Genomic DNA, 61,498 nt, shown 5'->3' with positions numbered 1-61,498 from the left:
CAACTCTGATAACACCCTCAGTTGTTGGCATTTTTTCTACTTCTTCCATATCCATTTTATAATTTGGAGGCCAGAACCCCTCACTGTGTTCCAACTGGGATCTAAACATTGTAATGCTACTCTTGGTCCACCCATGTTGATGAGACAGTCAAGAAAGTACAGCAACAGCTTTCCTTCCGCAGGCGACTAAGGAGATTTGGCCATAAAGGCTCCTCCCAACTTTTATAGTTGCATCATTGAACACACTCTATCCAGATGCATTACAGCTTGGGATGGTAACTGCTCTATAGAGAATTGTGAACACAGCCCAAACCATCATACAAACCAACCTTCCACCCATTAAGGTGGTAAAAACAATGACTGCGGATGCTGGAAACCAGATTCTGGATTAGTGGTGCTGGAAGAGCACAGCAGTTCAGGCAGCATCACCCATTAACTCCCTCCATAATTCTCACTGCCTCAGGAAGACAGCCAACATCATTAAAGACCCTTCCCACCCCAGTTATAATCTCTTCCAACCTCTTCTGTCAGACAGAAGATACAAAAGCTCAGACACATGCACCAACAGATTCAAGACTAGCTTCTTCCCCACTGTTATTAGACTACTGAATGGACCTTTCAAATTTTAAACTTAATGTTGATTTTGCTCTTTGTGCACCTTCTCTGCAGCTCTGTATTCCTCACTCTGTTCTACTACCCTGATGCACTTTGCATAGTATGACTTGCCTGTGCTGCTTGTAAAACAAAACTTTTCACTGTACCTAGGTACGTGGGACAATAATAAATCAAATCAAATTAAAATCTTAGAAAAAACAGATTACTTGATCAGAACAGCCCCTTCGTTACCTTGTTTGTGTCGTAGGTGCAGCTTGTCTGCGGACATATCTGATAGCCACATGGGTTGCAACAGTGAAAGCTGAAACGGTCCATGCAAGCAGAGTATGCATTCATGTGAGGCCTGGAGTAGTCAATGCACGGCTTGATGGGAGGAACGCACCCTCGATAGTGATCCATGTAGGTGGTTGGGATGTTCGGGTTTATGTTTGGAATCTTTAAGGAAAAAAAATATAGACTGTCAGACACTCAAAAGGTGGAATTTCATTAGGAGCATGAGAGCATACAAAATAAGCAACACAAAGTCATCCAAACAACACTGGTAAAAGTCAATCCCTATTTTCCCTTTTTGTCCTTAAGTGTGGACAGCACTCACAAGACATTTTTTTTGAGACTATCACTAGTTCCCACTTAGGGCAGCAAGCATCAACATTATGGTGTGGAACTATGACTACAGCAAAGCCAGTCCAGGCTCATGACTTCCTGCCTTAAAGGACATCAATGAAAGAGTTTGGGTTTTTACAATATTTCAGCAGTATTCTCAGAAGAATGCAGACAGGCTGGTGGGATGGGTAAGAATGGGACAGTTGTATTTTTACAAAGTGTGAAGTGGTACACTTTCACTTAGGAAGACTTGGACCACAATCAGATTTCAGCTGGTAAGTGACAAACAGGTTTGATGTCAGACAAGTATGACACTTTCCAATGAAAGAGAATCTAACCATTCCCCCTTGACATTTCAATGCTGAGTCGCCTACCATTGAGATCATGGCAGTGATCATTGGTCAGAAACTGAGGCTGCACAAGCAAGTCAGGAACCAGGGATTCTGATTCCCCAAAACCTGTCCACCATCTACAGACAAAAGTTTGATGGACTCTCCATTCACCTTAATAAGTACAGCTTCAACACTACTCAAGAAGCTTGAAATAGCCCATTGTACAGCATTCAACTTGATTGGCACCTCATCCACTTCCCTGATGGGAATACTTGACAAGTCAGATCTCAGAGTGAAACTTGCCTTGATAGGTCCAAAGTTTAATGTTTATAGTTCGTTGCCATGTGGTTAACCACTAATCATATACACATTCAAGGCTAAAAATGTTGTTTCACAAAAGATCATAAGATTATGATATAAAATGTATGTACAATATAACTGTCTGTGTACAAAAGATATTAACACAAACAGCAAAACAAAATTTCTAAATATTTTCCAATGTTAGGAGAAAGTGAGGACTGCAGAAGCTGGAGAGTCAGAGTCAAAAAGTGTGGCGATAGAAAAGCACAATCCAAAGATGTGCAGGTCTGGTAAATTGGCCATGCTAAATTGCCCATAGTGTTGGGAGCTTTAGTCAGAGGGAAATGGGTCTTGGTGGGTTACTTTATGGAGGGTCGGTGTGGACTGGTTGGGCCAAAGGACCTGTTTCCACACTGTAGGGAATCTAATCTAATCTAATCTAATCACAGCAGGTCAGGCAGCATTCGAGGAGCAGGACAGTCGACGTTTCAGGCATAAGCCCTTCAGCAGAAATGTGATGAAGGATTTTTCCTGAAACCTTGACTCTCCTGCTCCTCGGATGCTGCCTGAGCTGCTGTTTTTGCCACTATTTTCCAACATTATCCTCTCACAGATTAACATATCAGCGAAAGGAATACTCCTATCTCACGCTATCTTTCAATCATTTATGGGTGTGGGCATTGTTAGGTGGGCTAGCATTTATCGGAGAAGCTTTGCTACTTTTGACAAACCGTGGCAATGATCTTCCTTCATGAACCGCTCCTGTCCAAATGCTGAAGGGTAGGCATTCAATGCCATGAGGGAGGGCAGTCCAGGATTTTGACCTGAAGAAACCTATCGCCTAGAGTCATAGAGTCATACAGCATGGAAACAGACCTTTCAGCCCAACTAGTCCACGCTAGCCATGTTCCAAAACAAACTAGTCCCACCTGCCTCTGGCCCATATCCCTCGAAACCTTTCCTATCCATGTACTTATCCAAATGCCTTTCAAACATTGTAACTATACCCACAACCAGCACATTCTCTGGAAGTTTATTCCACACGCAAAGCACTCTCTCACATTGTACCTCGTGTCCTTTTTAATCTTTCTCCTCTCACCTTAAAAAATACCCCCTAGTTTTGAATTCCCCCACTTTAGGGAATAAACCTTTGCTCTTCACCTTATCTGCGCCCCTCATGATTTTATAAACCTCTATAAGGTGACTCATCAATCTCCCACGCTCCCGTGAAATAAGTCCCAGCCCATCCAGCCTTTTCTTTGTAACCCAAATCCTCCATTCCCGCCAATATCCTCCTCACTCGAACACTGGTCTCAGTTCAGTTCAGGTACAGACCATCCCAACAGTACAGATCCCTCCTGTTCCAACACTGATGCCAGTTCCCCATGAAAAGGAACCCCTCTTTCCCACACTACTCTTTTAGCCCCATGTTTACTTCCCTTATTCTCACATCCCTAAGCCAATTTGCACATGGCTCAGGCAGTAAACTGGGGACTACAACCTTTGAGGACCTGTTCTTTAATTTGATTCCTAGTTCTGATAACCCCTAAACAGGTGCTCTTTCCTAGCCTTGCCTACGTTGCTTGTCCTGACATGGACCACAACAACTGGATCCTCTCCCTCCCACTCTAATATATATTCAAATCGGTCAAGGATGTCCCGCATACTGGCACCAGGCATGCGACATACCATGGGATTCTCTATTCTGCTTACAAAGGATGTTATCTATTCCCCTATTTATAGAATCCCCTACAACTACCACTTGTCTTTTTGCTCCCCCCCGCTCTTGACCATGGTGGGCCATGATCAGTTGGCTCATCTCCCTGCAGTTCTGTTCCTCATCCACAGTTGGACAAGATCAAGATTCTGAGCTTTCCCAGTAATTTCTATTTTTGTTGTTCTTGATCACGACCTTTACCAATCCGTCGGCTGCAGATGCATCTGACAGCATCGGTAAGAGCGACCACCACACAGTCCTTGGGGAGACGAAGTCCTGCCTTTACTTTGACAATAATCTCCATTGTGTTGCGTGGCACTACCACCGTGCTAAATGAGATAGATGTCAAATAGATATAGCAAGACTGGGCATCCATGAGGCACTGTGGGCCATCAACAGCAGCAGAATTGTACAGTCGTCTCCCTGTACCCACGGGAGCACATTCCAAGACCAATCGTGAAAGCCCGAAACTCATTCATTTCAATGGGAAATTTACATTCCCAGCTGCCCCCGGTCCCCAGTTCTGGAATGTTCCCTGTAATATGTTTGGACTGCGGTAAACCGTGGGTAACTGAAACCATGGAAACTGACTCCACGGATATGGTGGTTGCCCTGTGCTCCAGCACAAACTGTAACCTCATAGGTTGCATATCCTAAAACTGAGGTATCAACCTGGTGAAACTACCAAACAGGGCTACTTGCATGTCAACAGCATAAGCAGCAAGTTGAGTTAAGCAATCCTACAACCAACAGAGCAGATCTGAGCTCTGCAATCCTGTCACATCCAGTCCTGAATGATGGTGGACGATTCACCAGAGGAGATGGCTCTATAAATATCCCCATTCTCAATGATGGGAGAGCCCAGCACATCAGTGCAAAAGATAAGGCTAAAGCTTTCACAACAATCTTCAGCCAGAAGTACAAATGGATGATCCATCTCGGCCTCCTCCAGTGGTCCCCAGCATCATAGATACCAGTCTTCAGCCAATTCCATTCACTCCACATGATATCAAGAAATGGTTGGAGGCACTCAATACTGCAAAGGCTCTGGCTCTGACAACATTCTGGCAATAGTACTGAAGACTTGTGCTCCAGAACTTGCCACTCCACGAGCCAAGATGTTCCAGTACAGTTTCAATTCTGCCATTTACCCAAACATATGAAAAATTGCCCGGGAATGTCCTGTACATAAAAGCAGGATAAATCCAACCCAGTCAATTATCACCCCGTTAGTCTACTCTCATTCATCATTAAAGTGATGGAAGGTGTCATCAACAATGTTACGAAGCAGCACCTGCTCAGCAATAATCTGCTCAGTGACGCCCAGTTTGAGTTCTGTCAGGGCCACTCAGCTCCTGACCTCATTACAGCCTTGGTTCAAACATGGACTAAAGAGCTGAACTCCAGAAGGGAAGGGAGAGTGACAGCCCTTGACATCAAGGCTGCATTCGTCCAAGTGTGGCATCAATGAGCCCTAGCAAAACTGGAATCAATGGGTATCGGGGTAAAACTCTCCACTGGTTGGAGTCATATCTGACACATAGGAAGGTGGTTGTAATTGCTGGAGATCAGTCATCTCAGCTCCAGAACATCTCTGCAGCTTCAACTGCTTCATCAATGACCTTCCATCCATCATAAGGTCAAAAGTGTGGATGTTCGTCAATGATTGCACAATGTTCAGCATCGTCCGTGACTCCTCAGATACTGTAGCAGTCTGTGTCCAAATGCAACACGATCTGGACAATATCCAGGCATGGGATGACAACTGACAAGTAAAACAAGTGCCACATAAATGCCAGGCAATGACCATCACCAACAAGAGACATTCTAATCAGCATCCCTTGACACTTAACGGTGTTACCATTACTGAATACCCCACTATCAACATCCTGGGGGTTATCATTGATCAGAAACTCAACTGGGATCACCACATAAGTACAGTGGCTAGAACAGCAGGTCTGAGACTGGAATACTGCTGCAAGTAACTCACCTCCTGACTCCCCAAAGCCTGTCCACTATCTACAAGGCACAAGTCAAGAGTGTGATGGAATACTCCCCACTTGCCTGTATGAGAGTAGCACCAACAACACTCAAGAAGCTTGACACCATCCAGGACAAAGCAGCCCGCTTGATTGGCATCACATCCACAAGCATTCACTCTGTCCACCACTGACGCTCGGTAGCAGCAGTGTGTACTATCTACAAGATGCACTGCAGAAATTCACCAAAGATCCTCAGAGAGCACCTTCCAAACCCACGACCACTTCCATCCAGAAGGATAAGGGCAGTAGATATATAGGAACACCACCCCTTGCGAGTTCCCCTCCAAGCCACTCACTATCCTGACTTGAAAATATATCGCCAATCCTTCACTGTCACTGAGTCAAAATCCTGGAATTCCCTCCCTAAGGGCATTGTGGATCAATCCAGACCAAGTGAACTGCAGTGGTTCAAGAAGACAGCTCATTCCCACCTTTCCAATGGCAACTAGGGATGGACAGTAAATGCTGTTCCAGCCAGTGACACCCACATTCCACAAAATAAATATTAAAAAAATGAGTGGGCACATCCCATCAATCCAGTCAACCCTAGATCATTGAATATTGCAGGACGGTATACCAGGAGCATCAGCACCAGATATACCAAAAAATGAACTCTCAACCTAATGAAGCTGTTTGCATGTTAAACTGTGGGAGCATATGGAATAGATGGTATTAAATGAATTTGCAACCAATGGATCAGATCTGAACCTGCAGTTCACCAAAGATCTTCAGACAGCACCTTCCAAACTCATAACCACTTCCATCTGGAAAAACAGGGGCAGCAAGTATGTGGGAACACCTCACCCAAGTCCTATGAGTGAATAAGAAAAAGTCTTACCACGTCCAGTTGTGAATGGAGGTGGACATTTAAACAACTTGGGCATAGGTGAGAGGGAAAAGATTTAAAAGGGACCTAAGGGGCAACTTTTTCATGCAGAGGGTATTGCGTATATGGAATGAGCTGCCAGAGGAAGTGGTGGAGGCTGATACAATTGCAACATTTAAAAGGCATCTAGATAGGTATATGAATAGGAAGGGTTTAGAGGGATATGGGCCAAATGCTGGCAAATGGTACTAGACTAATTTAGGACATCTGGTCAGCATTGACGAGTTGGCCAAAGGGTCTGTTTGCATGCTGTATAGCTCTATGACACTGGACTAACACATCAGTACCTAGGATGAGAGAGAAACATCTGCAGCAATCTTCAGTCAGAATTGCCAAGCGGATAATTCATCTCGGCCTCCTCTAGATATCCCAAGAATCACAGATGACACTCTTCAGTCAGTTTGATTCATTCTATGTGATATCAAGCAATGGTGGGAGGCACTGGATACTGCAAAGGCCTGAAACCATTCCAGCAATAGCACTGAAGACTTGTACTCCAGAACCTGCCATGCCCCTTTGCCAACTGTTTCAGCACAGTTACAATACTGAAATCTGCTCAACACTGGAATCTACTCAACACTGGAATCTACTCAACAATAAGTGGAAAATTGCCTAGGTATGTTGTGTACACCCCCCACCTTTTCCTCCTCCAAACCAAAAGAGTAGCCATGGGCACCCGCATGGGCCCCAACTATGCCTGCCTCTTCGTACGATATGTGGAACAGTCCATCTTCTGCAGCTACACTGGCACCACCCCCCACCTTTTCCTCCGCTACATCGATGACTGTATCGGCGCTGGAGGTTGAACAGTTCATCCACTTTACCAACACCTTCCACCCCGACCTCAAATTCACCTGGACTGTCTCAGACTCCTCCCTCCCCTTCCGAGACCTTTCCATTTCTATCTCGGGTGACCGAATCAACACGGACATTTACTATAAACCGACCGACTCCCACAGCTATCTAGACTATACCTCCTCCCACCCTGTCCCCTGTAAAAACGCCATCCCATATTCCCAATTCCTTCGTCTCCGCCGCATCTGCTCCCAGGAGGACCAGTTCCAAAACCGTACAACCCAGATGGCCTCCTTCTTCAAAGACCGCAATTTCCCCCCAGACGTGGTCGACGATGCCCTCCACCGCATCTCCTCCACTTCCCGCTCCTCCGCCCTTGAGCCCCGCCCCTCCAACCACCACCAGGACAGAACCTCACTGATCCTCACCTACCACCCCACCAACCATATACAGCATATCATCCGCCGTCATTTCCACCACCTCCAAATGGACCCCACCACCAGGGATATATTTCCCTCCCCTCCCCTATCAGCGTTCCGAAAAGACCACTCCCTCCGTGACTCCCTCGTCAGGTCCACAGCCCCACCAACCCAACCTCCACTCCCAGCACCTTCCCCTGCAACCGCAAGAAATGCAAAACTTGCGCCCACACCTCCTCCCTTACTTCCCTCCAAGGCCCCAAGGGATACTTCCATATCCGCCACAAATTCACCTGCACCTCCACACACATCATTTATTGCATCCACTGCACCCGACGTGGCCTCCTCTATATTGGGGAGACAGGCCACCTATTTGCGGAAAGTTTCAGAGAACACCTCTGGGACACCCGAACCAACCAACCCAACAACCCCATGGCTCAACATTTCAACTCCCCCTCCCACTCCACCAAGGACATGCAGGTCCTTAGACTCCTCCATCGCCAGACCATAGCAACACGACGGTTGGAGGAAGAGCGCCTCATCTTCCGCATAGGAACCCTCCAACCACAAGGGATGAACTCAGATTTCTCCAGTTTCCTCATTTCCCCTCCCCCCACCTTGTCTCAGTCAAATCCCTCGAACTCAGCACTGCCTTCCTAACCTGCAATCTTCTTCCTGACCTCTCCGCCCCCACCCCATTCCGGCCTATCATCCTCACCTTGACCTCCTTCCACCTATCGCATTTCCAACACCCCTCCCCCAAGTCCCTCCTCCCTACCTTTTATCTTAGCCTGCTGGACACACTTTCCTCATTCCTGAAGAAGGGCTTATGCCCGATACGTCGATTCTCCTGTTCCTTGGATGCTGCCTGACCTGCTGCGCTTTTCCAGCAACACATTTTCAGCTCGAAAAAGACAAACTGCCCAAACTACCCTGTGAATCTATTCTCAATTTTCAACAAAATGATGGAAGGAGCCACCATCGACAATTGGTATTTACAAAATTCCAAAAATTAGAAAACACATAATACATTTACCACAATAATCACTCCTTTCACACCAATGCTCAGTATAAGCAGTGTTTACTATCTACAAGGTGCACTGCAGAAATTCAGCAAAACTCCTTACACAACACTTTTCACTGAATCACTGCTGCTCACTCACTACTCACTGACTCTCATTCACTACTCACTGATTCATTCACTGACTCATTACTCACTGACTCTCACTCATTACTCACTGACACACTCACTGACTCACTCATTTCTCACTGACTCACTCACTACTCACTGAGACTCACTCACTACTCACTGACTCACTCATTACTCACTGACTCTCACTCTACTCACTGAGACTCACTACTCGCTGACTCACTCACTACTCACTGACTCTCACTCACTACTCACTGACTCTCATTCATTACTCAGTGACTCTCATTCACTGTCTAGATTAGAGTGGTGCTGGAAAAGCACAGCAGGTCAGGCAGCATCTGAGAAGCAGAAAAATCAATGTTTCGGGCAAAGGCCCTTCATCAGGAATGAAGGCAGGGAGCCTCCAAGGTGGAGAGATAAATGGGAGTGGGGTGGGGCTGGGGAGAAGGTAGCAAAGAATACAATAGGTGGATGGGGGTGGGGATGAAGGTGATAGGTCAGAGGGGAGGGTGGAGTGGATTGGTGGAAGGGAGATTGGCAGGTAGGACATTCATGAGGACAGTGCTGAGCTGGAAGTTTGGAACTGAGGTAATGTGAGGGGGAGGGGGAATTAGAAAATTGGTGAAGTCCACACTGCTGCCCTAGGGTTGAAGTGTTCCATGAGGGAAGGTGAGGCATTCTTCCTCCAGGCATCGAGTGGTGAGGGTGCAGTGGTGGAGGAGGCACAGGACCTGCATGTCCTCGTCAGAATGGGAGGGGGAGTTGAAATGTTGGGCCAAGGGGTGGTGGGGTTGATTGGTGCGGGTGTCCCGGAGATGTTCCCTAAAGCGCTCTGCGAGGAGGCATCCAGTCTCCCCAATGTAGAGGAGACCGCATCAGGAGCAACGGATACAATAAATGATATTAGTGGATGTGCAGGTAAAACTTTGATGGATGTGGAAGGCTCCTTTAGGGCCTTGGATAGAAGTGAGGGAGGAGGTGTGGGCGCACGTTTTGCAGTTCCTGCAGTGGCAGGGGAAGGTGCCAGGATGGGAGGGTGGGTTGTTGGGGAGTGTGGACCTGACCAGGTAGTCACGGAGGGAACGGTCTTTGCTGAAAGTGGAAAGGGGTGGGGAGGGAAATATATCCCTGGTGGTGGGGTCTGTTTGAAGGTGGCAGAAATGTCAGCGGATGATGTGGTTTATGCGAAGGTTGGTTGGGTGGAAGGTGAGGACTGGGAGGGGGTTCTGTCCTTGTTGCAGTTAGAGGGGTGGGGTTTGAGGGCAGAGGTGCAGAGTGTGGATGAGATGTGTTGGAGGGGATCTTTAACCACGTGGGAAGGGAAATTGCGGTCTTTAAAGAAGGAGGCCATCTGGTGTGGTCTGTGGTGGAACGGGATGGCATTTTTGCAGGAGATAGGGTAGGAAGAGGTGTAATCCAGGTAGCTGTGGAAGTCGGGTTTTTTTAAAATGTCAGTGCTAAGTTGGTCATCATTGATGGAGATGGAGAGGTCCAGGAAGGGGAGGGAGCTGTCAGAGATGGTTGCGGCATGGTGGCATAGTGATTAGCACTGCTGCCTCACAGTGCCAGAAACCTGGGTTCTATTCCCGCCTCAGGCAACTGTCTGTGTGGAGTTTGCACATTCTCCCTGTGTCTGCGTCGGTTTCCTCTGGGTGCTCCAGTTTCCTTCCACAGTTCAAAAATGTGCAGGTTAGTTGAATTGGTCATGCTAAATTGCCTGTAGTGTTAGGTGAAGGGGTAAATGTAGGGTCTGGGTGGGTTGCTCTTTGGAGGGTTGGTGTGGACTTGTTGGGCCGAGTGGCCTGTTTCCACACTGTAATTAATCTAATCTAATGGTCCAGGTGAATTTAAGGTCGGGGTGGAATGTGTTGGTGAACTGCTCAACCTCCTCACGGGAGCACGAGATGGCGCTGATGCAGTCATCAATGTAGCGGAGGAAGAGGTGGGGAGTGGTGTCGGTGTAACTATGGAAGATGCACTGTTCTTCGTAGCTGACAAAGAGACAGGCATAGCTGGGGCCCATTTGAGTGCCCATGGCTACCCCTTTGGTCTGGAGGAAGTGGGAGGAGAAATTGTTAAGGGTTGAGGACGTCCTCTCCCGACATCCCCAACAGTATCCTTCCACTGACACTCTCATTCGTTTGGCTGAACTGGTCCTCGCCCTCCCCCATTATTACCTGGTCTGCTCTACATGTGACATCAGATCCAGAGCTATGTGATTGATCAGGGATGGGAAATAAATATTGGTCCAGCTAGTGGTGTCCATACCCCATGAATGAATTTCAAAAAAAAACAAATCTCATACATCGACCTCAGAGGACAGCCAGGCCTTGGATTAATATCCCATCCAAAAGATGCCACCTCCGTCACTGCAGCACTCCTTCAGCACCAAATATCACCAAGCGTAACGTTTTTGTATCTCAGACAAACCATCCTGTGACCTAAGGAAAATTTCAATCAAAATGTTGGATAGTTTATACTCCAGACTCTGCTTCACTTAAACCCAAGTTGTGGGATAGTTTATACTCCAGACTCTGCTTCACTTAAACCCAAGTTGTGGGATAGTTTATACTCCAGACTCTGCTTCACCAAACCCAAGTAACTTCTGCTGCCAGGAAATGAAAGGTTGCACCAAATCATGAATTAAAACCATAAGACATAGGAGTGCAAGTAAGGCTATTCGGCCCACTGAGTCCACTCCGCCATTTAATCATCGCTGATGGGCATTTCAATGCCACTTACCGCACTCTCCCTGTATCCCTTAATTCCTTGCAAGATCAGGAATTTATTAATCTCTGCCTTGAAGACATTTAACGTCCCAGCCTCCACTACATTCCGTGGCAATGAATTCCACAGGCCCACTACTCTTTGGCTGAAGAAATATCTCCTCATTTCCGTTCTAAATTGACCCCTGCTAATTCTAAGGCTGTGCCTAAGGGTCCTAGTCTCCCTGCCTGACGGAAACAACTTCCCAGCATCCACCCTTTCTAAGCCATGCATTATCTTGTAAGTTTCTATTAGATCTCCCCTCAACCTTCTAAACTCTAACGAATACAATCCCAGGATCCTCAGCCGATCATCATGTGTTAGGCCTACCATTCCAGGGATCATCCATGTGAATCTCCGCTGGACACGCTCCAGTGGCAATATGTCCTTCCTGAGGTGTGGGGGCCCAAAATTGGACACAGTATTCTAAATGGGGCCTAACTAGAGCTTCATAAAGTCTCAGAAGCACATCGCTGCTTTTATATTCCAACCCGCTTGAGATAAATGACAACATTACATTCACTTTCTTAATCACGGACTCAACGTGCAAGTTAACCGTGAGAGAATCCTGGACTAGCACTTCCAGATCCATATAATTTTCCATCTTTTGTCTTGATCCTTTTTTGAACAAGTGGGTTACAACAGCAATTTTCCAATCCTCTGGGATTTTCCCTGACTCCAGTGACTTTTGAAAGATCAAAACCAACGCTATTTCTTCAGCCACCTCCCTCAGAACTCGAGGATGTAGCCCATCGGAGCCAAGAGCTTTATCAATTTTTAGAGCTTTTAGCTTTCCTAGTACTTTCTGTTTTGTAATGGCTACCATAGTCAACTCTACCCCCGACTCTCCTTAATTGTTGGGCTATTACTCATGTCTTCCACTATGAAGACTGACGCAAAGTACTTATTAGGTTCTTTGGCTATTTCCTAATCTCCCAGCACTAGCCTTCCTGCATCAATTTAGAGTGGCCCAATGTCTACTTTTGCTTCTCATTTGTTTCTTATGTATCAAAAGAAATTTTTATTATCATTTCTAAAATTACTGGCTAGCCTACCTTCATATTTGATCCTCTCCTTCCTTATTTCTCTCTTTGTTATCCTCTGTTTTTGTAGTCTTCCTAATTTTCCCAGTGCTCTTGGCCACTTTATAGGCTTTTTGTTTCTCTTTGGTACATTTCCTGACTTCCTTTGTCAGCCATGGCTGTCTAATCCCCTCCACCACCACCCCTGCCCCGGATAATTTTTCTTTTCTTTGGGATGAACCTCTGTACTGTGTCCTCAATTACACCCAGAAACTCCTGCCATTTTTGCTCTACTGTCTTCCCCGCTAGACTCTGCTTCCAGTCGATTTTCGTCAGTTTAGATTACTTATAGTGTGGAAACAGGCCCTTTGGCCCATCAAGTCTACACCGACCCGCCGAAGCGCACCCACCTAGACCCATTCCCCTATGTTTACCCCTGCATCTAACACTACAGGCAGTTTAGCCTGGCCAATTCACCTGACCTGCACATCTTTGGACTGTGGGAGGAAACCGGAGCACCCAGAGGAAACCCACGCAGACACAGGGAGAATGTGCAAACTCCACAGTCACCTGAGGCGGGAATTGAACCCGGGTCTTTGGCTCAGTGAGGCAGCAGTGCTAACCACTGTGCCACTGTTCCTCTCTCATGCTCCTGTAATTACCTTTATTTAACTGTACCACCATTACATCCGATTTTGCCTTCTCTCTTTCAAACTGCAGACTGAACTCTACCATAATATGACTGCTGCTTCCTAAGTATTCCCTTACTTTTGAAGATCTTTTATAAAGTCTGGCTCATTACATGGCACAAAGTCGAGAATAGCCTGCTCCCTTGTGCGCTCCATCACAAGCTGTTCCAAAAAGCTATCCTGTAAGCATTCCATGAATTCCCTTTCTTTGGATCCACCAGCAACATTATTCACCCAGTCCACCTGCACATTGAAGTCTCCCATGATCACCGTGACCTTGCCTTTCTGACATGCCCAATCTATTTCCTAGTATACCTTGCATCCCTGGAACTGACCACTGTTAGGAATTCTGTACATAACTCCCATTATGGTTTTTTTGCCTTTGTGGTTCCTCAACTCCACCCACACAGATACTACATCATCTGACCCTCTGTCATTCAGTGCCATAGATTGAATTTCATTCTTTGCTAACAAGGAAACCCTGTCCCCTCTGCCCACCTCCCTGTCTTTTTGATAAGTTGTAAATCCTTGGATGTTTAACTGCCAGTCCTGAACTCCCTGCAACAACATCTCTGTGATGCCTACCACATCATAATCATTCACGATGATATGTGCCATTAATTTATCTGCTTTGTTACGAATACTACGAGCATTCAGGTAAAGTGCCTTAATGCTAATTTTCTTATCCACATGATTTCGAACATCCCTACTGATTTGTGCTAAGTTATCCTTCCTTTTTGCTTCATTCCTAGTCTGCCTTGAACTTAAACCCTGCACACATGCTAACCTGCTGCTTATCTTTCTACTTGACTCCATACTCCCTGTTGCTTTCCCTTTCCCTTCCCCCCCGACTCACAAGTTTAAAGTCCTAGTGACCACCCTATTTATCCTTTTTGCTAGAACACTGGTTCCAGATCGGTTCAGGTGGAGACCGTCCCATTGGTACAGATCTCACCGGTTCTGAATTCTCAGGGTTACAGCAAACACGTTAAACCTGTCCTTCTCTACATAGAGCACCCAGTCTAATTCCATCCTCCCAGCTTATTTCCCAAAGGGTTGATCCCACTTGTCCCTCATCTGTTCACAATGTCTCTGTATTTGCTTCACATTACCTCTGGAAGAGAAGGTCTATTGGATTGCACCTTAGATCTCACGTGACTCTGTCTTCATGCCTCAAAGGGTCTCAGCCTCTTCTTTGACTTGACCAGCACTGGACAGTTGTCAGTCCATCACATCAGCTATGTGGGCTGCAGCCAATTGTGACATCACCTTGCCCTCCCCTCCCCTCCCCCTCCCCAACTTTGCCAGAAATGTTAGTAATCCCTGGAAAGAGTACCAGAACATTAAGCTTTCCAGGAGATTTTTAAGTGAGAGGAACCATTCATGGAATCACTGGCAGCACTTTTGTCTTTGAGTCAGAAGGTAGAGGATTCAAATGCCCTTCCTGAACTCAGTATAATATCAACTTTTTAAAATTCATTCACGGGGTGAGCGTGCCTCTGGCAAGGTCACTTTGGAAAAAAGAATACAAGCATGGACTACTTTCTAAACAGTGAGAAAATTCATAAAGCCAAAGTACAAAGGGATCTGGGAGTGCTAGTTGAGGATTCTCTAAAGGTAAACATGCAGGTTGAGTCCGTGATTAAGAAAGCGAATGCAATGTTGTCATTTATCTCAAGAGGGTTGAAATATAAAAGCACAGTTGTGCTACTGAGACTTCATAAAGCTCTGGTTAGGTCCCATTTGGAGTACTGTGTCCAGTTTTGGTCCCCACATCTCAGGAAGGGCATACTGGCACTGGAGCGTGTCCAGCGGAGATTCACACGGATGATCCCTGGAATGGTAGGTCTAACAAATGAGGAACGGCTGAGGATCCTGGGATTGTATTCATTGGAGTTTAGAAGGTTGAGGGGAGATCTAATAGAAACTTACAAGATTATACGTGATTTGGAAAGGGTGGACGCTAGGAAATTGTTTCCGTTAGGCGAGGAGACTAGGACCCGTGGACACAGCCTTAGAAGTAGAGGGGGTAAATTCAGAACAGAAATGCGGAGACATTTCTTCAGCCAGAGAGTGGTGGGCCTGTGGAATTCATTGCCGCAGAGTGCAGTGGAGGCTGGGACGCTAAACGTCTTCAAAGCAGAGATTGATAAATTCTTGATGTCACAAGGAATTAAGGGCTATGGGGAGAATGCGGGTAAGTGGAGTTGAAATGCCCATCAGCCATGATTGAATGGCGGAGTGGACTCGATGGGCCGAATGGCCTTACTTCCACTCCTATGTCTTATGGTCTTAAGGGCAACATTTATTGCTCATCCCAGAGTCAACCACATTGCTGTGGGTCTACAGTCACAGCGAGGTACTTCCCTAAAGGGCATTTGTGAATCAAATGGTTTTTTCCAAATAACCAACAATCATTATACTCTTAAATCCAGATCTTTTTTAATTCAATTAAAATTTCACCACCTGCTATGGCAGGACTCAAACCCCAGACCACTAGCTGGATCTCCAGATTAAGAGTCCGGTGACAATACCACTGGGCCAGTGCCTCCCTGCTGTATCAACACCCCTGGATTGGAGGGGGTGGTTACCATTCACCGGAAATTGAACTGGACCATATTTATATTCAAAATGTTCTTTAAGGAAGAGAATCCACCACCTTTGCCTTGTCTGGCTACATATGTCTCCAGAGCTGCAGCAATGTGTTTGACTCTTTACTGCTTCTGAAATGTACCTTGCAAGCCAGTCAATTCAATAGGCAGTCAGGGATATTCAGTTATCTCAATAAGCCTGCTCCACCCTTTAATCCTGCACCATTTATATGTGCCCACCCCAAGACCTTATGAATCTATCTAATGTTGCCTTAACAATACTCAATGAGCCTAACTCCATTCCTGTCTGGGGAAGAGCATTCCCTTCCTAATTTAGAGGAGATGACACAGGACTGATGGGCCAAAGGCCTCCTGAGTTGTGAGATTCTGGGTGAAGAGGGGATCTTGGCAGGCAGCTCAAATTCCACAACAGGGGTCCCTAGATGGCTGACGGTATGACTGTAAATGGTAGGGTGAAGGAAAAGGAGGCGATGTCCTAGTGGGATTGTCACTGGGCTAGTATTCCACAGAACCAGGTAATGTCTTGGGGACCTGGCTTCGAATCCTGCTATGGCAGATGGTGTAATTTGAATTCAATAAAAATCTACTGATGACCATGAAACCATTGTTTGGGGAAAGGCCTATCTGAGCTGAAAATGTGTTGCTGGAAAAGCGCAGCAGGTCAGGCAGCATCCAGGGAACAGGAGAATCGACGTTTCGGGCATAAGCCCTTCTTCAAGGCCTATCTGGTTCACTAATGCCCTTAGGGGAAGGAAATTTGCCATCCTTACCTGGTCTAGCCTACATGTGACTTTAGACACAGAACAGTGGTTGACTCTTAACTTCCCTCTGGGCAATGGTAGATGGGCAATAAATGTTGGTCTAGCAAGGGATACCTATGTCCTGCGAACGATTTTCAAAAAAGGATCAATGGATGTATTATAGGAGCTGAAGGAGTTTACAGTGACAGATAGACAGGGCTAGCCAGCAAAAAAGATATTTCATCACTCACCACCACCAATCCTGAAACCCCTGTCACTCTCACCAACTTACACTCGCACTCGGTTGCTGTTCACAACTGGGATTTAAACCTCAGTTGGGCGCAGTTGCTCTTTCCCTTCACCAATTAACCCTGAGGACTGGGATATCCAGTTTTAGTTCATTCCTTGTTACCTCAGGATTGATGTGTTCTTTGATTTTCTCGACGGGAAGTTTATAAATTTGCTGCCTCCTACGTTCATTCAGTGGTTTATAATCATCCATGTAAGTGGTCGGATATTGTTCTTTGTACTCATCCTAATGGGAAAACCAGAAACAAGACATGTATAATAAGATTCATTAATTTCAAGGGCTCAGTTTGAGAGTGTTTTGTTCAAAGAGATGACCTTGGTGATCTAGTGGACGCAGGTATGGAAGGGTGAAAAGAGATTTAATCATGATATTTAAAAATACCTGATGAAGGAGCAGCGCTCCGAAAGCTAGTGCTTCCAATTAAACCTGTTGGACTATAACCTAGTGTTGTGTGATTTTTAACTTTGCTAACCAAAGTGTATGGATTTCACAGAATTGGTAAGAGATTCAGAAACAACATGGGGAAAATGTTTTCAATTTTTATACATCATGTGATTAAGATTTGTCTGATGAGATGGTGGGAACAGATTCAATAGCTTCCAAAGGGAACTGGATAAATAAAGAGCAGTCACTGCAGGAATATGTGGGGAGGGTGGAAACGCTTTTGAAAGAGTCAGCATAGACTTGATTTGGCTGAATGCCCTCCTTCTGTGCTATAATTTGACAAAGATATACATATAACAACCTGTGGGTGTCAGGTGTTCTCAGAAGACGGAAAGTGGTGGGGACTAGGAAGTTGGATCCAGATTGACTTTCCAATGCATGTTCAGTGATACCATCTTCCAGAGTGAATGTAGGCCACATCTTCCCAGTCAGGCGAATGGAAAAGTCCCATGGGCCTGTTTTAGTTTAGGGCGTAGTAGCTATGTTCTCCTAAACCCAAGCTCTGGCTGTCTGAGTCACCTGTGTTTTATGCTACCAAGATCTTAGTTGTGGTCTTGGTAGCATAAAACTCAGGAGAAAGTGAGGTCTGCAGATGCTGGAGATCAGAGCTGAAAATGTGTTGCTGGAAAAGCGCAGCAGGTCAGGCAGCATCCAGGGAACAGGAGAATCGATGCCCCGGGCACAAGCCCTTCCCCAGGGCTTCCCCTGCGCTTTTCCAGCAACACATTTTCAGCTAAAACACAGGTGACTCAGACGGCCAGAGCTTGGGGTTAGGAGAACACAGCTACTACGCCCCAAACCAAAACAGGCCCAAGGGATTTTCAATTCGACCGACTGGGAGGATGTGTAACACAGAACTTACAACACAAGCAGGACATTTGGTCCAGCTAGGGTGGCATGGTGGCTCAGTGGTTAGCACTGCAGCCTCATAGCACCTGGGACCCAGGTTCAATCCCAGCCTCGGGTGACTGCCTGTGTGGAGTTTGTGCATTCTCCCTGTGTCTGCTTGGGTTTCCTCCCACAATCCAAAAATGTGCAGGCCAGGTGGATTGGCCATGCTAAATGGCCTATAATGTTAGGTGCATTAGTCAGAAGGAGATGGGTCTGGGTGGGCTCCTCTTTGGAGGGTCAGAGTGAACTTGTTGGGCTGAATGGCCTGTTCGCACACTGTAGGTGATATAATCTAATGTTTACACTTTACACAAGCCTCTCTCATGGTCTGTGTCACTATTTCTTCTGCATTACCATTGGAATCGTCAAGTTGTCACCCTTGGGTCTGGCAGGTTCATCTTTCGCCAGTCTGGCAGCAGATTTTGAGTACTTCTTATAATCATGTTTATATGTTGATTCTGGTTCCGGATCCTTTATTCAGAAAAATAAATAACAAACACCATTGATTAAAGAAATGAATAAAATGGAAACAATTAAGTTGAAGAGTCAGGATTTTCCGGCCTCGTTGCAAACAACCCTTTAGGGGATGCAGGGTTTGAGGGGGTTGGGGTGATGGGACAGAGGGTTTGGGAGTGAGAGGGAGGAAGGAAGATAGTGTGTAAAATCAGGAGGGACCAGCACGCTTTACTGAGAATGTCTCACGGAATGGGTTCGTGGATCAGAAAACAAGGAACGTAAGGCAACTGAAGTGCCGGCCTTGACTGGGAGTTTACCGAGATTGAGAGACGCTTCTCCACAAAGTGTAGGGGAGTCCTCAGATTGCCTCGGCCCCTCAGGGTGACAAGGTGGTGTCAGCTCGGGTCAGTTCTGAGTTGAGCAGTTGTTGCCGGGAGCACCTTCTCACAGGAAACAAGAGCAGGAGTAGGCCATTCAGCCCTTTGAGCCCGCTCCACCAGTCGATGTGATCACGGCTGAAAATCCAATCAGTGCCCTGTTCCTGCTTTCGGCCCATGCTTCCTTTGATCCCTTCAGCTTTAAGAACTATATCTAATCTTTTCTCAAAACATTCAATGTTTTGGTCTCAATTGCTTTCTTTGGCAGAGAATTTCACAGGGTCACCCTCTCTGGAAGAAGAATCTTTTCCTCATTTCAGTCTCGAATGGCCCCAGATCCTTAAACTGGGGCCCCTGTTTCTGGACTCCCCAATGATCAGGAACATCCTTCCTGTGTTTACTCCATACAATCCTTAGAATTTTATGGTTTCTATGAGATACCCCCTATTTCTCTCAGCTCCAGTGAATATAATACAAACCGATCCAACCTCTCTTTATACATCAGTCCTGCCATCCCAGGAATCAATCTGCACTGCACTTCCTCCATAACCAGACCCTCCTTCCTCAGATACAAAGACCAGATCTGCACACTGCGTATCATATTGCAGTGAGGCGGTATGTTCAGGCGCTAGGTTTCAGGGCTGAACGTGCGTAGGGATGTTTGGCTGCTGCCGTTTGGACACAGAGTAAGGAAGCTGAGTAAAGACGTGTGGGGTGGTTAGATGAAGCATACAGCAGAGCCCCTTCAGATGGAGAGCATACACCAAAATCGGGAGTGCTTACCTGCCACTCTGGGTGGTTCAGATGGTAACAATCCAATGGCCACCTGCAGGGGGAGCCTCATGCTGGAGAAGTGACAGAAGGCCGCAGTGAAGATTAGAATTAGAATTAGAGTTAGAATTAGGTTTGTTGTATTCAAGTACAGGAGTACAGTGAAAAGTTTACAATGTCGCTCCTACCTTAGGTACAAAGTACCTCGGTACAAATATTAGATACAAAATTGGGGGATAAAAAAAATTATGTTACCTTGCACTTATTCATAGTGTAATTTACCAAAATAAGAACTAAAGTTAAAAAGATCAACATTACAACCTGCGGTAGATTATTGCAGGGGGTTTCCACACATGGTCTGACCGAGATCACAAGCTGGTGACTGTCTGCACTGGTTTCCCCCCCCTACGCTCCCCAACAACTGTCTCTGCTCTGGGCAGACCAGCCGTCCCCAATCCACTCTGGCTCTCAGCCATTCCAATGATGTCACTGCCGCTCCAAGGTAAGACTTTTAAAAAAAAACTAACAAAAAAACCTGCAAAAAACTAACAAAAATCCCCAATGCACAGAATCCAAAGGAATTTCCGAGAAATGGAAGATACTGCCGGGAACGTCCCCTGTGCTTGGAAACTTCTGAAAGTATCCATTTATGTCAGAGAATTCCAACAGCAGGTTCCAGTGAGATACAATAGTTACTCAGGAATTAAGTTCACAGTCTAACTCTTGAGTAACTATTCAACTGAATGCATAATTAATTCACACACCCCAAATGATCTTCCTATTCTGTGGACCCGCTCCTGCCTCTGGACTGACCCCATTCCTTCACCCACTCTGGACCTGAACCCTTCCTTTTACCTGTTGTGGACTCGACATGCTTCCCTTGCCTCCTCCACCACCCTATCCATGTACACCCACCTTCCTCTCAGCACCTGACCCCTCCTTCTCCAGCCAATGGACATGACACCTCCCTCCTCTGACCCACCACTCACCCTCCCGTCACACCCAGTTTCTCCCACCCACCCTGACCTAACCTAAACTCTGAATCCCTTTGAGGAAGGTTCGCTCGACCAGAAATGTTAACTCTGATTTCTCTCCACAGATGCTGCCAGACCTGCTGAGCTTTTCCAGCAATTTCTATTTTTGTTAGGCAAACAAGTGTGTCATTCCTCCTTTATCATATAATAGGGTTATATTTACAACACTTCAACTCCCCCTCCCACTCCACCAAGGACATGCAGGTCCTTGGACTCCTCCATCGCCAGACCAAAGCAACACGACAGTTGGAGGAAGAGCGCCTCAACTTCCGCCTAGGAACCCTCCAACCACAAGGGATGAACTCAGATTTCTCCAGTTTCCTCATTTCCCCTCCCCCGACCTTGTCTCAGTCAAATCCCTCGAACTCAGCACCGCCTTCCTAATCTGCAATCTTCTTCCTGACCTCTCCACCTCCACCCCACTCTGGCCTATCACCCTCAACTTGACCTCCTTCCACCTATCGCATTTCCAACGCCCCTCCCCCAAGTCCCTCCTCCCTACCTTTTATCTTAGCCTGCTGGACACACTTTCCTCATTCCTGAAGAAGGGCCTATGCCCAAAACGTCAATTCTCCTGCTCCTTGGATGCTGCCTGATCTGCTGCGCTTTTCCAGCAACACATTTTCAGCTCTGATCTCCAGCATAGAACATAGAACATAGAAGAATACAGCGCAGTACAGGCCCTTGGGCCCTCGATGTTGCGCCGATCCAAGCCCACCTAAACTACACTAACCCACTATCCTCCATATACCTATCCAATGCCCTCTTAAATGCCCATAAAGAGGGAGAGTCCACCACTGTTACTGGCAGGGCATTCCATGAACTAACGACTCGCTGAGTGAAGAACCTACCCCTAACATCAGTCCTATATCTACCCCCCCTTAATTTAAAGCTATGCCCCCTTGTAATACCCGACTCAATACGCGGGAAAAGGTTCATACTGTCGACCCTATCTAACCCCCTAATCATCTTGTACACCTCAATCAAGTCACCCCTAAACCTTCTTTTCTCTAGTGAAAACAGCCCCAAGTGCCTCAGTCTTTCCTCATACGATTTTCCTTCCATACCAGGCAACATCCTGGTAAACCTCCTCTGCACCCGTTCCAATGCCTCCACATCCTTCCTATAGTATGGCGACCAAAACTGCACACAATATTCCAGATGCGGCCGTACCAGAGTCTTATACAACTGCATCATGACCTCAGGACTCCGGAACTCAATTCCTCTACCAATAAAAGCCAGTACGCCATATGCCTTCCTCACCGCACTATTTACCTGGGTGGCAACTTTCAGAGATCTGTGTACATGGACACCAAGATCCCTCTGCTCATCCACACTACCAAGTATCCGACCATTAGCCCAGTACCCCATCTTTTTGTTATTCTTCCCAAAGTGAATCACCTCGCACTTAGCTACATTGAATTCCATCTGCCACCTTTCTGCCCAGCTCTGCAGCTTCTCTATATCCTGCTGTAACCTGCCACATGCTTCCTCACTGTCAACAACTCCTCCGACTTTCGTATCATCCGCAAACTTGCTCACCCAACCTTCTAACCCCTCTTCCAGGTCATTTATAAAAATGACAAACAGCAATGGTCCCAAAACAGATCCTTGCGGAACACCGCTAGTGACGGCACTCCATGAAGAAACTTTGCCATCAACTACTACCCTCTGTCTTCTTCCATCCAGCCAATTCCTAATCCAAACCTCCAACTCACCCTCAATGCCATATCTCCGTATTTTCTGCAGTAGCCTACCATGGGGAACCTTATCAAACGCCTTACTAAAATCCATATATACCACATCTACCGCCTTCCCCTCATCAACCTCCTTCGTCACCTTTTCAAAGAATTCAATAAGGTTTGTGAGGCACGACCTGCCCTTCACAAAACCATGCTGACTATCCTTGATCACATTATTCCTATCCAGATGTGCATAAATCCTATCCCTTACAATTCTCTCTAAGACTTTGCCCACAACAGAAGTGAGACTCACCGGCCTATAGTTACTAGGGCTATCCCTACTCCCCTTTTTGAACAAGGGAACCGCATCTGCAGTCCTCACTCCACCACCCTATCCCTATTGAAAGGCATCATGGTGGACAGGCAATGCTGATATTTAAAGAATTAATACATGCAATGCATCAGTTGTACATTCCTTTCTGGAGCACAATACAACGGAATACCACTACCCTTTGTTTCCTATTAGCCAACCAATTTTCAATCCAATCTAGTACTTTCTAATTTTACTCACTAACCTCCTGTGTTTCCTATTAGCCAACCAATTTTCAATCCAATCTAGTACAATCTAATTTTACTCACTAACCTCCTGTGTGGGACTTTATCAAAAGCTTTCTGAAAGTCCAGGTACACTACATCTACTGGATTTCCCTCGTCCAACTTCATAGTTACATCCTCAAAAAATTCCAGAAGATTAGTCAAGCATGATTTCCCCTTCATAAATCCATGCTGACTCTGTCCTATCCTGTTACTACTTTTTTATTTCTTTTTTATTTTTTATTAAAGAAAAGTGATTGATCTTTTAAATGCTTAATCTAATGTATAGAATTGTCCATATTGTTAACTGGGTAAAGCATTTACATTTATGCTTGATTCGATTTTCGATTCCCTACAGTGTGGAAACAGGCCCTTCGGCCCAACAAGTCCACACCGACCCTCCGACGAGTAACCCACCCAGACCCATTCCCTCTGACGAATGCACCTAACACTATGGGCAATTTAGCATGGCCAATTCACCTGACCCGCACATCTTTGGATTGTGGGAAGAAACCGGAGCACCCAGAGAAAACCCATGCAGACATGGGGAGAATGTGCAAACTCCACACAGACAGTTTGCCCCGAGGCTGTAATCAAACCTGGGACCCTGGTGCTGTGAGGTAGCAGTGCCCACCACTTACCCACCGTGCCGCCCCTAATAGAGTGACCAATGGAGTTTTGGGACCAGGGAACAGTGCACTCTCCAATCTCGGTTGTAACACCAATGATGAGGATACCCACTCTTGCTCTTGCCTACCTGCCTCAGTGTCAGAAATGGAGTGGCCACTGTGCTGCTCTGCCACTTCTAGAGCTCCCTTTCTCTGGCTACTAGCACCAGGAAAAATGAGATTGCAGTCCCAGTCTGCACCCTTTCTCTTTGATCCTTTTCAGCTCTCTATTCCTGGAGGAATAGAAGAGGAGGGATATTACTTACCCCACAATAATGTCTAAGCATGTGGGAGTCTAGCCAGGCACTCTGGGGGGCACTTGGGTGCTTCATGACATTTGGCCAAATGTAGTGACCTTCCAAGGATCTGACAGAGAAGTGCTGATTGACCAAACTGCATCCGTTCCTTAGATAGAGGCTACTATGCCCTGATCCCATTGCACTGTGAATGGGCACTCTCTCCCAACAGCTTGTTAATATCTGAACCTGTTTATAAATGGACAGGAGCTGAGCTGAGGTACTCACCTTGATGTAATGAAGAAGGCTGTTTATTTGCTTGTAGCTCCACCAAGTCCTCCAGTAACCCCATGATCTTCTGAGAACATTCGCGGGAATGTCCGTCCAGGTTTACTTGGACAAGGAGGTGTCTAGTTTCTGTTCTGGGAAAGGGGGCCTTCCACCTTTCCCCAGTCACCGGGGACAGAATCTACTGAGTGTCATCACTGAACCGCAGTGTTACCCAGGAATCTCCTTTTCACTGTGTTGACAAGCCCCAGAACACTGCCGTGTTGCCTTCTCAGCCACTGGCAGGTGGGTTTGGATCTTCAGGGAAGGTTTCAGTCAGGGATGTCTGCTGTAGCACTCTGGTAACCCTTAAAAGATGGCACAACTCATCTCTCAGTGCATCCTGGTGGTGAGTTTTCTGCCTGTTTGTCCAATGTAGTGTTTATTACAGTTCTTGCACAGTATTTTATAAATGACATTAGTTTTGCTTGTTGTCTGTATAGGGTATTTCAAGTTCATTAGCTGCTGTTTTAGTGTGTTGGTAGGTTTGTGGGCTACCATGATGCCAAGGGGTCCAAGTAGTCTGGCAGCTATTTCTGTGATGTCTTTGAGGTAGGCGAGAGTACAGGGAACAAACAGGCAGAAAACCCGCCACCAGGATACATGAACATCAACTAGCCACAAAAAGACATGACCCACTCTCACTAGTATTCTTACATACAGAAGAAGAACACCACTTCGACTGGGACAACACATCCATCCTAAGACAAGCCAAACAGAGACACGCATGAGAATTCCTAGAAGCATGGCATTCCAACCAGAATTCTATCATCAAACACATTGACTTGGACCCCATTTACCACCCCCTGAGAGAAAGAACAGGAAATGACATCACCAACCCAAAGAAAACCAAACATATAAATAGAAATCAGGAATCATCAGCAGTGCTTTGCCCAGAGGCTCACTGAAGATGTTATCTAGTATGGTGATGAAATGTCTGAAAATGAACCTTCCAGCTCAGTGAGCAAACCTATATCCAGAACTTCAACCTTAGCTACAAATCTTCTCAAAGCTCACTAATTCTGATTTAGAATAGAAACCCATGAAATCCTTTCTGTTCCCTTATATCCATGATAACCTCACCTAACTGAAACCTATTGATCTTTATTATGAAAGTGTGAATTGACAACTTCTGCAGCTTTACACCATGGACCTAGTAGTGAGCGTTTGTAGCGGATTTGCAAACTTCTACCTGCCTTTGCAGATGCTCTTCACTCCTGAAAGATTGGCTCCAATTTTTAAGCTACAGTTCCGTCTTAGACTCCCCAACCAGCGTAAATACGTTTGAAAAATAATTGATCAAATGACCACTTAGCTTTCTAAATTGCAGGAAACTAAGCGCACTTTGTGTAATCTCTAATCAATAAAATCAGAAAGTGCTGGAGAAACTCAGCAGGTCTGGCAGCATCTCTGGAGAGAGAAACAGAATTAATGTTTTGAGTCCAGTATGACTTGCTTTCAGCAGATGCTGCCAGACCTGTTGAGTTTCTCAATCATTTTCTGTTTTTATTTAAGATTTCCAGCAATATTTTGCTTTTATTTGTTCAATCTCTGTATTGTGCATTGCATTTAATCCTGAGAATCCAGGGCTCATTCTGGTAAATTCACACAGCACAACGTATTTCCCTCAGGTCCTCAAAGGGTAAAGGAACTTCCTGCTGAACAAACAGTGCGAAGTCTGCTGGGAGAAATATTGCTTACCTTGAGGTGGAACAACAGAGGGCAGTCAGTGCCAACTCTACCAAATCCTCCCACAAATAGTCTGCCCCCACCCCATATCTCTTACAAAATTACACTGAGTGAGAAAGAAGCCCTGAATTCTGGTGAGTTTCTGGATCTTACCATAGTGTTGATTGGAAAGTTTCAACTGGTTGGAGAAATTCAGATGCCAATCACAGAAGAAGGAAAAGAGAAACATAATTAAAATCACGTCATTCTCAAGATGTGGAAGTAAAATGAAATGCAAGTGAAAGAATACCAAGGATAATTATTTTGAACCCTTTTCCAAAATGTGGCATCTATTGTTCATCCCCAGTTGAGTGTTTTTCAAGACCATAAATCATGAACCACACTAGCATAAGAATGGAATCTATAGTGCCCATCAGTTGAAGACTGACAGATTTTTGTCTATATAGCTATGGTTTTCTTCATGGTTTTTTTGATGTTCTAACAGCCTCATGGTCAATGTACTGACACTGGTTTTGCTATTCAAATTGCCCTCGTGGAATCTTAACTCATGATCTAATTCAATACGAGTCCAATTAAATCACTGTGCCCCTAATTCAGATGTTGTTCTGCAAGTACTCATGTAGCCATGATATTTGAATGTCACGATAAGGAAGTTGGGCCTTTAATGGAACTACAAGAACCAGCCCACCAGAGTTTGGATATCCTACTATGAAGTTTAATAAGGATTACCTTTCTCCTTAATATCTCTCAACTTGATGTATTAAATCAGCAGGTTCTTGAGAACCCCACCACTTCCAAGTCACACAGCAGACTATATAATGCTGCTTTGTCACTGTCACAGGGTCAACATCCTGGAAGTCACTACCTTATGGCAACATTATCATCTGGCCTGCAGTAATTCAATAACACTCACCATCTCTGCAAAGGACACCTAGACAATAAATCCCAATTTGCCAGCAATTCCCACATCCGCTAGAATGATTAGCCTTTTTAAAACATGAATTATGGGACAAGGCTAATCTGAAGAGTTTCTTTAGAGTTCACGAATTACCTCCTTGTAAATTCTCTGCAATTCCCTTTGTCCTGCTTCTTCAAGGATTGATAATGTGTTTTCTTCCGAGTTATAATTGGCATGAGTCTGTGTGTGTATGTGCGTGCTTGTGTGTGTGAATATGAGCTGTGTTGTTACATTTTATTTTATAATAAGAAATATAGTTCATTCATTATGACGTCAGTGCCTACTCCTGTGACATCATTCCCCACAGCAATTTATTTTGCCAATTTGTTCCCCTTTCGCGGAGCCCCCTTCTCTCTTACGGGCTGGGACTCCAATTGCACATTACCTATCCTGCTCAGATGGGCACTCATTACACCCTTAGATAACTTAGTACGTATCCCAAATCCCAAGAGTCAAAAGGTCATGATTCAAGTCCTACCCTGTGGCCTTGAATGTGCATTCCAAGCTGAATATCCTAGTGCATGACTGAGGGCATTGTACTTTGTGTTTACCCATATTTCAGTGTCATCTTATGTATGCCTCATCTTCGATAAACAGCAGTGGGTGCCGGATCAGTTAATTTTAAGTGCTAGATACATTTTTGCTGAGCAAATGTATTAAGGGATTTGGGTCAAAGGCCGGGACATGAGCTAGGCCACAGATCAGACTAGCCAATGATCTCATTGAATGGTGGAACTAGCTCCCAGGCCTGAATGACCTGGGGTGGCTCAGTGGTGTCTCACAGCACCAGGGACCCAAGTTCGATTCCAACTTCAGATGACTGTGTATATGGAGTTTGCACATTCTTCCTGTGTCTGTGTGGGTTTCCTTTGGGTGCTGCTGTCTCCTCCCACAGACCAAAGATGTGCAGGATAGGTTGATTAGCCATGGGAAATGCAGGGTTACAGGGATGGGGGTGGGGGGGATGCTCTTCAGAGAGCTGGTGTAAACTTGATGGACAAATGCCTGCTTCCACACTGTAGGAGTTCTATGAATCTATGACCTCCTCCTGTTCCTAAGTGCTAAGCTAAAGCAAAACCTACCTCTTGTGTGGATGTAAAAAGTCCCAAGGCTCTATTTTGAAGACCATTTCTTCAAAATTGGCTGGTACATTTCCTGCATCACATTTCAGAGCTTCAAAACTACTTTAGTTTGAAATATTGTGGCTGATGGGAGTCTGAAATATAAGGCATTTTACATGTGTTTTCAATTTATTATACAGTATTCACAATTTACGATGTGCTCTCCTGTGCATTAGAGAGATCAAACAGAGATTGCATGACCACATTGTGAAAAACCTTTATTTTAAAATTAATTAATAGGATGTGAGCATGGTTGGCTGGTCTACTCCTAGTTGCCCTTGAGAATGGGGTGGTGAACTGACCATGTAATGGAGATACAATGACATTACAGAATTAAAGAATATTGATCCAATGTCACTGAAGGAACATTGATATAAGGTGGTGATGTTCCCTTGCATCTGCTGCCCTTATCCTTCCAGATGGCAGTGGACATGAGCTTGGAAGGTGCTAAGAAATCTTGGTAAATTTCCGCAGTGCATCTTTTAAATCATATGCACTGCTGCTGCCACTGTGCATCAGTGGTCAAGAGAGTGAATAATTTGCCAATGTGGTGCCAATCAATCATCCTAGATGGTTTCAAATTTTTTGCACTGATCGAAGCAAATGCATAGTATTCCATCACATTCCTGACTTGCAGGTGATGTATAAAAAGTATGAAGAAAGCATCAAACATAATTCCTGTCACAGATCATTGTAGACACTGTCTGATTGCATTGTTATTTTCTCTTTAGAATAGATTCCATCATTTCCCCATTGAGAGGTTAACTGGTGTGCAGCTTTCTCTATACTGTTTCCCTTCTTCCTTAAAGCTTTAACATATGCAGATTTCTAATTCACTATGGCCTTTTCAAAATCTAGGAAATTATGGAAGACTCTGACCAATAATTCATCTATTTTCTCTGCAGCCAATTATATTAATATTTAAGGATGCAACCCAATAAGACTCCACTACCGTGGGGACTTAAAACTAGACAGCATAGGTTTAAGGTGAGATAGGAGAGATAAAAAAGGGTCCAGAGGTCCAATTTTTTCATACAGAGGGTGGTGTCTGCAATGGGCTGCCAGAGGTAGTGGTGAAAGTGATTAAAATTTAATCATTTAAGAAACATTTAGACAGGTACATGGATGGGAAAGGTATGGGGATATGAACCAAAAGCAAATGGACTTGCTTAAATGTGTGGAAGCTGGACAGTTGGGAAGAAGGGCCTGTTTTCTTGCAGTAGACCTCTGATTCTAAATCAAAGGAACTCATCAGCATTCTGTCTCATTAGTTTGTTTACATTTTCTCTCACAATCACGAAATTCCTGCTGCCTGTTGCCCCTTAATTTTTCACTTTCCTTGGGAGTGTTGAAACTTCTACCATGAACACTATTGCTACTTCTATCTACTCCTTGCCAATCTGTTGTCATAAGTCACTCGTTTGTTTCACATCATCCTTTCGTATCCACTAGAAATCGTCTGCACCCACTGTGATATCGATCATCCAACACATCAAGGTCAACACCTTCGCCTACTTTACTTGTCTCCACATTCCCCTCTAGAAAAGATAGCTTGCCAGTCCTGCTTTGGTACCAGTAGCTTCTGTTCTGAGTGCGATTTTTTAAAGAGCTCTTTTTGTATTTGTAATTTCAAATGCTTCTGAATTGATCTTATTGTCTGTGAATTGAATTTTACACACATTTCTGCATCCAACTTTCAAAAGCTTCTATTTTATTCCATAGATCTCAGCATATGGTCCAGATGTTTGAAGTACATAGGGAAAATGAATAGCATACAGTATCCTATGAGTTTTACCTTTACAAGGCTGGGTTTCCTATGGTTAACCCATCTTTTATGTTACAAAATTATTTGCATCTCAATCCTCCTTGTCCTAGTGAGTTATCATCTGAGTGGCTGTTGGTTTGTGTGCTATTATGAGTCCTGGTGGTCGTAGTAAAATATCTCCTTAAATGCCTGCCACTACTTGTCTGTACTTTAACTTACTTTCACATTCTACTGCAGCTAGCCCTGGCTTCATTCTTTGTAACTGCCTTTAAGTTTAAGACTTAAGATTCTACAATTCAAAGCACTCTTCCTTAGTTGAAAATATAAAAGCATCTTTTGATATTTTTTCATAAGAAAAGTCTCTTCCATCTGTGGTGTTGATGTGACAGACAGGGCAGACATCACTTGATGGAAATTCTAGTGTGGCTAAATCTAAAACCAGTTCATACTGAAGTGAGTCTGGTTCAACTAATACAATAACAAAATGCTGGAAATAGTCAGCATCTGTGGAAAGAGTCTTAACATTGCCAGCTAGATAGGACTTCCTTAGATCTGAAGGGAGATAGAAATGTGATGGATTTTATTCAATTGAGTGTGTAGATTGGGGAGCGTTGGTGATGGTGGTGAAAAGAACAACAAAAGGTAAAGCCTGGGATAGAGTTTGGGAGAATTAAATAATAGATTTTATATAACAAATGGCAAAGGAACATAGGAGCAATGGTAGGCCATTCAGCATCTCAAACCTGTTCTGACATTCTAGACCATCCATCTCAACATCACATTTCCATGTAATTCAAATTCCCTTAATAGACTTTAAGTAGTGATGATATCAATCTCGGTTTTGAACATTCTCAATGACTGAGCCTCCATAAACTTCTGGAATAGAAAATTCCAAAACATGTACGACACTATGAATTAAGAAGTTTCTCATTATATTGGTCCTTCTATTCTGGGACTGTGCCTTGATTATGGATCCCACAGCCAGGGGAAACATGTTCTGCTGTGAAAATTGATAAGTTGCGAAGAAATTACCTCTCATTCTTTTAACCTTCAGTGAATGCAGGCCCAATTTCCTCAATTTTACTTCATAGTACACTCACCATCCCAGGAAACAGCATATTCAACCCCCAATGCAATGCCTCTATACTGTATGCATCTTAGATAAGGGGGGCAGAACTGAACACAGTACTCCAGGTCCAATTCTATAAAAAAAGACCTCTTCAGTTCTGTGCTCAAACCCTCTCAAAATAAAGACTAAAATGTGGTCTGTCTTCCAAATGATCGCAGCAAAGAAAAAGCATTGGTCCAGACCAAGATGGACTGGTTTCTGATAAGAAAAATGAAAACGGGATGCGATGGCCTAAAATTCTAGAACATGTTGTTTATCTTCATTCTAAAGGGTCACCCCATCACTTTAAGGCTGTACTTTCAGGTCCTTATCTGCCCTACTAATGGAGTCGTCATCTCCATGTCCACTGTATCCAGACACCAATCAGTGAAGAGAGCAGCACTGAGACAATAAGTGCACATGTATCAGGTGGGGGTGGGAGGGAAAAAAAAGAGAAGAGAGGGAAGGAGAGAAGAGGAAGGGCAAAGGGGGGGTGGGGGAAGGGAGTGCGAGAGAGAAAGCACAAACTCCTCTGATGCAGAGGGAGTGTTGCCGAACAAAGAGACCTTGGAGTGCAGGTTCATACCTCCTTGCAAGTGGAGTCACAGGTATTTAGGATAATTAAGGCGGCATTTGGTATGCTTTCTGTTATTGGTCAGAGTATTGAGGAAAGGAGTTGGGAGGTCATGTTGCAGCTGTACAGGACATTGGTTAGGCCATTGTTGGAATATTGCGTGCAATTCTGGTCTCCTTCCTTTCGGAAAGATGTTGTGAAACTTGAAAGGGTTCAGAAAAGATTTACAAGGATGTTGCCAGGGTTAGAGGATCTGAGCTACAGGGAGAGGCTGAACAGGCTGGGGCTGTTTTCCATGGAGCGTCAGAGGCTGAGGGGTGACCTTATAGAGGTTTACAAAATTATGAGGGGCATGGATAGGGTAAAAAGAAAAAGTCTTTTCCCTGGGGTAGGGGAGTCCAGAACTAGAGGGCATAGGTTTAGGGTGAGAGGGGAAAGATATAAAAGAAATCTACAGGACAACTTTTTCACATAGAGGGTGGTACGTGTATGGAATGAACTGCCAGAGGCTGGTACAATTGCAACATTTAAGAGGCATTTGGATGGGTGTATGAATAGGAAGGCTATGGAGGGATATGGGCCGGGTGCTGGCAGGTGGGACGAGATTGGGTTGAGATATCTGGTCGGTATGGACAGGTTGGAGTGAAGGGTCTGTTTTCGTGCTGTACATGTCTATGACTATGACTCTATGGCCTCAAACTAATCATGTACAGATATCCTGCTGACTGAGTGTGTAAGAGCCGACGCAAAACAGAGAGAGAAAGAGATATTACTGTATAGATACTACCCTTGCTGGGAAGGCTTCGCAATCTACTCAGACATTTTACAGCACAGGAAGAGTGACTTCTCCGAATCAAAAAGTGTACAGTGCAATTCAATCTCAAGTAAACTTTTTTTTTGGTTGATATGTGAACATATGCAAAAATCAATAAATTTTATAAAAAGGCATGTTGAATGATATCACCATCTCTAGTTTCCAAGACCACAACCTCAGTGGTCAAAGCAGGTTACTTTGCTATCGCTAGAGTTTGAAGCAGTGTTCAAAGAAGATATCTACATTGTTTGCATAGTCCATCGGTAAATCGTAACCGATGTGTCTGGCACCAAGACTCGCTGCGCCCACCGCTGAAGAGCATTTCAGCTTCATCATGGAAAACTTGCATAGGTTCTTGGCCATTGGCCTTTGCTTGACTTCCTTTAACACTTCGAGAAACCCTGAAGAAAGGAAAGAACTTGCATTTATATAGCACCTTTCACAACTTCAAAACATCCCAAAGTGCAGTTATTTTAATGCCAATTTGTACACAGCAAAGTTCCACAAACAACAATGTGGCAGTGAACATTTCAACCATTTTCTTTATTAGTGGATGTCACCTGACTTAGACACTGGAGAAACAGCCTGCTTCCCTTCCATACATATTCACAGATTACACCACCCAAGGGAACATGGCTTTGAAGACGTTTCTGATAGGAAGTTTATTAAACTAATACCGGGGAATAAGGAGTTTCAGTTATGTGCTGAGACTAAGGCACAAGGAATTTTTCTCCCTGGAGCAGAGGTGGCTTCACACAGAACATAGAACGTTACAGTGCAGTACAGGCCCTACGGCCCTCGATGTTGCACCGACCTGAGATATTTATCAGATGCCCAGTTTTATAAAAGGTGAATGAAATATTGAGGAATGATATACTGGAGCAACTTAGTAGGTCTGGCAGTATCTCTGGAGAGACAAACAGTTAACATTTCAGGTCCAACATGACCCTTCTTTAGTATTGCAACTTCTGCTGTTTTGCACTTTTAATTAACATTGAGGAATTTTGACAAAGTTAATAAGAAACTATTTCCAATCACAGTAATTAAAGTCCAAAGATTTAAGCTGAAACACAATAAGAATTGCTTTTTCTTTAAATCAGTGATTATTGATGATTTGGAATACACAACCTAAATTTGGAATAGATTTCATGAAGAATTTCAAGGGGATCTGGATAAATAGTTGAACAGGATAAAACTGCAGGGCTATGGATAAAGAGTAGGACAGCTGAACTCATCCAGTACACAGGCAATGTGGGCAGAATGACACCTGGATGTGCTACAAGACTCTGTTACGTGGCGATCAAAGCGGAGTTCAGCTGACGAGGTAGTCTGAGAAGGGAACCAGGGGCTCTGTCAGCAATTACCATACTACACTACGGATTGATCATGATAGGCCTTGTCCAGCACGCATGGGGCTGCCCCCATCGCCACTTACCATTTTTCAGGAGGTCCCAGCTGTTCCACACAGATCCCACACAGACTATAGGCAGACCAAACTTCCCATCAAGCAGTGACTGCAACACAAAGGAAAGCAATTAAACCAAAACATCAACCCAAATCTTCCCAAATGCAAAGCCAGAGTCAGTTTCTCTTACTCTCAGAAATAGAGGTGTAACACAAACATCTCAGTGATTCTCCCTCTTAGAGTTCATCCTTTATCTGCAGAGTGCCCCTCAGTGACATCAGCCTCAGGCAACTGTCTGTGTGGAGTATGCACATTCTCCCCCCATGTCTGCGTGGGTAATCTCCCACAGTCCAAAGATGTGGTGAGGTGAATTGGCCACGCTAAAATTATCCAAAGTGTTCAGAGATGTGTAGGTTAGGTACTTTAGTCAGAGGAAATGTAGGCTAATAGGGTAGGGGAATGGGTCTGGGTGGGTTACTCTTCAGAGGGTTGGTGTGGACTTGTTCTATACACTGTAGGGATTCTATGATCTACTCGGTGATATCAGACTGAGGTCCCATGAGCCAGTCCCCAGCCTGACCTCACCACCATCACAGTCTCTGTGGCTTTTGTTTTATGTAGATGTCCATTGGATGAGGACACCTCTGGCTAGGTCAGTATTTATTACCCATCCTTAATGGCCCAGAGGGCAGTCAAGGGTCAACCACATTGCTGTGGGTTTGGAGTCACATGTCAGCCAGATGAAGTAAGGACAGCAGTTTCCTTCCTTAAAGGACATTAGTGAACCAGATGGGTTTTTCCAACAATTGACATTGATTTCATGGTCATCATTAGACTCTTCATTCCAGATTTAAAAACAAAATAATTAAATTCATCTGCTATGGCAGGGTGAAAACCCACACCCAGAACATTACCTGAGTCACTGGATTAATGGTCTACTGACAATACCTCTAAGCCAGCACCTCCCCTCGTTCAGCACCCCTGTTCAGACTGACAGAAATTTCTGTGGCATTAAATAAGAGGAAGACAAAACCCATTGTTTTTGGTCTTTGCCACAAATTCCGCTCCCTAGCCACTTACTCCTTGCCTCTTCCTGGGCACTGAAGTGCAAACAGATTCTGCAGCCTTTACACTGTGCCAAGTGTCAACCTTTTGTGTGTTTCACTACTTTTTCGAGCTCTGTAACATAAATGAGGAAGAGTGGGCCATTTGGCCCTTTGTGCCTGCACTAACCTTTGATAAGAATCATTCAGGGCTGGTCTGCTTGATCACCTAAACTTCCAATTACCTGGTCACCCTTGATGCTCTTTGTCTTCAACCAAGAACCCATCCAACTCATCCTTAAAGAAATTCAATGACCCAGCCTTCACTGCTCTCTGGAGAACAAAATTTTCCAGACTAATGACTTTCTGGGAGTAAAAAGATTCTCATGTCAATCTTAAATGGGAAAGACTTACTTTTGAACTGAGTCTCCTGATTCCGGACCCTCCCACAGAGGGAACCATCCTCTCAGCATCCACCCTAGCTAGTCCTATTGGGATATTTTATGTTTCAATAAGATCACTCGTCAGTCTTCTAAACTATACCAGACCTATTCAAACGGTCTACTGTTCATCATAAGATAACCCCTTGATCCCAAGGAATTAGTTGAGTGAATTGTCTCTGAACTCTCTAACACAATGACTCCTTCTCCAGGGAAGGAGGCCAAACCTGGATGCTCTACTCCAGATGTTCTTGTATCAATTTCCTGTACGACTGTCAAAGCTTCCCTTCTTTTATATCCCAATCCCCATACAATAAATAAAATACCAAAGAGCTGCAGTCGCTGGAAATCAAACAAAATCAGAAATTGTTGGAAAAACTCAGCAGGTCTGGCAGCATTTGTGAAGAGAAAGCAGAGTTAACGTTTTGGGTCCAAAGCCCCCCTTCAGAATAAATAACACCATTCCATTTACCATCTTAATTACTTACTGTATCTTATGATTTATGCATCAGAGCACCCAGACCCCACCGTACCAGAGTTTAACAAACTTTCTCCATTTAAACAATGGCTGAACATACCATCACTGCAGCTGCAGAAGGTACACTAACCATACATGGCTGCAATGTGAGAGACATAGTGCCAGCAATACTGCCTGTAGTTGCTCACATTAACAATCAACATTTTGGATGCTTTTTGATCACTGCACCATTTGTCACTTAGCCCAGCATTAGAGTGGTGCTGGAAAAGCACAGCAGGTTCAGGTAGCATCCGAGGAGCAAGAAAATCGACATTTCAGACAAAAGCCCCCTGCTCCTCGGATGCTGCCTGACCTGCTGTGCTTTTCCAGCAGCACTCTAATCTTGACTCTAATCTCCAGCATCTGCAGTACCCGCTTCTATTTAGCTCAGCACCCCACTCCACTCTCCCTTGCTGCAGACTCTCTCTTTCTCTCTGACCCAGTGCCGACCACAGGGTCCTCACGGATCCATTCCCCAAGCGAAGCAGCAAGGTGAGTGAAGTGACAAGGGGCTTGGAGAACAGGGTAGCGAGTGAGAAGCAGCAATAATGGCCGGAGAATGTTGCTGTCTGCAGTATGGGCTTCCTTTTCCAGTGCACTGACAGGACAGTGTTAAATAATATCCTGACTTTCTATTCTTCCTGCCAAAGTGGATGAGCTGATGTTCTGCTACATTATGCTCCACCTACAAAATCTTTGGCCAATCACTCGACCTGTGTCACTGCAGAATCCTTATGCCCTCTTCACAAATTACTCTCCTTGCTAGCACCAACGTTAGGAACAAGACCCCAGCACTAATCCCTGTGGCACCATAGGGATTACAGATTGCCAACGAAAACATTACTCATTTACACCTATCTCCATCTCCATTAACTAACCAATGCTCTATCCTTGTTCGTATGTCACCTCCTACAGCACAAGCTCTTACTCTGTCCAGTAATCTTGATGTGGTGCCTACCCAAGAAGTCTTTAGCATTCCAAGTACATCACATCTAGAGGTTCCTGCACCTATATGACTTGTTGCTGCCTCAAAGTATATTAAATTACTCAAAAGGATAAAGCCAAGCTGACTCTGCCTAAATTCCTTACAATGTTCTAAAAGCTCTACTATAACCTCCTCATTAATAACATGATTCTAGTCTTTAATAAAGTGATTTGTGTTTGCTCTATGTTAATCTAGCTGACCCTGTTTTCTATCTCTTATTGATCTTGAACTGAAGTGTGACATTTGCTATTTTTAATCTGATGGGACTTTTAACCTTAGGTTTTTAAAATATTTCTATCTACCATGATTAGACAGACAGACAGACTTTTAATCAGGAAGGGAATCAAGGGTTACAGGGAAAGGTAGGGAAGTGTAGCTCAAATCAAGCACAATGCTATTGAATAGCAAAGTGGACTCGATGGGCAGAATGGCCTATTTTCCTCCTACACCTTAAAACCTAATGGTTACCACATCCTTTTTTTTTTAGGACCCTCAAGTGAAGTGGTCAATAACTTTCGATCAACCTAGAATCAAACCATTTATCTGTGGAACCCCTTTGTTTTTTTTTATTTCCACTGGGAGAGGTTTCCTTTTCTGTCCATTCTATCGAAGGCCTGTATATTCCTTCCTGTGAGCATGGGCACCCGAGGGATGGGACTGGTCGGGCATAGACGTAAACCGCAGCAGATGCAAAGTTCAAACACTTTTCAGCCCTGTGATGTCACCATATCTGCTGGGGGCTGGTAGGAGGCAGTCTTGCTCAGGTCCAAAAGTCACGTTCAATTCCCACCCCAGAGAACGGAGCGCACAATCTAGGCTTGCTTCCCATTGTGGACCTGAGAGAGAGTACTGCACTGACAGAGCTGTTTTCCTTTGGCTAAGATGTTAAAATGAGACTGTCTATCGCTCTTGGATGGATGTCAAATACTTCACTGCCACAGAGAAACAGGTCGAGACAAGATTTATTCCCAAGCCAACATCCCTAAATCTAGTCATTGTCATATTTCTATTTGTGCAAGCATGCTATGCTTTGGGGTTTGGTGAACTGCAGAACTCACAGCACAGAAATAATCCAACCAGTCCATGCCACTGAAAGTTCCATTCAAGTCTTTTCCCATCCAACTCAATCAGGATATTCCCTTTTCTCTCGTACACTTAATGAGCCTCCTTTTAATTACATCAATCACTTGCTGCGGCAATGAGTTCCACATTCCCCTGGTAAAGACGTTTCCTCTGAATGGTGAAGCATCAAGGCGGAAGACATTACTGGCTCAAAAGCCCATCTCTGGATACAAACCTACACACAATGGTTACATTTCCTTTTTACCTTGTGCACATGCGGCAGAACAGCCACAACGTGCCTGGCAAGCTCTTGACCCCCTCTTCTGAAGATGTGACAAGAAAGATGGTCTCCAGCTCGTGCCGCTGAAAATAAAAGTTATAAATTATCATTTGTGAAGGCGTTTTCTAGTCCCCATTCACCCCCATCCATCAAAATTGCCCCTCCAAGTAAATAAAGGATCACAGGAAACCTAAGAACAGGCCTAGGACATTCAGCCACTTTAGCTTGTTCTATATCAGGTCACCAGTTATCCGATCATGTTGTATATTTTGAGAATGGGAGTTGGATAGCCTAGCGATTATGCAAGGCAAAAGTGAGGACTGCAGATGGTGGAAATCAAAGTCTAGATTAGAGTGGTGCTGGAAAAGCAAAGCAGGTCAGGCAGCATCCAAGGAGCAGGAAAATCGATGTTTTGTGCAAAGGCCCTTCATCTCAAAACATCAATTTTCCTGCTCCTCGGGTGCTGCCTGACCTGCTGTGCTTTTCCAAAACCACTCTAATCCAGTGATTATGTGCTACTAGACTGGAATCTAGAGATCTTGAATCTTAGCCCCACTGAGTGAAGAAATCAGACTGAAATCAAGTGTTAAATGAGAGACAAAGCTGCTCCTTTAACAAGGTTTTTTTTTTCCCCAGAGAAGTCATAAACGACACAGACTCTGAAAGTCTGGAGGTTGAAGGGTTTTATGCCCAGTTTGTGTATAGCTAACAGATACTGCCTCATAGGCAAAAACAGTGACTGCAGATGCTGGAAACCAGATTCTGGATTAGTGGTGCTGGAAGAGCACAGCAGTTCAGGCAGCATCCGAGGAGCAGTAAAATCAACGTTTCGGGCAAAAGCCCTTCATCAGGATACTGCCTCATGCAGAAGGCTTTCAAGTTTAAAAAAAAAATCACTTGTACAATGAAAGAATGTGGCCAGTTCTCCCAGCTCAGCTTTCCTTTAGTTTGTTTTTGTTTTTAGCAGTAGTGGAAATGTTATTGGACCCAGAAGCATGTCAAAGCTGGAACTGTCTCTGACTTCTATCATGCAAGAACAAAGAAGATTTACAGCCCAGGAACAGGCCCTTTGGCATTTTAAGCTTGAGCCGATCCAAATCTACTGTCTAAACCGGACGGTCAATTCCTAAACATCTGTATCCCTCTGCTCCCCACCTACTCATGCATCCGTCCGAATGCATTTTAAATGAATCTACCGTGCCTGTCTCGATCACCACAGCTGGCAATGCGTTCCAAACACCCACCACCCTCTGTGTGAAGTCCTTGCCACGTGTATCCCCCCTTAAGCTTTCCACCTCTCATCTTGAAAGCGTGACCTCTCATTATTGAATCTTTCACCCTAAGAAAAAGCTTGTCTCTATCCACCCTGTCTATACCCTTCATGATTTTATAAACCTCAATCAGGTCCCCCCTCAATCTCCTTTTTTCTAATGAAAATAAACCTAACCTAACCTACTCAACCTCTCTTCATAGCTAGCACCTTCCATACCGGGCAACATCCTCGTAAACCTTCTCTGCACCCTCTCCAAAGCGTCCACATCCTTTTGGTAATTAGATTAGATTAGATTAGATTACAGTGTGGAAACAGGCCCTTCGGCCCAACAAGTCCACACCGACCCGCCGAAGCGAAACCCACCCATACCCCTACATTTACCCCTTATCTAACACTACGGGCAATTTAGTATGGCCAATTCACCTGACCCTGCACATCTTTGTGACTGTGGGAGGAAACCGGAGCACCCGGAGGAAACCCACGCAGACACAGGGAGAACGTGCAAACTCCACACAGTCAGTCGCCTGAGGCGGGAATTGAACCCGGGCGACCAGAACTGTACATTGTATTTTAAACGTGGCCGAACCAATGTCTTGTACAATTTTAACATGACCTGCCAGCTCTTATATTCAATACCCCATCCAATGAAGGCAAACATACTATATGCCTTCTTGACCACTCTATCCACCTGTGCAGCAAACTTCAGGGTACAATTGACCTGCACTCCCAGATCTCTCTGCCCATCAACTTTTCCCAAGGCTCTTCCGTTCATTGTATAATTCGCTCTAGAATTAGTCTTGTCTAAATGCATCACCTCACATTTGTCAGGATTCAAAACCATCTGCCACTTTTCCACCCAACTCTTCAGTCTTTCTATATCCTCCTGTATTCTCTGACAGTTCCTTATGCTTTCTGCTACTCCACCAATCTTCGTGTTTGATTTTACCTTTCACGCCAAGGGGTGTTTATGGGGATTGTTGCAAGTATCTGGAACAGCATCATTTAGTTGGGATATTTGGTTGGGTTTTTAGATAGGTTATTTGATATTTTGTTTTCTGTTCTGTGTTTCATTCAGTAACCTTGTAAATGAATTCTGTTTTGCTTAAAACTAAGTGGTTTGAACAGCTGATTCTGTCCTGGAATACCCACTTTACACCTGCTTAAAAAAACTAGCAAAAGTCAGGGTCTGGGCTACCTTCCTGAAATGTTCTGAGGGGTCTGGCCTGGTCCATAATAAATGAAAGAACTTGCAATTATTCTATTGGCTCCCAAAGTGCATTACAGCCAAAAAAAAGGACTTCCAAAAGTGGAGTCACTATTGTAGTTACAAATCACACAGCTACCAGATGAAGGAGCAGCGCTCTGAAAGCTAGTACTTCCAAACAAAGATCTCTATGACTATAACCAAGTGTTGCGTGATTTTTAACTTTGTCCAGCCCAGTCCAACACCGGAACCCTCACATTATTGTAATGTAGTTTTTGAACACAGTGAATCTTAACAGTGCTGTGATGCATTGTCAGAGAACCTACTTCATTGACGTTGGCTGAGAGATAACAGGATTGCCTTTGGAACTGGGAGGACAATTCTTTGAAGTACTGCATTGAGATCTTTTACAACCATCTGGAAGGATAACAGTCTCAATTTAATATCTTCTCCCAGAAACCTCTGACAATACAGCAGTTCCTCAGTGTTCCACTGGAGGACCAGTCAAAATATTTGTCTAAATTGGAGGAATCAGATCTGAATTCACATCCTTGAAGGCAAGAGGTGCTGCCAACAGAACCTTGGGTGATGTGTTCATTTGGCTTGTAGGTTACCACCTCAAAGGTGCAAATACTCATTAAAAGTTATGTTCACCTTCTGCGAGCTTTCGACAAAACCCAGCAATTTTGGATTTCTCAAAGGTACGATAGAGGTGAGTGAGGAGTGCTGTTCGATTAGATACCTGCGTAATATAGGAAAAAGAAAAAGGGTTAAAGAGTTCACAGAATCACAAAACAGGTCAGAGGCTAGGAATACAAGGTATTCTATCACATTCCTGATTTGTGCCTTGTAGATGGTGGACAGGTTGTGGGAAGTCAGGTGGTGAGTTTCTCACTGCAGGATTCCTCATCTCAAACCTGGTCTCTTAGCCACTTTGTTCATGTGGCAAGTCCATTTGAGTTTCTGGTCAATGGTAACTCCCAGGATGTTGACAGTGAGGGATTCAGTGATAGTAACATTGTTGAATGTCAAGGGGTGGTGGTTAGATTGCCTTTTAATAGTGATTGTCATTGCCTATCATTTGTATGGCACAAATGTTACTACTTGCCACTTGTCAGCCCAAACCTGGATATTATCCAGATCATGCTCAGTTCCAACATGGACAACTTCAGTATTTGAGTAATGAATGCGGTTAAACATTGTACAAATATCAACGAGCATCCCCACTTCTGACCTTATGATGGAGGGAAGGTCATTGAAGCAGCAGCTGTAGATGGTTGGGCCTAGAACACCACCCTGAGGAACTCCAGCAGAGATATCCTGGAGCCGACATGACTAACCTCCAACAACCATGACCATCTTCCTATGTGCCGGATATGACTGCAAAGAGCAGAGTTTCTCCCCTGATATCCACTGACTCCAATTTTGGAGCCAATTTTACAACTAACGTTGTAATGAGAACAGGAGCTGAGTGGCCCTGGCAGAACGCAAACTGGGTGTCAATGGGCAGGTTATTGCTGAGCAGGTGCTGCTTGATAGTATTGTCAATGATTCCTATTACTTTAATGTTGATTGAGTAGACCAATGGGACAATATGAAGCACTAGAAGATCTCTCTACATGCTAACACACTCCATAAATTCAATTACAGTAAAGTGTTTGAAAAATCTTGAACTCATTTTTTCCTTCGTAACAAATATGTTATACGAGAGATTAACTGTCCTGCAAATAGCTGTTCGATAACGATCAGACGATGGATTTTGGTAGTGCTGGATGAGGAATAAATGGTGCAGACCAGACAGAATGTTTCTGCTCTTCACGTCGGACAATGGGATTGTTCACATCCACCTCAGAGTACAGACAGTGGGTCTTTGCTTAATGTTATACCTGAAGGATTGCATCTCTGACAGTGCAGCACTCCTTCAATCCTCCATGAGGTTTACCAGCATTCAAGTTTTTGTGGGTCTTGGATCCACATGATTCAGCAGCGACTGGATCATGCCAGATACATCCAGTAGACCCCACTCAAGACGCTCAGGCCTGAAACTTCACAGATTTTATTCCCCCCCCCTCCTGCCTCCAAAGAGGATATACAATCTAAGTAACAGCTGGCCTCAGCATACTTCACTGAGAGAATATGGGGCAGAGGCGTCAAATGAATACTATGACAAATTACATAAGCCCTTCTTCAGGAATGAAGTTATGCCCGAAACGTCGATTCTCCTGTTCCCTGGATGCTGCCTGACCTGCTGCGCTTTTCCAGCAACACATTTCCAGCTCTGATCTCCAGCATCTGCAGACTTCACTTTCTCCTCAATAACTTCAACAGTACCCTAGTCCATGTTGCACGCAAGCCTTCTCCCACTCCTCTATCATCATCAACGAAAACATCTAAGCCTTTCTCCATCAAGTGCATATATGACTTCTCCTTAAATGATGACAGTCACATCAACTAGTCTATGTGGTAGCAATTCAATGGTAGGAGTTTGAAAACTGCAGAGGACAAGAGGGACCTTGGAATCCAACGCCAATCTACACATGGCTCAGGGAATAATCTAGACATCATTACCTTTGAGGTTCTGCTTTTCACTTTAGCCCCCAACCTCTCTCACTCCCCTTGCAGAACCTAGGGATTCAGTCCACCAGTGCTGGTGCTAATGTGGACCATGATCTCTGGATCCTCCATTCCCAATGGAAGTTATTCTCCAGCCGAGAGCAAATACCCTGAACCCTAGCACTGGGCAACAACACTCTTTGCTGAAGAGAACGGTATCAAACCTCCCCCCAATCATTGGATAAAAAAGCTCTTTTACCAATTACTTTAGTACACTGCAGTGCTCAATACTTCCACTAATGCGAGCAGTCTTTTTCTACCTACACTGTTTAGACCCCTTGTGATTTTGAATACCTCAATCAAATCTCCTCTCAATTTTCCCTTCAGGAAATGCCAGAACTTCCTCAAACTATATCTGATGGAGTCGCAGGTAGATAGGAGAGTGTTTTCTTTTATTGATCAGAGTATTGAATACAGGAGTTGGGAAGTCATGTTGTGGCTGTACAGGACATAGGTTACGCCACTGTTGGAGTATTGCGTGCAATTCTGGTCTCCTTCCTGTTGGAAAGATGTTGTGAAACTTGAAAGTGTTCAAAAAACATTTACAAGGATGTTGCCAGTGTTGGCGGATTTGAGCTATAAGGAGAGGCTGAACAGGCTGGGGTGGTTTTCCCTGGAGCGTTGGAGGCTGAGGGGTGACCATATAGAGGTTTACAAAAATTATGAGGGGCATGGATAGGGTAAATAGACAAAGTCTTTTCCCTGGGGTCGAGGAGTCCAGAACTAGAGGGTGCAGGATTAGGGTGAGAGGGGAAAGATATAAAAGAGACCAAAGGGGCAACTTTTTCACACAGAGGGTGGTACATGTATGGAATGAGCTGCCAGAGGAAGTGGTGGAGGCTGGTACAATTGCCACATTTAAGAGGCATTTGGATGGGTATATGAATAGGAAGGGTTTGGAGAGATATGGGCCAGGTGCTGGCAGGTGGGACTAGATTGGGTTAGGATATCTGGTCGGCATGGACAGGTTGGACCGAAGGGTCTGTTTCCATGCTGTACATCTCTATGACTCTATGATGAACATTATTCCCAAAATCATTCTGCTTGTACTTTTTCTCGAGTTTTTTTCACTTTTGCCAATATCTTTTCTTTCTGCATGTAGGTTTGCACGCAACACCCAAAACCTCAACCTGAGCTACAAATCTTCTCAAAACTTGCTAATCTTTTCCTTCCCTTATAACGTAGACCAGAGCAGTGCCCTGTACTTGAAATGTGGTCCTCCTCAAAAGGCCTTTATCAAGCAACTCTCACCAGAGGTCACTATGATGACAGCTTCTAACCTGGAAGTAACTGTACATGGCTTCCTCCACCAGACAGATGTTGAATGGTGTGTGCTTGTAGTTGTCAACAGCATCATACACAATCTTTACAGCCAACAGTGACATCCAATAAGCTGCAAAAGGTGAAGAATTCAAGTTATTAAGAAACCAGCCATACATGTAAAAACACAAAGTAAGAATTTCTGATAAGTAACTTAGAGTTAAGTGAGAATTGATCCTACAGAAAGGAATGTGGAGAATGTGGGAAATTAAGGAACTGGCACGTGAAGTGGACAGGTACTTTGCATCAGCCTTCACTGTGGGGGACACTAGAAACATCCTAGAGAGAAAAAAAAAAGTCAGGGAATGGAAGGGAGGGATGAATTCAGGAAAATTACAATTGCCTGAAAAGTAATACTGAGTAACTTGTAGGAGCTGTTGACTGACTGGGTCCTCACTGACTTCGTCTTAGGGTTTTAAAAGAAATGGTTATTGAGATAGTTGATGCACTGATTTTACTTTTCGAAAACTGACTAGATTTGGGTTAAGTCCCACTGGTTTTGAAATCTGTACATGTAACACTTCTGTTTAAAAATAAAGGAAACTACAAACTAGTCAGCTTAACACCTGCTAAACAAGTTGGAGCAGGCCATTTGGATAAGTTTAAGGTAATTGGGCAGAGTCACCATGATTTCACAAAAGGGAATCATTTTAAGCAAATCTACTGACGTTCTTTGAGGAAGTGACATGTGCAGTGGACAAAGGGGTAACGGACTTAGATTTCCAGAAGGCATTTGCCAAGTAATTAGATTCCCAAAAGGCAACATCAAAAACTATTCTGAAGAACATCAACTCATGTTGGCATCTTGGCACGGTAAGAATTTTGGCAGACTAACATCAAGTATATTGTAGGCACAAAAGGCTCTTTCTGGCCAGCAACACGTGGTCTGCCACAGGGATTGGTACTGGGAGCTCAACTGCTTACAATTTACATAAATGATTAGGATGAAGGGACCAAATGTATGGTAGCTAAATTCATTGATGACTGCAACAATGGGTACTTGTGAGGAACATTTAAGGAAGCTATATAGGCGAGTTCCGTGAGTGGACAAACGTCTGGCAAATGGAGTAGATATCAGCAACACTAAGCAAGCATTGGGCAGGTTGCCAATCGAAGACACAGGCAAGTCCAGCTCTGGGGTTTAGGTCCATCAAGCCTTCAATCAACACTGCAGCAGAATTTATCAATACAGAGGACAGCTTCTTCCCAAGGAGAATACCATACTGGATTGCCTTAATTGAGACAAACTCCCTGGGTTTGCAATATTGTTAAACACAGAGATAAGTTCCACATCCTTTCTGTAGGATCAATTCTCACTTTAACTCTAAGTTACTTATCAGAAACTGCTCTCTTCGTAGATTCCCTTATTGGTAGCTACCTTGTATTGAAGAAACCCCAAGCTTGGACACTCCAAGGGTATATCTGATCAATCCCTTTCATAACCTTTTTTTAAGACCTCTGTTACAGAGAAGAGAGAAATATACTCAGATGCAGTACAGTACCATCCTTGTAACTTTCTCCAGTGGAACTGGCTTGGAGCATGTCCTCGAATGGTGTAAATTTCCAAACTCTCTGGATAAAGTGGAAAGCAATAGAGGAAATAATGGAAGGTGGGTCGGTGTCTTGCCCTTGCACACACATGCATGTAACCCACCCCACAGAAGCCCATACTTCCTAAAACTAAGATTCCTGTTCACTCACCAGATCCCTCATCTCCGATCAGGTGACCCCAGCCTCCACATCCGATCACCGAGCCATCCGGATTGACAAGCTTGCAGTTGGAACCGGTTCCTGAGATCAATACAATTCCACCTGGTGTGCGAGTGTGCGCGTTTTTTGGCAGGCAGCAGCGGGGGGTGGGGGGGGGGGGGGGGGGGGGGTTACAGAAAAACAGGTAACGTTAGGCTCTGATGCAGAGGGGTTACCTTTGGCAGCACATCTTACAAGAGAGTACTGACAGTCTACAAAGCAAATCCCAGCTCGCCCAAGCAGTTTGTACATTGATACTTTAATCAAAAAAGAGTGATTCCATCAGAAGATGAGGACACACATTCACACATCTGAGCAAAGGTTATAGTGCAACAAGGTCAAACAGTGGCTCAATTACACTAGCACAATTTGAGCACCATTTATCAGATAACCCAAAGGCATTTTATGCGTATGTGAGAAACATGAGAATGACGATAACGAGGGTAGGTCCAATCAAGGACAGTAGTGGGAGACTGTGTATTGAGTCGGAAGAGATAGGAGAGGTCTTGAATGAGTACTTTTCTTCAGTATTTACGAATGAGAGGAACCGTATTGTTGAAGAGTGTGAAACGGACTGGTAAGCTGGAGGAGATACATGTTAGGAAGGAAGATGTGTTGGACATTTTGAACAACTTGAGGATAGACAAGTCCCCCGGGCCTGATGGGATATATCCTAGGATTATGTGGGAAGCAAGAGAGGAAATTGCAGTACCGTTGGCAATGATCTTTTCATCTTCACTGTCAACGGGGGTGGTACCAGGGGACTGGAGAGTGGCGAATGTTGTGCCCCTGTTCAAAAAAAGGGAATAGGGATAACCCCGGGAATTACAGGCCAGTTAGTCTTACTTCGGTGGTAGGTAAAGTAATGGAAAGGGTACTGAGGGATAGGATTTATGAGTATCTGGAAAGGCACTGCTTGATTAGGGACAGCCAGCACGGATTTGTGAAGGGTAGGTCTTGCCTTACAAGTCTGATTGAATTCTTTGAGGAGGTGACCAAGCATGTGGATGAGGGTAGAGCAGTGGATGTAGTATACATGGATTTTAGTAAGGCATTTGATAAGGTTCCCCATGGGAGGCTTATGCGGAAAGTCAGGAGGCATCGGATAGAGGGAAATTTGGCCAATTGGATAGAAAACTGGCTAACCGGTCGAAGTCAGAGAGTGGTGGTAGATGGTAAATATTCAGCCTGGAGCCCAGTTACAAGTGGAGTTCCGCAGGGATCAGTTCTGGGTCCTCTGCTGTTCGTAATTTTTATTAATGACTTGGATGAGGGAGTCGAAGGGTGGGTCAGTAAATTTGCAGATGATACGAAGATTGGTGGAGTTGTGGATAGTGAGGAGGGCTCTTGTCGGCTGCAAAGGGACTTGGATATGATGCAGAGCTGGGCTGAGGAGTGGCAGATGGAGTTCAACCCTGCCAAGTGTGAGGTTGTCCATTTTGGAAGGACAAATAAGAATGCGGAATACAGGGTTAACGGTAGGGTTCCTAGTAAGGTGGAGGAGCAGAGAGATCTTGGGGTCTATGTTCATAGGTCTTTGAAAGTTGCCACTCAGGTGGATAGAGCTTGTAAGACGACCTATGGTGTATTAGCGTTCATTAGCAGAGGGATTGAATTCAAGAGTCGTGAAGTGATGTTGCAGCTGTACAGACTTTGGTTCGGCCACATTTGGAGTACTGTGTGCAGTTCTGGTCGCCTCACTTTAGGAAAGATGTGGAAACTTTGGAGAGGGTGCAGAGAAGATTTACCAGGATGTTGCCTGGAATGGAGAATAGGTCGTACGAGGATAGGTTGAGAGTGCTAGGCCTTTTCTCATTGGAAAGGCGAAGGATGAGGGGTGACTTGATAGAGGTTTATAAGATGATCAGAGGAATAGATAGAGTAGACAGTCAGAAACTTTTTCCCCGGGTACAACAGAGTGTTACAAGGGGACATAAATTTAAGGTGAAGGGTGGAACGTATAGGGGAGATGTCAGGGGTGGGTTCTTTACCCAGAGAGTGGTGGGGGCATGGAATGCGCTGCCTGTGGGAGTGGTAGAGTCAGAATCTTTGGTGACCTTTAAGCGGCAATTGGATAGGTACATGGATGGGTGCTTAAGCTAGGACAAATGTTCGGCACAACATCGTGGGTCGAAGGGCCTGTTCTGTGCTGTATTGTTCTATGTTCTAGATGTCACTATTGTTCATGCTAGGGAAAAAGCAACTTGCATTTTTCTGGGAATATCAGGAACATTGAATTGAATAATTATTATTATTGCTTCGAGCCAGTTCCAACCTTTACTTAGGCGATGCTTGTTCATCTATCTCAATGCCACCTTTTCCAGATTATCCTGATTTGCCTTAATGTCATTAGTTTCCAGAAATCTATCAATTGCCAACTTGTATCTGATCAACAGGAGCGTCTGGGCAAGAAGATTCCAATGACTTACCACCCTCTGTGAAGAAAATTCCCTTTATCTCTGCCCGTAGTGTTAGGTGCATTAGTCAGAGGGAAATGGGACTGGGTGGGTTACTCTTCGCAGAGTCGGTGTGGACTGGTTAGGCTAAAGGGCCTGTTTCTACACTGTAGGGAATCGAATATCAGTCTTCAACGACCTTCCCCGGTTATAGAATCACTAAGCAGGAGGAAAATCTTATCTAAATTAACCCAGTCATTTCTTGCAAGGATTTTCTATGTTTCAATGAGATCACCTCATTCTTTGAAGTGCCAGAGAATACTGACCCAGTTTCCTTCTCTCTCCTCAGAATATAATCCAGCCACCCCAGGGATTAACCTGGTGAACCTCCATTGCACTCCCTCGAAGGAGACTAAAACTGAACCACAATACTCCAGTTTCATCGACATTCTACATAATTAAAGCATGACATCTTTGCATCTGTACTCAAAACCCCATTGATGGTCAACATTCCAGTTGCCTTCCTGATTGCTTGCTGTACTTGCATGTTAATCTTGAGTTACCCATAGACAAGGACACCCAGGTCCTTTTGAATACTTGCACTTCCCAAACCTGTTAAGCTTATCCAAAACTTCCTGACCTCTCATTGCATCTTCCTTGACTTGCAAGTTTAAAAATATTACAATTGGTCTCAATATCCAACTCATTTATATAGACTGCAAAGAGCAGTACACCTAATAAATGATCTTTGTGGTACCTCACACTAACAGCATGCCACCGAGGATGATCCATTTATTCCACCTTGCTGTTTATTAACCAATTCTCAACGTATACCAGTCCATTCTCCCCAATCACTGCTGCTCTATTTCCATTTACAATATCATGTGCAGGATCTTACAAAAATCCACCTTAAAATCCAACTGCCATCACAACCGCTGGTTCCCCTTAGTCTATTCTACAAGTAATGCCTCAAAAAGCTCCAGGTTCATCAAGCACTATGTTACTGCACTAACAATCCAGAGAACACGAGTTTATATCTCAGCACGATGGCTTGAGAATTTGAATGCTGGGAAATGAAAAGCTGGTGCTTGTAAAATTGATTGAGATTCATAATAAGGTCAAGTTCTTGCTTGGGAAGGAAAAAAAACAGCTGTCCCAACTCCAACTGGGCCCATGTGGAACTCCAGTCTTGGGAGTTTTTGAGGATGTTATTTATAGCATAGGTAAAGGAAACACAGTGGATGTAGTGTACTACTAACGTCAATGGTATAGTAACCAAGAGGAGTGTGGGGTGCTGGAAAAGTACAGTAGGTCAGGCAACATCTGAGGAGGAGAATCAACATTTTCGGCAAAAGTCCTTCACCATTCCTGATGCTGCCTGACCTGTTGCGCTTTTCCAGCACCACACTTTCAACTCTGACCTCCAATATCTGTAGTTCTCACCTTCTCCTCGAGAAGCCCAGGCTAATGACCTGGAAACACACATTCAATTCCCAGCATGCAGGCTGGTGGAATATCAGTTCAATTCAATCGGGAGGAGGTGGCGTAGTTGTAATGTCATTAGACCAGTGATACACGCCCCAGGCTAATGTCCCAAGGACATGGGTTCAAGTCTGCGTAGAGTTTGCACATTCTCCCCGTGTCTGCGTGGGTTTCCTCCAGGTGCTCCGGTTTCCTCCCACAGTCCAAAGATGTGCAGGTCAGGTGAATTGACTGTGCTAAATTACCTATAGTGTTCAGGGATATGTAGGTTAGGTGCATTGGTCATGGGAAATGTAGAGTAATAAGGTAGGGGAATGGGTATGGATTGGATAATCTTTGGAGGGTTGGTGTGGATCTGTTGGGCAGAACGGCCTGCAGTGATTCTATGATTCTAAATCCAGGATGACAGATGGCAAAATATGAATCCAATTTAAAAATAAATTTAATGCGATCAATGCTGACCATCACAAAAACCAGCTGGCTCACTAAGCAAATCTTACTGGCCTACACGTGACTCCACAGTCTCACGTAATTGACTTAAATACCCTCTGAAATAGCCTAGCAAGCCATTCTGTTCAAAATGGCTTATGCCCAAAATGTCGATTCTCCTGCTCCTTGGATGCTGCCTGACCCAGTGCTTTCCCAGCAACGCACTCTCGACTCAGATCTCCAGCATCTGCAGTCCTCACTTTCTCCCAATTAAGAATGGGGACAAGGGCAGGGGTGACCCCATGAAAGAATAACTAAGATGAACTACTTTCACTGGGGATTCTAGAACTGAGTCTGAGAATTAGGGCCAGACCATTCAGGAGAGATGATAGGAAGGACCTCAAAACACAAAGGGTGGTAGATATTAGGAACTCACTTCTACAAATGACTGTGGATACTGGACAGGTTGTTGATTTTAAATCTGACATAGCTAAGCTTTTGTTAAGCAAGGTATTGAGGGATATAGGCCAAAGGAAGGTATATGGATTAGGCCACAGGTCAACCATGACTTCACTAAATGGTGGAACAGACTCGAGGGGTTGAATGGCCTACTCAAGTTCCTACCTTTGAATTGGGAGCTGTGATTTGCAAGGCCCTTCTTGGGGCAATTAGGAGTGATCAATAAATGCTAGCCTCCTCAAGCAGGGGCACATTGACAGGACAGAGGAGAGAACTGGGTGAAAGAGAAAGCTTTCCATCGCTCACAATTCAACTTCAAGAACTTCAACAGAAAATCAAAACCTTGCCTACACTACAGAGCCTTACCTGTGTCTGTGGCTGTCGATATGCCACCTAAAGCATCGGTAGTGACACAATAGTTCTCACTCAGGTTTGGGAATCTTTCCTTCAGCAGTTGGACCAGTGCTCTGATTGCTTCATCCTGCTCCCCTCCACTTAGAGTCAACCCCTGAGAAAGCACAAAGATGAAGCCCGTTAACTCAGGACAAACACCCACGGTTTGCTCACAAGGGACACTGAGCCCAAGAACGAGCTTTTTACTGAGATTACTTACTTAGTGTGGAAACAGGCCCTTCGGCCCAACAAGTCCACACCGACCCACCGAAGCGCAATCCACCCAGACCCAGACACATTCCCCTACATTTACCCTTTCACCTAACACTACGGGCAATTTAGCACGGCCAATTCACCTGACCTGCACATCTTTGGACTGTGGGAGGAAACCGGAGCACCCGAAGGAAACCCACGCAGACACGGGGAGAATGTGCAAACGCCACACAGAGAGTCGCCTGTGGCGGGAATTGAACCCGGGTCTCTGGCACTGTGAGGCAGCAGTGCTAACCACTGTGCCACCGTGCCAATAGCCATTTATTGTCACTCATCTTTATGAGTGAGATGTGCATAAGTCGCCACAGTTTGGCGCAATTTTAATTACAGAAATTATTTTTAAAAATTGAGACAAAGTTAGCCTTTTGCTCCCTCCATGGCTGCTAGGTTTATGGAGACGCTATGGGATTCCGCCCCCAAAGCTGACCGAGGCCCCCAAAACAAAGATTTCTGAACCAGACCCACCATGCTGCCACAGCCAGGAGAAAGGGACCAGACCCACCAACAACCTGGCCAAAAGTCTTGTCAAGTAGGTGGATTTAAAAGCTAGTCTTAAAGGGGAAGGGATGGTGGAGGGGCAAAGGGGTTCGGGAATCCCATTATATGGAAACAGGCCATTTGGCCCAACAAGTCCACACTGGCCCTCTGAAGAGTATCCCACCCAGACCCATTCCCCTACCCTATTACTCCAAACTTCCCCTGACTAATGCACCTAGCCTACACATCCCTGAACACTATGGGCAATTTAATATGGCCAATTCACCTAACCTGCATATTTTTGGACTGAGGAGGAAACCGGAGCACCCGGAGGAAACCCATGCAGACACGGGAGAATGTGCAAACTCAACACAGACAGTCACGCGAGACTGGAATCGAACCTGGGTCCTTGACACAGACAACAATGCTAAGCACTGAACCACTGTGCCACCCAAAGGGAAGGGGAGGTAGAGGGGCACAGGGATTCAGGAAGGGAGGCTAGTTGTATTATTGCTAGACTATAAACCCAGATTTCCCAGATAATGTTCTGGGACGTGAGGCTCGAATCCGGCCATAGAAGATGGTGGAATTTGAATTCAACAAAGATCCGGAATTAAGTATCTGACAATGACCATTGTCAATTTTCAGGAAAATCCCATCTGGTTGACTATGCCTTTTTAAAATATTCGTTTGTGGGATGTGGGTGTCACTGGCTGGGCCACATTTATTGCCCGCCCCTAGTTGCCCTTGAGAAGGTGGTGGCGAGTTGCCTTCTTGAACCACTGCAGTCCACCTGGTGCAGGTAGACCCACAATGCCCTTAGAAAGGATACGCCAGGATTTTGACCCAGTGACAGTGAAGGAACAGCAATATATTTCCAAGTTAGGAGGGTGGGGAACTCGAAGGTGGTGTTCCCATGTAACCTTTCCTGGTCTAGTCTATTGGTGACTCCAGACCCATACCAATGTGGTTGACTATAAACTGCCCCTGAGCAATTAGGGGAGGGCAATAAATACTGGCCTGACTAGTAACTACCCAAATTCTGTGAATAAGTATTACAAAAAGAGGCAAAAAGATTCAGGGAGGAAATCCAAGTCATGAGATCAAGTGAGCTACCAACCAGTCACAATGCTAAAGGGTTTGCGAAGGACTCTGGTTTCAAAAAGGTCTGGGTTAAAGGCCTATTGTAAGGACTTGAATACCAAACCTAGGCTGTGGTAGTAAGGCTGTTGTAGTACTTTCAAGGATGGACTTGCGTTCCCACCCCACCTGGTGGATATAAAGTTAAAAATCACACAACACTAAGTTTAGTCCAACAGGTTTAATTGGAAGCACTAGCTTTCGGAGCGCCGCTCCTTCAGGTGGATATAAAGAATGCAGCAACTCATGTTCAAAGACGAGCAGAGGAATTCTTTAGAATATAGAGCAAATCTGAACTAAACATCACAAAAACAAATGATCCTGTTGAGGTATTTAATGGTGACAGAGAGATTAAACAGCAAGGAATGGCTTCCATAAAGAAGAATTAATTTTCTCTGGAGGGGGCTAAGGATGAGAGCTCACTGTATGAAAGGGTGGGAGCAGCAGCAACTCATGCCCCTCCACTCATTTACTCTCTTCCTCTTTCTGCGTATTCTTCCCCCTTCCAAAATCCACAGTCTCTATCGCCTCCCACAACACCATACCTCTCTCTCCACATTCCCCCTTCCCCACAGTCCGTATCTTTGTTTCTATTCCTCACAGCTGAAAAAGTGTTGCTGGAAAAGTGCAGCAGGTCAGGCAGCATCCAAAGAACAGGAGAATCGACGTTTCGGGCATAAGATCTCCAGCATCTGCAGTCCTCACTTTCTATTCCTTACAGCCCATCTCCCTGTTCTCCCTGGGTTTCCTCCCACTACCTCCCTGGGTTTCCTCCCACTACCTCCCTGGGCTCCCTCCCTTCCTTAGTCCATCTCCATGTGCCCCCAACAACTCCCCCCACCCTTCCACCCACAACTACCACCACCACCACTGGCTCCTCTTCCCCCACTCACCTCTTCTTTCTCTATGTCAGATCATGATTTGCCTGTATAGCAAAACTACTTTTCTTAGTTCGGAGGTGCCAGTGTTGGACTGGGGTGTACAAAGTTAAAAATCACAACACCAGGTTATAGTCCAACAAGTTTATTTGGAAGCACTAGCTTTTGAGACGCTCCACAACAACCTCAAGAGGAGGCAGCATCTCAAAAGCTAGTGCTTCCTGTTATAAAAGGTAGAAGAGTGTAAAGGATTTAACACAGAGTGCTGGAGAATTTACAATGTAACATTTGGTCCAGCAGCTAGCATAGGCCAAGTTGCTATGAGACTAAAACAAATTAGAATTCGGCCAGTTTAAATTATACCCAAAATACCAACCTCCAATCAAGTTTGAATTTAGTACATTGAACTTTGGGGTATAAGACTGGGAAAAATTGAATAGTTGTGGGGAGAACTGCCAAGCCCCCATCATGTACAGACTGCCTGAAAAATAGCTCTCTTAAAAGGTACCTTTGTCGATCAGTGACCTGTGAAACAGAAATCCCAAAAGAAGAAAATCTACAGAGGAAGATACAAAGGGAAGATTCGACAGCTGCCTGATTTTGAAATTTGAATTTTTGGTAAATCATACCTTATTAAGAAATAAACTTGTTAATTTTTACTTTAAATTGTTCTTGGTAGCTTGAATTTTCACAGATTATTGCGTGGGATAAATCTTTTGTGTTGCTGGTTCAAATTAAGCAGAGGGATTTACCCGTGACATAACATTCCAAATAAATCTGTTGGACTACCACCTGACGCTGTGTGATTTTTAATGCGGTACATATAACAATTACAAATCAAACTGAAATCTCTCAACTCGCCCCAAACACTCCACCCCTTTTCCAACACCTTCCTGTCTTCCCTTTGGCAGAACTGATTGCAACACTCCAGCTGAGGTTGATCTAGATTTAACATGATCATCAAGGAAGGAAGGAAAAGGCCAAGAACAGAACACAACCAGATCAGAGGAACTGAGCCTATGCACTCACCATCTCTCCTTTCTCACGTCACTGTTCATCTCTTCTGTCCAACTTTTTTCAGTCCGATCTATTGTGCAGCCTCTTTCCCTAAACCTATGCCCTCTAGTTCTGGCCTCCCCCCAGGGAAAAGACTTTGCCTATTTATCCTATCCACGCCCCTCATGATTTATAAACCTCTAAGGTCAGCCATCAGCCTCCGACACTCCAGGGAAAACAGCCCTAGCCTATTTAGCTTCTCCCTAGAGCTCAAATAGTCCAACCCTGGCAACATCCTTGTAAGTCTTTTCTGAACCCTTTCAAGTTTCAGAACATCCTTCCAATAGGAAGGAGACCAGAATCGCACGCAGTATTCCAACAGTGGCCTAACCAATGTCCTGTACATCCGTATAATGACCTCCCAACTCCTGTACTCAATAATCTGACCAATAAAGGAAAGCATACCAAACGCCTTCTTCACTATCCTATCTACCTGTGACTACGCCAGAGGAAGTGGTGGAGGCTAGTATAATTGCAACATTTAAAAGGCATCTGGATGGGTATATGAATAGGAAGGGTTTGGAGGGATATGGGCCAGGTGCTGGCAGGTGGGACTAGAGTGGGTTAGGTTACCTGGTCGGCATGGACGTGTTGGGCCGAAGGGTTGGTTTCTATGCTGTACATCTCTACGACTCTCGCACTTTCAACCAGAGACAAGACACTCCACATGGGCTTATTAGCAAATTCCAAAGGGCTCAGCAATGATCCAAAGACAAGTGTAGGTCAATACTGTTTTACATCACATACGTAATAAATGAAAGACTGCTGCAGAGAATGTACTCCTAATGTCTTCATGGAATTACAGCTTCCGGTAACAGCGCTGTCTGCCCTTCCTACAACCAGGCAATAACAAACTGACTGGGACCTTCACAGTGTCTTTTCCTGTACAGAGTCATCATCATTTCGCAATGTTAGGTACCACAAGCATCTATTTTGTAACAGGAAAAGTAGCTTCCTGAGAAGGAATAGGTTAACACGGCATTCACTTTAACACGCGAGACTAGAGAGAAAGAGTGTGAAATCTGCAGCTTGGAAGTACACACCACACTAATGCAGAATGAAGGGGCCAGCGTGTGCAGGGACAGAAACAGATCTGCCATGATCTTATCAAATAAAGGGGCAGGCTTGATGGGCCAAATAGCCTACTTCTCCTGATAATTATATGCTTGCACGTACGTTTAATTTGACTATGATCAGACAACGTCCCTTCCTTGTACTCTGAGCAGTACTGAGGATCCCGGATTAGTGTCAGATAGGCGTAAAGCTCTAAGAACTTTACCTACCAAAGACTTGAGAGGTACTTTAGGATCTGCGCCGGCTGCCTTCTTAGCATCCAGGATCATATTGTTAATGCTTTCCAAACATTTATCCAGCCCAACCAGCTGCAGAGAATGAAACAAACACCAACGTCCAGTCAAAACAGAAGATGACAAACCAGTGAACTAACCAAGCATGCTCATCACCCCACAACGCACTCCCACCAATCTACCGCCATTCAACTGCCCTCCATGCCCTACCTCAGATAGCCACTTGGGACTGGCAGGGACAGCAAACAGAAGTAATTCATTCACAGGTAATGGGTATCACTGGCCAGGCCTGGATTTGTCCCTCTTGTGGTGCAGTGGTAATATCCCTACCTTTGCACCAGGAGGCTCTGGTTCAAGTCCCACCTGTTCCAGAGATGCTAATAACATCTTTGAATAGGTTGATTAGAAAATTTTTTTTCTAAACTATCCATCCCCAATTGTCCAGAGACCAGTGAAGAGTTAACCACATCGCTGAGAGTCTCGCATTACATGTAGGCTAAACCAGGTAAGGTTTGCTGACTTCCTTCCCTAAAGGACATTGTGGAGGTGAGTACAATTGCAACATTTAACAGGCATCTGGATGGGTGTAATAAATAAGAAGGTTTGGAGGGATATGGGCCGGGAGTCAGCAGGTGGGACTAGATTTGGGTTGGGATATCTGATCGAGGTGTACAAAATTATGAGTGGACTAAATAGAGTCAATAGCCAGAAACTTTTCCCCAGGGCAGGATTGACTGGTACGAGAAGCCATAGTTTGAAGATATTAGGAGGAAGGTATAAAAGGAGATGTCAGAGGTAGGTTCTTTACGCAGAGAGTTATGAATGCGTGGAATGTGGTGGTAGAAGCAGAGTCCTTGGGGACATTTAAGCAACTGCTGGACATGCACATAAATAGCAGTGAGTTGAGGAATGTGTAAGTTACTATATTTTACATTAGGATTAAATCTTGGCACAACATCGTAGGCCAAAGGGCCTGCTCTGTGCTGTACTTTTCTATATTCTATGTTCTATATCTGATTGGCACGGACGAGTTGGACCGTAGGGTCTGCTTCCGTGCTGTACGTCTCTATGACTCTCGTGAACCAGGGAGATTTCTCCCCATAGTCAACAATGGTTTCATGATCATAATTCTTAAATTTCAGATATCTATTGAACTCAATTTCAATAAATTGCCACCTACCCTAGCAGGATTTGAACCCAGCTCCCCAGAACATTACCTTGGTCTCTGGAATAAAACCTTGTGATAATACCACTAAGCCACTATCTCCGTCAGAAACTCTGAAGCAAACTCTGCTAGTCCAGGAATCTCTCAAGGTGATTTACACGTTGGGTCCGTGATTAAGAAAGCAAATGTAATGTTGTCACTTATCTCAAGAAGGTTGGAATATAAAAGCAGCGAGCAGCGATGTGCTTCTGAGACTTTATAAAGCTCTAGTTAGGCCCCATTTAGAATACTGTGTCCAACTTTAGGCCTCACACCTCAGGAAACACATACAGGTACTGGAGCGTGTCCAGTAGAGATTCACACAGATGATCCCTGGAATGGTAGGCCTAACATACGATGATCGGCTAAGGGTCCTGGGATTGCATTCAGAGTTTAGAAAGTTGAGGGGAGATCTAATAGAAACTTACAAGATAATGCATGGCTTAGAAAGAGTGGATGCTGGGAAGTTGTTTCCATTAGGTGGGGAGACTAGGACCCTTGGGCACACCCTCAAAATTAGAGTGGGTCAATTTAGAACAGAAATGAGACGACATTTCTTCAGGCCAGAGTGTGGTGGGCCTGTGGAATTCATTGCCACGGAGCACAGTGGAGGCCGGGACATTGGGTGTCTTCAAGGCAGAGATTGATAAATTCTTGATCTGGCAAGGAATTAAGGACCAAGGGGAGAGTGTAGCTAAGTGGAATTGAAACACCCATCAGCCATGATTAAATTGCGGAGTGGACTCGATGGGCCGAATGGCCTTGCTACCACTCCTATGTCTTATGGTCGTATGAACTGTGCCTAAGATGGTAATCAAATGAAAATCAAATCGATGTATTTCAGAAAGTAATGTTTTGGGATAAAGATTGAGAAAAATTTGTGACAGAATTGTGGCTAGGTTAATAATCTTGAGGGGGTTAGCAAAGCAGATTTCTTGCCTCATCTGGGTCTAAAAAAAAAGCATTAGCAATGATAATAAAAGCACTGTTGATGCTGGAGGATACTTTTTTTTTTAAACAAAGTACTGGAGTTAGTCAGAAGCTCTGGCATTGCCTGTGGAGAGAACACCAGAACAACGGCTCTTCAGAACCAGGATTGGAAGAAAGGTCAGAGTTGGTTCTTTACTCTTGAAGAAACTAACTGGAGCATTCCTTACCCAGTGGTTGGTGGCTGGTCCATCGACCTTGGCTTTGATCGTCCCATCCTCAGCAATCAACACCACATTTGAGCTAGTTGCTCCTCTAACAGGGGAAGGAACATAAATTTATTTTTGAATATACAATAAGTCTAGCTTTTTGACACTGGTCCATTTTCTTCCAACACTTTTTGTTATCCATATAAATGATTTGGATATGAATATAGGAGGTGTGATTGTTTGTAGATGATGCCAAAATTGATGGTGTAGCAAGCAGTGAAGGTTAACTCAGTCAAAGGGACCTCAGATGAGCAGTTAGGCCAAGGAGTGGCAAATGGAGTTTAATCTAGATAAATGTGAACTGCTTCATTTTCCCAGGCCAAAGCAAGGAAGGACTTATACACTTAATGGTAAGGTCATTGGGAGTGTTGCTGAATAAAGAGACCTTGGACTGTAGGTTCACAGTTCCTTGAAAGTGGAGTCCCAGGTAGACAGGAGAGTGAAGGAGGCATTTGGCATGCCTTTCCTTTATTAGTCAGAGTATAGAAGTTGGGAGGTCATTTTGCAGCTTTACAGGACATTGATTAGGGCACTTTTGGAATACTGTGGGTAATTTTGGTCTCCCTGCCACAGGAAAGATGTTGTAAAATTTGAGAGGGTTCAGAAAAATGTACAAGGCTGTTGCCAAGGTTGGAGGGTTTGAGCTACATGGACAGGCTGAATAGACTGGGGCTGTTTACCCTGTAGCACCAAAGGCTGAGAGGTGACCTTATAGAGGTTTATAAAATCATGAGGGGCGTGGATAGGATAAATAGACAAGGTCTTTTCTCCAGGAGAGGGGAGTCCAAAACTGGAGGGCATAGGTTTCAGACAAGAGGTGGAAAAATTCAAAAGGGATTTAAGAGGCAACATTTTCACACAGAGTGGTGAGTGAATGGAATAAGCTGGCAAAGGAAGTGGTGGAGACTGGTACAATTACAACATTTAAAAGGCATCTGGATGGGTACATGAATAGGAATGATTTAGAGGGATATGGGCCAAGTCCTGGCAAATGGGACAAGATTAATTTAGGATATCTGGTCAGCATGGACAAAGTGAGCCAAAGGGTCTGTCTCCATACTACACATCCATAGGACTTCAACTCAAAGCTCACAATTCCTATAACTGCATTTTTCACTGCCTTTCAAAGTATCCCTCTTCTTTGGAGAGTTGCCTTCTCTCCTCTCCCCTTCACTCTGACTTTTGTGAAGAAATGGTGAGGTGTTTGTAAAGGAAACTGCTGAGGAAAGTCAGCTTCCCTGATAATGGGGCCAACTGCAAATAAAAGACAAATTCCTGGAACTCCTTCCTGAACACAGGTGGACTGCAGCAGTTTTGAGTAGGAAAGTTAGGAATGGGCTTGCCCACAAGGAAGGTGAGCTTAACTAAAAACAGATGTGAGAGGGGTGCATTGAATTGGGGAGGAGGTTGGCAAGGAAAGTGTTGGGGGGGGGGGGGGGGGGGGGAAGAAGAAGAGAGAGGAGAAGGAGAGGGCAAAGCGGGACGTTGGTGGGGAGGCAAGGAGAGGGGAGCAGAAGGGTAGGGGGAACAAGAAAGGAAGGGGGGCCAGGGAGAAGAGGGTAGGGGGAGGGCTGGGGAGCCAAGGAGGAGTGGGAAGCAGAAGGGGGGGTGGGCATGGAGGGGGGTGGGGTGGGGTGGGGAGTGAGAGAAGGGGATCAGCCAGAGTGCAGTGCGCTCCCGTTACCAACAACGTCCTGATGCTGAGCGCCCGCTCAGGGATCGGAGAGCCTGTTGGCTGACTGAGTCACTCACTTACCCCTCCACTCCGCCGTACAGGTGACCCATTGTCCGGCAACACCAAGCCTGATCAGCTGACAAAAGGCGGAGTAACAAATGCAAACACGTGACCGCCAGTCACATGACAATCTGAGTCACATGACTTGGAGGAGTGGTAGGAATAGGAAGTCAGGCGGAATTATCAACCAAAGGGGAAAGTCTGAGCAAAGAGATCGTTTGTTTCTTGCCACTTTCACGCTCCCTGAATATTTTGATATTTACTTTCTCCTATCCATTTATTTCCCAATCCCAAACTGCCTTTCAGAAAGGGATGATAAAGCCACCTTTTTGAACTGTTGTAGATCATTTGGTCCAGGTTCACTCAGTGCTGTTAGGAAGGGAGTTGTAGAATTTTGACTCAGTGATAGTGAAGGAATGGCGGTATTGTTCCAGGTCAGAGTAGTGTGTGATGCTGTTCGATCACCTTCTGCAATTTGTATCCAAGGCTTTATCTGTGACAGGAAGCAAAATGTGATAATATAAAACGCTGGAGATCTGAAACAAAACCCCAAATTGTTGGAGAAACTCAGCAGGTCTGGAAGCATCTATGGAGAGAAAGCATTTTGAGTCAAATGACTCTTCATCAAACCGAGAAACAAAAAAAAATCATTCTTGGGGAATTTATGACTTTTAT

At 44.7% G+C, this 61,498-nt stretch overlaps 1 protein-coding gene across 2 annotated transcripts; it reads right to left on the bottom strand.

Annotated features, from left to right (window-relative positions):
• Positions 1 to 29,936: 29,936 nt before the first annotated feature.
• On the bottom strand, positions 29,937 to 60,905 carry nagk (N-acetylglucosamine kinase). Of its 2 annotated transcripts, XM_043691501.2 has the most exons (10): positions 60,845 to 60,905; positions 59,050 to 59,134; positions 56,665 to 56,763; positions 51,531 to 51,672; positions 46,351 to 46,461; positions 44,610 to 44,722; positions 41,371 to 41,458; positions 38,225 to 38,322; positions 33,943 to 34,021; positions 29,937 to 32,908 (listed from the first exon to the last, which is right to left on the bottom strand). In XM_043691501.2, the coding sequence occupies exons 1-10, from the start codon at positions 60,871 to 60,873 to the stop codon at positions 32,715 to 32,717; spliced, it is 1,038 nt and encodes a 345-aa protein (XP_043547436.1). In that variant the 5' UTR covers positions 60,874 to 60,905; the 3' UTR covers positions 29,937 to 32,714. The 2 variants fall into 2 exon arrangements, with proteins under 2 accessions (XP_043547436.1, XP_043547520.1); XM_043691585.2 differs by lacking the exon at positions 56,665 to 56,763 and having other exon boundaries at positions 60,845 to 60,888.
• Positions 60,906 to 61,498: the final 593 nt, after the last annotated feature.

Source organism: Chiloscyllium plagiosum, unplaced genomic scaffold (genome assembly GCF_037043375.1).
Source record: "Chiloscyllium plagiosum isolate Xiang-an unplaced genomic scaffold, Cpla_swu_hap1 HiC_scaffold_1, whole genome shotgun sequence".
Taxonomy (NCBI): Eukaryota; Metazoa; Chordata; class Chondrichthyes; order Orectolobiformes; family Hemiscylliidae; genus Chiloscyllium; species Chiloscyllium plagiosum.
The sequence above is the reverse complement of the archived record's forward strand: the minus strand, read 5'-3'. Positions and strand labels throughout refer to the sequence as shown.

What these genes read in the sequence shown, in the direction of transcription:
- nagk (XM_043691501.2), bottom strand. Translation starts at nt 60,873, where the DNA reads ATGGGTCACCTGTACGGCGGAGTGGAGGG. An exon ending in GACCAGCCACCAACCACTGG is followed by an intron (nt 56,764 to 59,049) that starts GTAAGGAATGCT and finishes CATTCTCTGCAG; the next exon opens with CTGGTTGGGCTGGATAAATG. An exon ending in TTCTGCCGCATGTGCACAAG is followed by an intron (nt 34,022 to 38,224) that starts GTAAAAAGGAAA and finishes TTTGTGTTGCAG; the next exon opens with TCACTGCTTGATGGGAAGTT.